General features: G+C 56.1%; 2 protein-coding genes and 1 long non-coding RNA gene across 5 annotated transcripts; 1 reads left to right on the forward strand and 2 right to left on the reverse strand.

The window, feature by feature from the left end:
• Positions 1-848: 848 nt before the first annotated feature.
• On the reverse strand, positions 849-42,273 carry TTYH2 (tweety family member 2). 2 transcript variants are annotated; one of them, XR_011522920.1, is made up of 14 exons: positions 42,062-42,268; positions 34,192-34,364; positions 27,831-27,942; positions 22,299-22,519; positions 17,481-17,576; positions 16,871-16,943; positions 12,515-12,584; positions 12,172-12,227; positions 11,566-11,658; positions 11,253-11,345; positions 9,537-10,330; positions 8,646-8,831; positions 8,082-8,160; positions 849-2,776 (listed from the first exon to the last, which is right to left on the reverse strand). XR_011522920.1 is itself a non-coding variant. In XM_070560090.1 (14 exons), exons 1-14 carry the CDS (start codon positions 42,188-42,190, stop codon positions 2,696-2,698), a joined length of 1,605 nt encoding a protein of 534 aa, XP_070416191.1. In that variant the 5' UTR covers positions 42,191-42,273; the 3' UTR covers positions 849-2,695. The 2 variants fall into 2 exon arrangements, 1 of the variants encoding a protein (XP_070416191.1); XM_070560090.1 differs by having other exon boundaries at positions 9,537-9,679; positions 42,062-42,273.
• A 5,087-nt stretch (positions 42,274-47,360) lies between these two features.
• Positions 47,361-61,405, reverse strand: RPL38 (ribosomal protein L38). Of its 2 annotated transcripts, XM_070560091.1 has the most exons (6): positions 61,210-61,405; positions 52,181-52,272; positions 51,937-51,973; positions 51,739-51,799; positions 48,760-48,882; positions 47,361-47,432 (listed from the first exon to the last, which is right to left on the reverse strand). In XM_070560091.1, the coding sequence occupies exons 1-6, from the start codon at positions 61,297-61,299 to the stop codon at positions 47,407-47,409; spliced, it is 429 nt and encodes a 142-aa protein (XP_070416192.1). In that variant the 5' UTR covers positions 61,300-61,405; the 3' UTR covers positions 47,361-47,406. The 2 variants fall into 2 exon arrangements, with proteins under 2 accessions (XP_070416192.1, XP_008509694.1); XM_008511472.2 differs by lacking the exon at positions 61,210-61,405 and having other exon boundaries at positions 52,122-52,185.
• Positions 51,697-59,792, forward strand: LOC139073841 (uncharacterized). The gene is made up of 5 exons (XR_011522921.1): positions 51,697-52,263; positions 53,246-53,496; positions 56,512-56,602; positions 58,689-58,798; positions 58,984-59,792. It is a non-coding gene; the product is annotated as an uncharacterized lncRNA (long non-coding RNA).
• Positions 61,406-69,205: the final 7,800 nt, after the last annotated feature.

A 69,205-nucleotide genomic window follows, 5' to 3' on the forward strand; every position in this document is an offset into this window, starting at 1 on the left:
GAGGTATGTGCATTTCAGAGCCTGGCATGTTCCACTGCACAGAGCCCCCTGCATCTCACCTCAAATGCTCCCCAGAGAGGCACAAGCTGCTCCCTTCAGGAAACTCCAGCTCCTGCACAGAAACAGTAGCTTAGGGCCATGGGTGGAGCTGGAGTCTGCCCTTCTGGGCTGCCCCAGGCTGGTTCAGCTGTTCACCAGACAAATGAGAGACATGCAGGAAGCATGAAGGGCGCTGTGCACTTTGGGGGGCCCTGCCCGGAGAGGCACCCTATGGAGGTGCAGAGTTTAGGAAGAGATCAGCAAGGACCTGCTGCACAGCTAGGGGAGGCGTGCAGCCTTGCGTGCCTCACCCGGGAGAGGCGGCCGCTGTGTGACCACCGCCCCAAGCCCATGGCATTGTGGAGGCACCCGCTTGGGCTCTGGGTTAGACACTCCGGGCTCTGCTCCTCGCTCCAACCAAGTCCTCACCCTCTCTGCACCTCTGCTGGCTTATGTGCAAAACAAATGACCTCTAGGGTTACGATGAAGTTTAACAATTAACATAAATACTTGGGACAAGTCGCTGGTACATTGCAGGTGTCCAATAAATGCTACTTATCAGCAACATTAAGAGCAGTGGCCGTTAAGAGGAACTTTGGAGAAAGACTAGGGCAGAAATAAGTCCTGTCCTTTGTCCCGAGGAGTAGTGGAGGCCACAGAGATGCCCTGTGACATTCACTCAATAGCCCACATTTCAATCCTTGCACTGAGATCGGCTTTGAGGCCCTCCTACTGCATACCCAGCCAGAAGGGACCATTCGGTCCCCTCCTTATTCCCGCAGCTGAGGAAGTTAGAGACTCAGAGCACATTTTAGTACAAGTGGTTTATTTCTCCCCCAGGTGAGGCGCACATGGATCGAGCAGAGATGTGCCCACCTGGCTCCTTCAGGAACCACCCAAGGGATTCTGGTTTAGTTTACATGCATTAAAAACAACTCTCTAGTCGCCAACAAAGAACGTTAAGAAGCAACACCTTGACGTCGCAGAGTTGCCATCTGCATGCGACGCGGCCATCTGAAGGTGTGTTTCTGGCGCACAGTATGTACAGGTTAATGCAGGTGAGACCGGGTTCTGGCTGCCCTGTGGCCCCGTTCTGCCGTGGAGGCTTGGCTGGGGGCCGAGAACCACTCTGCTATCAGTGTTCTGATGTGAAGGTGGCTCTTCCAAAACCGAAACAGAGCCCTTGCCCGTTTCCCACCCCTCCACGTCCCTGCTTTGGTGGGCGAGGCTGGGGGGGCTTCAGTGTGGTGCACTCTGAGCTGACAGGAGGGTGGAAGCACCGAAGACCCTAACCCTGGGCCCTGAGCGGGCATAATGGTGGGTCATTACTACCTCCTGGCCAACAAGTTCCTTCTCACCGAGCAGGTACAGCACAGGGGCCCAGGACAACAGGGTGGGGACAGGGAGTGAGGGGAGGTAGGGAAGACACCTGTCTTCAGGTCAAGACACAATCGTCCCACTGTGCTGAAACCTTTTATGACAAACTTGCTTGAAGACAAAAGGGAGGGGACAGTTGACCTGGGCATGCGGCCCTTTCCCTGGAACGGGGGCTCTGCTCCGTTGTCCCTCTTAGCTTCTTTCCTTTCTTAAAGGGCCTCCCCTGAGGGGGATGAACCCACATCCCCATCAAACAGCCGCTTGGGCCGGGATGTCTCACTGATCTTTATTTTGTTTAAAAATCCCCGCTCCCCCACTTCCAGATCCATAAAGAACTGGCTGGTTGATGCTGGCAAAATCTGCAAAGTCATGGTATAGAAACCAGGTGTAAGGAATGAGCCCCAAATCTACTGTAAAAACGGGATGTGTTATGAGTTTCAATTCTTTGGATAATCAAAATATTTCAAACACTGAAAAAAAAAAAAAGAGTGAAGTTGCTTTCAAAGTGTCTGTTCATACCTGAGACCGCCCCTATCTGCAGCAAACAAACTCCCAGCCCGATTCTGGACTGGAGGGGAGGCACCGGAGGGCTGAGAAAGACAGGCAGAACGGGGCAGGCTTTCAGCCACGAGCCTGCGGTGCCCTGGCCCTGGAGCCACCAGCCTCCAATGCAGAGCTCTCCAATGCCTTCCCTGTGTGGCCCGGGAAGAGTCCATCTGGCCCCGGGAGACTACTTTGGACAGTGTCCGGTCTCATCGGGGACATCACCTCCCTTCAAAGCATCTCCTGATCAGCCTCCCACCTTTACCTGCAGGGAAATGCTGCCCATTCCTGCAGCCAGGAGAGAGGTGACTCCGAGAGCAGTCACCTGGGCTTTTGGCCGTGCTAGCAGGACAGTCTTGGCAATGGGACCCTTGAGCCTGACCCAGCCCCTCCCCACCTGGTGAGGGTGGGACATAGGGCTGAACCAGGCTCCCAGCTCAGGGATGCCCAAGCACCTGAGGGGCATTTCTGGTGTGGAGAGGAGGCCAGAAGAGGGAGAGTCTGGTCCAAGTCAGGGGTCTTCTGTCTGCCTGGGGCTTCGGTCAGGAATCTCAGCCAACCCCAGGCTGACTCCCCTGGAATCTCAGCCGCTCCTCTGCGGCAGCAGGAGCCTTCCAGTCCTGCAGCCTGAGCTGGGTCTCCAGATGCCTTTGGTTTCTATTAAAGAAACGCAGCTTGCATTTGCATTAATTAAAAACCAAAACGGATCCAGGAGGCAGGAACTCCTGAAAGTGTGTTAGGCTGGAAACTCATTCCCATAGTGTCTCAGGTGTTCATCCGCCACGGACAGGTAGGTGGCCCTCATGCTGGGAGAGTACTGTGAGAGAGAGAGGGACAGTCACAACAGGGTCACACAGGGTTAAACCAAACACCATACCAGTAAAGGTGCTGGGAACTCCTGATGGTGCGAGAGCGGGCCAGCCACAGCAGCTAGGCACCAAGTTTTAATGACAAGGCACTGCGGGGACTGGAGGATACTTGAGTGGCTCAGGCAGCCTTCCTGGCTGGCGATGCTTCCAGGCCTGGGGCCATCAGGACACCTGGCTCCTAGCCTCAAATGAAAGGCACACACACAGACCAGCTACCCTCCCTCCGCTGTGGCTGCCACATGCACTCCAGTGCACACGATTGACATGCGGGAGTGTCAGGTGCCGTCCAGTGCACTCAGGAGCCCGCCTAGCGAGCAGATGGAGGGCTTAGGCCCAGAGACTCAGAGAACCAGGTTCAAATCCCCGCTGTGCCTCTTACTCATCCCATGACCTTGGCTGAGGTTCGCTAACCTCTCCAAGCCTCAGTTTCCCCACCTGCAAAATGGACCTGAGAGCACTCAGCAATTACGTTGAAAGGATGAAATGATGCAGGGCAGGTGAAACCCTTCACATGGCAGGTCTCAACTTGGCTGCATGTCAGAAACACCCCGGGGGGCTGAACATCCCCAGGCCGCACCCACCTGTAGCTTTTCATTGAGGTAAAATGAACACAACGTAAAATTGAGCATTTTAAAGTGCCGCCCTCGTTAGTTTTTAACCTCACACAAAGCGAGTGCTCAACAGATGTGGCTTCTTGCATCCCCACACTGTGGTCACAGGACCCAAGTCCGCATCTAATGCGCCCCAGATGCTGCTGGCCTGCTGTCTCCTGGCCACAGGGAAGTTTCCGGGGTCCAGGTCCAGGCCATTCACACCAGAGAGGGGACGGATGCCTCCAGCTGAGGGGAGATTTTGTCACTGACTAGTTGCCCTGAAGAACTCAAGGGTGGGTCTGGAAGCATTTATCTGTTGTTCCAAATTCTTTTTCCTTTTGTTGCGTTGAGACACAATCACCAACCACCCTGAACCAGACCAAGCCTCACCTACAGCCCTTGCCTTATTTTTAAGGCTAAAATCTCTCCAGGAGGAGCTTAGGCCTTATTATCCTAACCTACAGTGCATGTGGAAGCGTGTTTACCCACCTCTCTCTTTTGCATATCCATTCCCCATCCGAAACAAAAGGTCCCTGCTCCCCTTTGTTCGGGGAACCATGACGCTGGAAATGATTCCAGATGGTCTGCTATTTGCTGCAATATACCTCACTTTGTGAGACACCTGCTTCTGATAGAGTCGGATTGAACTTGCCAGGAGGGAACCCACTTCAGTTTCGGGAACAGGAGATTCCTTAACCCAGTGGGTCTCAACCGGGGGCGATTTTGCCCACAGGGACACTTGGCAATATCCAGAGGCATTTCTAGTTGTCACATTGGCGGGTAGGGAGTGAGAAGTGCTTCTGACATCGAGTGGGTAGAGGCCCGGGATGCTGCTAAACATCTGGGAGTGCCCAGCGCGGCCCATGACACACAATGATCGCGCCTGAAAGGTCAATGATGTGGACAGTGAGGGGCCTGCCCTGGAGCAGGGGGTCTCCAGCCGTGCTTCCCAGACCAGCAGCCTCAGCTTTCCTGGGAACGTGTTAGAAACGCAAATCCTGGCCCAGCCCCGGTTTCCTGAATCAGAACAGGGTGGGCCCATCGGCCTGTGTTCTAACAAGTCCTCCAGGTGATGCTGAGGCCCGTTCCGTGACCTCCTCCTTGAACAGAGCTTCCCAGACTCGCTTGATGGTCAGCATCCCCTGGGCGCCCGCTGGAGATTCTGTCTCCGGAGTCTGGAGGGAAGTCCTGCTACTGGAATTTGTAACAGCTGCCCAGGGCAGTTTTGTCCCTCAAGTCTAGGACACGGTGCCCGAAGGATAAGAGGGATGCCTGGAAGGCAGAGCTAAGGGAAGACGCATTTCTAGCCAAGGCGACAGGCCGTACATTCTGATGACTTTGCTTGATATCACCCACCGAAATGAAATCCTCCTCTGTCCCCGAGATGGGGCTGGGAGAGGGAGGGATTTATCAGTGTCAAAGGCACCGAGCACTGGTGAATCCACTGAGTACTGGTGAATCGAGAGAGCAGGCGCGGGGAGGGTGGGCTTTACTGGGGCGCAGGTCCACGCCTCCAGCCAGTGCGGCCTCGGCCTCGGGCAGCAGCACCAGCAGGAGTGTCTTCCTGCCCGTGCAGGTAGGAGGGTGGGGTCTTCCCCGGGGCAGGGCGGTCAACTCTGTCAGAGCAATCAGGGTTTCTGGGCAGGTGTTAATTATAGGGAGGAAGGGGGATTCTGTCCTTGAGCCTTGCAAATAAGGTCAGTCCTTGATTATCTCTGCTAATGAAACCAAGAATGGAAGAAGTTAAAAAAATCTCCCCAGAGCAAAATCTGTGAGATGAGCTTTGCTAACTGCACCTGTGCATGTTCGGCATAATCAACTGTTGTTTGAACTACCAGGTCTCTCCGGCCCTCTAGCACAGAGTGAGCTGTCTTTCCCAGGAAGTCAAGGTCCAGACATCAAGATTCGGCCTCACAAGGCCAAACACAGGCTGAAGATGAAAACAACCAGCAAAGTCCACACCGTCAGGGAAAAGAAACTCAGTCTTCAAGGCCAAACGCAGGCTGGCGGGAAGGCGCCAGCCAGCAAGGCCACACGCTCTCCCTCCCCTACCTGAAACCCCAGATAAAAACCCCTACCTTTTGCCCTTTGAGGAGGTGGGTCTGAGTGTATTTTTCATTTTTGTTGTCGTTGTTGAGGAGGACTGGCCCCGAGCTAACATCTGTTGCCAATCCTCCTCTTTTTGCTTGAGGAAGATTGTCCCTGGGCTAACATCTGTGCCAATCTTCCTCTATTTTGTATGTGTGACACTGCCACAGTGTGGCTTGATGAACAGTACACAGGTATGCACCTTGGATCCGAACCTGCGAACCCCGGGCCGCTGAGAAGCGGAACATGTGAACTTAACCGCTGCGCCACCGGGCAGGCCCCTGGATCTTAGTTTTAACTCCCATCTTCTTATCTGGCTGCCTTTTGATAGTAAACCTCTTTCCCTGCCATAAGCCTGGCATCCCAGTCGTTAGCCCTCCTGTGCGGCGGGTAAACAAGCCCGTGTTTGTGTTCGGTAACACTAATGGCAGGGGGAGCGGCCTGAATCTTTCAAAAGGGAAGGTAATAGGAAAATGACTTATTTGGCATCACAGTGCTCTGAGCAATTCATTTTTCACAGCAGATTTCTCCTAATTTTGTTGTGCTCAGATTAATATTAAAATCAAATCTGTATGCCTGGGTCCACAGGAGGAAAAAGGAACCCAGGAGGCTTCTGGTTAGAGAGAGAAGCCAGGTTGAGATTTAAAAGGTGCCGACTCTGAATGAGGGCTTTGACCAGCCCACTCGCCCTGCCTGAGGACCCCAGGACGCCAGAGCTGGGCCTGGGTGTAGCGCTGTCTGTGGAAGGACAGCTGGGAGGCGCTCTGGGCAAAACCAGCAAGGTGGCGTCATGGCAGGGGAAGACGGATCAGTCAGATCGCTTTCTCACCAGGACACCGTGGACATTTGGGGCCGATCATTCTTTGTGGTGGAGGCTGTCCTGTGTTCTCTGGGTGCATAGCAGCATCCCTGGCCTCTACCCGCTAGATGCCAGTAGCAACTACCCCCAGTTGTGACAATGAAAAATGCCTGCAGTCATGGCCAAATGTCCCCTGGGGGGCAAAACTGCCCCTGGGTGAGCCCCACTGCACTAAGGTATGGATCTCCCCCCCAACAGATGATACACTTCCTGCGGACGGGTTGGGGTCCTGTCTCTCTCCCCGCGTCCGGCACCATGGTTTTCACCGAGAGCGCTGGCTGGATGCCTGTGAACGTATGTGAGCATCCTGGTTCTCGGGGCCCAGGCCCCTGTCATCAGGCCCGTGTCCTTGGGTCTCCTGTGTCCTAGTTCCCCACTTGGACAGCCCCTTCCAAACACCTGGATGGGCACGTGAGACACCTCCAGCCGAGTGAGGCAGGGGCTCCCTCCCCGACAGACACCTGCCTCAAGAACTCTGCTGCCCACCCCTGTCGCAGACTTCCAGCCTTGTCTTGGACCTCCCCTTTCTTATCAGTGCCATACCTCTGAGAAGGTGGGGCGGGAGGAAGCACATGTGATGACAGGAGGGGGTAACAAAACAAGCAGCTCACTCTCACAGCACTTACTGGGCCACACACCTGCTTTTATGAGGACTGATTCCTCGGACACTCAGACCACCTACACACTATATGCTATTACCCTTCCCATTCTACAGATGGGAAAACTGAGGCACAGCAGTGAAGTGCCTGTCCAAGGTCACAGAGGTCATAGGCAACGAGCTGGGATTTGAACCCTGGCATTTGGCACTGGAGCCTGTGTCCTTGAACCTCGACAGTCTACCGTCTCTGCTTGCAGCCATCTCTGTCTCAGCCGGTATCCCTGCCACCCTAGTATTTCTCTTGGAGAAGACAGCATCGTCTTTTCTTCTCCACTTGCCCAGCCCTCACCGCAGACTCCTACCCTGATGCTGCCATCTGGGTTCCCTGGCTGGAGGGGGAGGGTGGCAGGTGGGAGGCACAGACCCCACTTGGGCACGTCCTTGGGCCCTGGGGAGGCGAGTGGGGTTGAGGAAGGCTGGGTCTGGTATGAGCCCTCCCGGACCCACCACAGCAGCCCCACCCTCCAGCCCAGGGTGGAAGGATAAGCATAAACTGAAAAGAAAAATTTCCCTAAAGCAAAAAACTTCTCTCTCTCTTTTTAGAGCATTTGGTTTAGGAAACTTATCATTGTAAATTATCTCTCCCTCCCTTTGAGATGTACATAAATACCTTTTTAAAGGCTGAATAAGGTTCCTGGCAGTTTCACAACCCAGGGACATTTTCTTAAGGGTGTGGGAGCCATCTCTTTGAAATGCAAGCATCAGGGAAGACGCCTCCTAGCTCTGTGGCAATCAGTGAACACTGATGACCACCCCAACTAGCAGGCGGAATGAGGATGGACTAGGGTGACAAACAGTGCTGTGGAGCCCTCTTGCCGGAGGACAGGTGTGCAGCGGGGTATGTGTGCTGCCTGCCTAGGGCGAGCTTTCTCTCTGTGCAGTGTCTTCAGCAGACTGCTTGTGACGTGCACGTGGGTCTGTTTAATGCATATTCAGGAACAGAACTGTTTCCTTTTTCTACCTTTGTGCACGGGATTCTCTGGGTTGGCAGAGGTCTTATCTGTATTTCCCCAACAAGGGCCACAGCCGTGGCTCTGCCCGGGAGCCCCGGTTACCGTGGGAGGCGGGGAGCCTCTTCCAATGAGTGGCACGTTCTCGTAGCGCGGGTTCCCACCAAACAGCACCGCCTGGTTCCTGGGGGCGGAGAGGGAGCTCATGAGGGGAAAGCAAGGGGTGGGAGCGGTGTGCAGATTCCTACAGGAGGGTACCAGGGGGGTGTGCATATGGGAGTGGGAGTGGAAACAGACCATGGACAGAGTGGAGGGAGTGTGGGCAGGAAGAGAGGGGAAGGAGCTCTCCAGGAGGCCCAGGGAGAAGCAGCAGATGGGGTGACAGGGGCCGGGAGCAGTGTGGCCTGGAGAAATGCAGCTCTCAGCCCTAGGATCCCCCATGGGCTTGAGGCAAAGGGCCCGACATCTGCAGTGGGCTCTTCCTCCAGGACACATGGGTGTGCCGGGGTGACCAGATACACCAGGCATCCGGCGGCTGCAGGGGCGCCCAGGCTGGCCTCTGATGCCTTCATCCCCACCCGGCTCTCTGGACCCAAGCATGTTATCCACAGATCCAGCCCAGATATGTGGGGGAGGTGCAAGGGGAGGCCCGGGGGGGCCCGGCCGTACATGTACTCTGAGACGGGGGCGTTGGAGATGGTCTGGGCGGGGGGCTGCAGGCTGGTCTGGCTGCCCAGGCCGCTGCTGTAGCTGCAGAAGCTGCGAAGCTGCCCCCGAGGAGGGTTGTGGGCGGCGATGCGGCGGGCCTGGGGGTTGAAGGGGTCGTCATCATCGATGTCATCGTAGTCTCTGTCCCTACAACATGTAGGATACAGCCAGCCATGAGGTGCAACGGAGACTCCGAGGCAGCGGGCTCCTGGCCTGCTTCCCAATCTTTCCTCCCAGGACTCTCTCTCTGGCCACAAGTGTCTCCTTGAGGTTCTTCTAAAAGTGGTCCTCAGCCCTGCCTCACACAGATCACTCTGCCCAGTTCCCAACTTCACGTCCACCTCCTCCAGGCAGCCTACCATGCTGACCGCGTGCACACTGGCCCTCCCTACCCTGCTTCCTCTTGTCTGATTTACTCTCAAGGTGCTGAAACACCATCTTGTCTCTGTCCCTCTACCTGAGACTGCACCTTCCCTGACAACAACGCTACAATCCATCCTTCCTGGCATTCCAGGACACCCCTCCCAGCACCGGAAGCTCTCCTCGTCATCTCACACCACAAAGTCCTGTGGAGAAAGAGAGGACAAGCAAGGGATGCCAGGATGTGGCATCAGGGCTGTCACCATCCTCAGCCCCGCTCTTGCCCTGGGCCCCCCCAAAGCTCTTGTTGGGGTCCTGACTGTCTAGACTCTCAGTGAAGCTTCTGAAGAAATCCAGCCAGCCAGCTGGGGCTGAATGCCTGGGCCCCCTGCTGCCCTTGTCCGTTCCAGGTTATCAGCTCTCGGCTCAGTCACAGAGCAGAGCCCTCTACGTGCTCCCCCAGGCAGCTCCCCCGCCCACCAGGCAGCCCACCTGGTGGTAAGGTGCTTCCAGGCCCGCGGCCCTGCGCAGATCACAGTGGAGAAGGCCAGGGCGGCCAGGAGGGAGAAGAGGCCGAGATAGAGCAAGCCCTCGATGCCGTCATAGCAGATGCCAGTGAGGGCGTCCAGGTAGTCCTGGAGGAGGAGGGACGCACAGCTGGGGGGGAGTGGGGACACAGCCTGGGGTCTGAGCTTGTCTCTAGAAGGCCCTCCCCCAGCCTGGACCTGGGATCTCCTTTCCTTCCTCATCCTGAGCACCTTGTACAGCCATTAAAGGTCCACGCTCCAGGGCCCAACACAATGGGGTATTTGGGTTCACTCTACAAGCATTTGCTAAACATCTTCTGTATGTCAGGCACAGGAGGGTCGGTCCTGAATAAGACAGACAAGGCTGCGGGGCCGGGGAGCCAGAAGATGGGGGGCATTTAATCTGAGGCCAGGATGGCAAGAAGGAGCAGAGTGCGCCTTGAGCAGGTGAGGCAAAGGGAACAAATTGGCATGTTCGGGCAAGAGGAAAAAGGCCAGCAGGAGACAGGGTTGGGTGGTGCCAGGTCACGCTGGGCCTTGCAGGGCAGGTGAGGAGTTTGCGTTTCATCATAAGGTGACAGGAAGACATTGGAGGGTCTGGGGACAGAAGGGATGTGATCCAATGAGTTTTGTAAAAAGACTGCTCTGCCTGCTTATACGAAACGTCACGGGTGGTAAGGGGGCGAGAGAAAGGGAGGGAAGGTGAGGAGGCACGGCTGTCACCAGGGGAGCAGGATGGTGCTTGGACCGTGGCGGAAGCTGTGGAGGGAGAGAGAAGAGGATGGATGCAGGATACATCTGCGAGTATAGTTGCCAAGGCTTGCTGAGGGATTGGATGTGGAGGGGGAGAGCGAGGACACAAGGGCGAGTCCCATGTTCTCAGCTCTGAAGTCAGATTGCCAGGGTCCAAACCCAAGCCCTTGACTGGCCAGCTCTGGAATTTTCAGTAAGCTACTTTATAGCTCCATGGATCTATACATATACACACCTATCTATCTATCTATATTTATCCACACGCATATACAGTTTCCTCATCTACAAGATCTCCCACGAAATAACATGTATTTCATAGTATAGTGTGAAGACTAAATGACATACGGGGTATAACGTGCACAGATCAAGGCTGAGCACAGATCCCAGGACTCACTCAACGGCAGCCATGACCATTATCAGGACCATTCGCTCTAAACCACATGGGATGTGAAGCTGTCCACACACTGGCTTACTGCTTTGGGGGAGGGGAGCTCACATACTCCCAGTGTGTTCCCTGCATTAGGGTCTGATGGTTCAAATTCCTGGAAACATGACCCTGGCAATGAGATTGGGATGTGTACATGCAACCTGGGGAGACGGAGGGGTTGACCAGATGGCCAGGAGTCGGAACAATGGGGAACAGCCTCCTCATCTAGCTCAGGGTCCCCCAGTGTTCTAGAGGCAACCTGGTCCCATCCTCCCACCCCTGCCCCTGGGATCTTTCACTGAGTCTCCCCATCTCAGCTACTGGAGAGAATCAAGGAGCCAGGTACCTCTCCCACCTTCCCCTGTCCAGCTTCTGCCCCGTTCCCCCGGCCTGAAGGGGCTCGAGGCAGTCACTCTCCTAGCCTCTACTGGCTTCTCTCTGGGACAACGTGGCCACTGGGGTTCCCCCAACCCCCGATCGCCCCCAGGGCCACCCCAGCACCTTGTGCAGCCCTCGGCAATCCAACATGGCCGTCAGCTGGTGAAGGCTGGACTCTGATGAGTTCAGCAGGAGCTGGATTCCGAGCAGATCTTTCTGGAAGCAGGAAGAAAGAAACAGGCAAACATGTGGACAGACAGAGAGGCACAGAATGAGTGGAGGGGGGAGGGCTTGTGGACAAAGCCACAAACAGTGGCTTTTGCAAAGAGGCCTGGCGGGCGGGGGTGGGGGAAAGCTCTGCACAGCCTGGCTGTCCGAAGCTCTGGCCCTGGGGCGCCCCCTCTTCTAGCACAGACGCTGCGGCAGACAGCCTTACCTCTGCCGTGGGGAAGAGAGGCACCGCAAACTGCAGCAGTCCCACGACCTGGATCTGCATGGTGGTCAGCGAGCGCTGGAAGATGGTCAGGGCCTGGGCCAGGAGAGACCGCAGCCCTGCTGCCAGGGTCTATTTCCCAGGAGCCCCCACAGCCCCGAGGGCCTGTTCCCCTGCAGCCCCTCCCCTTGGCTGTGGCTGCAGTCACACCCGTTATCACGGCCCTTCCTGCTTGCAGGAAGTCTTCCCTCATCCCTCAGGCTTCTCGAGAGTCCTCTTGCTTCTTGCTACTCAGTGTGGTCCTCAGGCCAGCAGCATTGGCCTTGCCTGGGCGCTTGTGAGAAATGCAGAATCTTGGGCCCCACCCCAGACCTCCTGCGCAGCATCTGCATGTTAACCAGCTCCCTGGGGGACAGGCATACACGTTGGCGTGTGAGAAACACTGATCTAGAAGATGCTAAGAGCACTGGCCCTTCAGAGGACCACAGAGAAGCAAAGAGCACCCAGCCACCTTCAGCTTACTGGTCAGTGCTGGGGCTTGGGGTCAGTGGGAGCGAGCTGACCCAGGGGGCTGGGGGCAGGGTGAAGGCTGGGCTGGCTGGGCTGTACCTGCTGGAAGGGGCTGCTTAGGCTCTGACTGCAATACAGGTAGTAACGGGTCACCTCTGCAAGGCAAAGACACTGGCATCAGGCAGGAGCTCACAAGTGACCAGGACGCGATCCATCCTCAGGGGCCAAGCCAGTCCCCAACCTCCCAAAGGAACTGGCTTCTAAGAAATGGCCCAGAGGTCCCGCTGGACCTGAAGTGTAGGTGTGGGTATGAGAAGTGCTGGGGAGGGATTGGATGACTCTGGGGCTGAAAGAGGTTAAGCAGAGGCACAGACTGGCTGGCCACGGGCTTGGCCTGAGCAGCCAGAGCGGCTCTGACAGCAGAGGCCGGAGAGCTCATTACCTGTGCGGATCTGACCCTCCGTGATGTTCAGGATGAAGGTGTCAGGAGCCACGCAGAAGTCACTGGTGGCCTGAACCAGGGAAAGAGGAGAGGGGTGGAGGGAAGTCACGATACCAGGGCCCTGGGAGGAGCCAGACGCCCTCGACCCCAGCCACTTGGACCCCTTAGCTCAGTCCCGGGTGGGCAAGAAGAGTCAGGAGCCAGCCTCCCTGGATTCGAGTCCTGGCTCTGCAACTTTGGCCAAGTGACTTATCCTCTGTGTGTCAGTTGCCTCTGCTATAACATGGGGAGAAAAACGCTATCCATCTTATGAATTAATCAATGTACAGCACTCAGAAAGGCGATGGGCAAAGAGCAGGCACCAGGTCCTATTTCTCATCTCTGAATGCCTCTTCTGGGATGACCTCCGGGCCGGGAGCCTGGGCCAGGGGGAGCCGCAGGGCGTGGCTCGCAGACTGATGCACACCATGGCCTCCTCTGCTCACCTCTACTTGATTTTACCTGCTATTTGTCTTGCTGTTATCACGTCCCACACGCTCTGAGGGTGTAACTCTATGAAGCCTCCCCCAGACTCTCTTTCTAAAGAATTATGTTGGTGCTGAATCCATCTTTGAGCCTTTGGGTGCAGGTCCTGCTCATGATAAGATGGGGGACCAGGAAGAGCAGGGGGCTGGGAGTAGAGGACCCGGGCCCCGGGCTCTGCCACTGACCAGCTGGGGGACCTGGACCCTGCAGCATGGCCTGGCTGGGTGACCACCAAGGGCCCACGGGGCTGAGTGGGAGCAGGTCCAGGCCCTGGAAGAGACGGCAGCCAGGATGCCATGCTCAGAGCCAGGCCCTCCCCAGATCCGGCGGGCAGGTGCAGTGGGACGCTGGGTAAGGGGGGGCCTCCACCTTTCAGAGCAGCCGGGGTAAGCTCTGGTCCTCTGGCCCACTCCTCGGGGCTGCCCCTGCTCCAGTGCACGCTCCCGAACAGAGGACCCCTCCCCATGGCCCTGAACTGCCAGGGCCCTGTCCTCCTACAGGAGTGGGTGCCTCAGGGGTCCCCAGCGGAACTTCACTCACTCATTCATTGAGTTGATAAATATTTACTGAGCACTTACGAGGTGCCATGCACTGTTCTAGGCACAGGATACAGTGGCAAGCTGTGCTGTGGCACTTATGGTCTAGAAAACATGTGTGTGTATGCGTGGGGGACTGGGGAATAAAATGCCCCTCTAGATACAGAGCTACCACAGAGCCGTTTCCGCACAGGCACACGCTCATACATACACACACACTCACACGACCACATGCTCAGGACCCTGGGAGAATTGCTCTGTACACAGACCACTAACACACATCATCAGCCAGACTGGTCTATTGCTATAAATCAGAGCCACGACACCAGGGGGCCTGGGGGTACGATCACCTCCCTCACTGGAGTGGCAGGGTGGGGAGGCCAGGCCCTGGTGGGGGATGGGGAGGCCTGCGGGAAAATAAAGAGCGAGGCCGCCATCTTGGTCTGGGTCACCCCCAGAAGTTTGGGATCCAAAGAGGGTCAGGAGGCCCCCATCAGAGGCCCCACCAGGGATGTGGCCTCCCACCCTCTCCTTCCCCCTCAGGCCAGCCCTGCTCTTCAGTTCCTGCACTGAGGATTCAACTTTCTTCTCAATGAAGACAAGGGCCTGTATGTGCATGTGCACCCCCGTGTGCATGACTCATGCAACGGGGGTGAGGATGAGGGGGAGGGAGGGGACACTGAGCACAGCTGGGGCAGGTGGAGAAGCCGCCCAGAGCCCAGACCACTGAGAGCAGAGGTGATGGTCCCTCACCTAATGATAATAAATGTGGGGTACAACAATGATGGCTACTGTTTATGCAACATTTACCACAGGCCTCCCACGGATTAACCAACTCACCTCATCCCACCAACAACCCAGTGAGGGAGGGCTATTATTCTCCCCATTGTACACACGAGGAAACTGAGGCCTGCAGAACCTCAGTAACTTTCCCAGGGGTCCACTCCTGGGCAAGGGAGCGGGTGGGGGGGTGGAATGTGGCCCAAGACAGGAGGTTCAGAGGCCACGCTCCTGCTCCCCTACCCAACTCAGTGAGGTGGGCCTGCCATCCCTCAGTGGCTGGACTCACAGGGAGCCCTCAGCTCTGCTCCGTCTATGGTGCTCTGCGGCCACAGCACTGGATAACCCTTCCCTCCCCGCTCTCCCAAACCTACTGTCGCCTCCTTCTTGGGCGTCTTCTCTCCCCTCTGCCCTGAACCCCTCGCCCTCTGCCTTACGCTCCTGACCACTGGTGGTGTGTGGGGGGCGGTCAAGCAGGGAGGCAGCGGCCAGGGTCACAGAAGGCTCAGAGCGGGGCCCACAGCCCAGAGCTCAGCTCCCCGCATTCCCATTCGGAGCAGATTCTCAGGGGCAGGGCTCCTTCCTCATGGAGGTCCTTTTAGGGGGGACAGGGGAGGTGGGGGGAGGGCCTGCAGGGTCAGTCCTCTGGCCCCACAGCTCTCAAAAAAAACAAAAAAAATCAGGCCTTGGAGAGCAGGGCAGCGAGGCCACACAGAAGCTGCCCACAATAGCCTTTGCCGGCACCTCTCTCCCCTCCCGGCTCCTCCTCACTCCGCTTCCTATTAAAATGCAGCAGCGTCTCTGGCCCCATCAAAGGCCCCTTCACACTCTGGCTCTCACACAAGGGCCTGACTGAGCAGAGCAGGGAATGGCCTTTCTCTGCAGCTCCCTCGCATTCCAGGGCACCCAGCTGGGAGACTAAAGCGCCTCCGGTTTCCTTGAGCAGAGGCCTGGGGAGAGGGAGAGGCCCCCACTGGGAAGGAGCTGTCTCCCAAAGGGCCGCTCCCGGTGGCAAGCTGGAAGCCTCCCCTGCTTCCAGAAGGCAGAGGCCGCCTGGGGCAGGCTGGCCAGGAGAGCTTGCCATGTGCGAGTTTCTATGTGCTTTCACTTGTCCCCAGAGGAGGGGCTGTCAGCCAGACAGCTGTGCGTGCTGCTCCGGCCAGCAGCCACTCCCCTGGACTATGTACAGCACTCCGGGCTCCTGATGACATCAGGATGCTTTGGAGCATGACCTGGGCCCTCCGACCCTCCCCTTCTGTGTTTCTGGAGGGGCCCCAGGCTCATACTTGTCCAGTTCTCTCTCCTGCCCAAATTGGACACTGCATGGTACAAGGGGAGGAAAGAAAAGAGGAGATGCCCACCTCCTCTCCCTTCCGGAGGGGCCCTGCCAAAAGCTGCTACGATCCAAGCAGCACCAGGGGCCAATCATTCTGTGGGCATCATGGAAGCAAACTGCCCAAGGCCAGAGCTACAGGCCGCCAGCCCCCAAGGTGCCCGGCAAGGCATGAGTTTGGGTAGAGGGCTTCCAGTACGAGCCTCATTCTTCTATCCCCAGGTAGCGAGGACAGCACAGATGCAGGTCACAAAGTTAGTCTGTGTGCTTGAATCAGCTCGGGGTTCCTTGCAATCCCTCGTAAATCCTGTCCCCTCTACGACATACACACACACACAGAACATGCACCTCCACCGTATTGACTCACATGGGGCTGCAATGATGTGCCTACACGTCTTTCTCCAGCAGGCTGTGGCTGCGTCAGGAGCAAACATCATGTCCCCCTGGTTTTTGCATCCCTAGGCACCGGGCACCATTGTTAAGTGCCAGAGTCAAACGTCAGCTGAATGAATGAATGACTTGTGCACACAGTTTAACTTGAGTGTTAGGTCTATTAAAGAGAAAACTCCTTCAGAGGAAGCTCCCCTGACCTTGTACTTTTTTGCTTTTGTTTTTTTTTTTTAAACATTTGGAGGCACCACATCCAGAAACATACACCATTGTGTTTAGACTGTGTGTGAGTCCAAGGACAATGGGACGGAAGGCAAGCTAAAGGCCACATTCCACATTGCCAGTGCTCTGGGAAGCTGGCCAAGGAGGCTGCTTCTGAAGCCGGAGGGCTCCTCCAGCCTGAGGTCCAGACCCTGCCCATCCCCCCCAGATCTGGTCAGTTCTTCACACCCAAAGAGAAGTCACTTGGTCATCTGTGCACGTCCTTACAAGCAGGGGCTGGGGATGGGTGGGGAAAGGGATTGGGCATCAGGCGTCCTATCTTGGCTCTGTCCCTAAATACCTTGTGATCATGGGCAACTATCTCTGGGCCCGTGTCCCCATCTGCAGGGCGAGTGGGCTGGTACAGATAACCCAAGCCCCTTCAGTTCTGAGATTCTGGGATCAGATCAGGAACCGAGACCGGAAGCTGGTCCTGCCCTGGGGACTCTGGATAGCACACATCAGCCTACCAGCAGACAGTTGGTCCTGGTCAGTGCCCCCACTACCCCTACACTGCACCCCCCAACTCACCACTGCTGTAGCGGTGTCAGCAGCCAGGGACGTCCAGCTGAGGAGCAGGGCCAGCAACCCACAGCACAGCATCCTAGGAGAGAGGTAGCCACCAGTGGGATCCAGGCAAAGGCTGGCAGGCAGAGGATGCTGTGATGGCTGGCACCCCACCAACCTTTAGCGCCCTTCCTCTCAGCCTCCTGCAGTGGCCTGAAGGCAGCCTCAGTCCCTGCCCTGACATCGGCCATTCTGACTGCTGGGAGAAGGGTGGAACCCACTGCCTAGAGCCAGGTCCTGGGCTGTGAGGGCGCCGGCTAAGGAGGAGGTGCTGGTTAGAATGCAAGAGGCCATAACGCTCGGCCGCATTTCTTCAGCTGCTCAACAGTCGGGCCCAGGAGGGAGGGGACACCTAGAGCAAAGCCCTGTCCTTGCTTGGTGTCCAGATGGCAAGTTGGTGGTTGCTGTCCCCCCTTAGCCGGGTGCTGAAGAGGGGGTGGAAGGCGGCTTCAGGCTGTTGATCCCACCACATCCTCCAAGCCTGACCGGGCCCTCGTCTCTCTCTGCCGGTGGCACTGTCACCCAACATGCTTGCCCAGTTCTTTGTCCCAGGCCCCTAAGCAGGCCTACTCACAAGGCCAGGAGACACCTGGAGCGCTTGGCCAGCCCCAGGCAGGCGATGAAGCAGAGGACCAGGTCCAGGATGAAGAGGAGGAGGTAAGAGAGCCACCTGGAAGGAGGGGAAGGACGGTCAGGGGGAGCAGGGCAGAACTCCGCATCTGGGGTCTACCCGGGGGTCTGAACAGCGACCCCCAGGCTCTCTAGACCCTTCGTTAGAGCAAACTGCCCAGAGCCAGCAGCTAAGCAGACTAGATGTGGGTGCAACCCTGCCCTGGACAGGAAGAACCCAGTGTGCACGGGTGCACAGGCTCTTCAGGGGCCCGGGGGCTGCACCCTTTTTTCATCCTGGACAAAGGAGTCAGCTGCCGGGCTCCTGGCTGGGTGTCTAAACCAGTGCCATCTGCTAGAACTTTCTGCAGTGATGGGAACATTCTATCTCTGCGCTCTCCACTCCATCTGTCACTTCCTATGTGGCGACAAAGAACTTGAAATGTGGCCTGTGCAAATGAGGCAATGGCTTTCTAACTTTATTTAATTCGGATTAGTCTAAATTTCAATAGCCACATGTGGCTGATGGCTACACAGTGGACGCAGCAGGTCTGTGTTCTCTCTCTCTGCAGCCTTCTCCCGCGGGCATCTCTTTAAACCCTGGTTCCCACTGCTTCTAGAACTCTCACACAGCCTCAGAGCAGGCAAGCCCTGACATTTATAGCCACAGATCTAAGAGAGCCCCTAGGACGCCCACTGCTTTGATGAACGGTAGGCCTGGCCCCCTGCCCCTGGCCTCCTCTGGCCCTCCTGGCTGTCTGGAACCCCCCACTGTGGACGTCTAGGTTCGTTTCCACCAACTTCTGTGCCAGGCGCTGAGCTTAGGGCGAAGGATGTGCAGGAGTGGGCTCGGTCCCCAGACCATCAGGAGCTGGAGGTGGGGCAGGGACCCCCAGGTCAGGACATCCTGGGGCACCTCCAGGCCTCCTGGACCCTCACTCCTCTGGCATCTTTGTCCCCCCGGCCTGAGCGGATGGGGAAAGGCTGTCACACACCAGCTGGAGACCTTGGCTGGTTGCTTCACCCCTCTGAGCCTCAGTTTCCAAACCTGTAAAGGAAGCCGGAACCCTCCTCGCACAGGGCAGGCTGAGGATTAAGTGCTCGCCAAATGCAAAGGGTCCCAGGCGAGGCAGGGAGGGATTCCCAAGGCCCCATTTCCTCCGTCTCCAAAGCACCAACTCAAGAACCCGGAGCGCCTGAAGCCCAGGGCGCGGAGAAGATCCCAAGCAGAGCGCCCTCGTGCCTCCCCTTCCAAACAGGACCCCAAGGCGGTCCTCACAACTCAGTGCCAGCCTCACCTGGCAGCCGCCCCACTTGCCCTGCGCTGGGGGACGGGTCTAGCAGTGGGGGCTGGTGGACAGAGGAGGCCGGGCGCAGGGAGGAGGGACTTCTCCTAGTCCCCAAAGAGGATAGTCTTATAATCATTATTTCTTTCGTAAGAAAGAATGTAAGAGCCAAATAAATTCGTTGACTTCCTCCTCTCCAGCAATGGTTTTCTGCTTCACGGACACCTTAAGGAGGGTAAGTTCGAGTTTGGAGGGTGGGAGGGGTGTGGGGTGGGGCTGGAAGAAAGTGACACAGAGGCTCCAAGGGGGAGGGAGCACGCTGGAGGCCCCCTGGCAGCCAAGTGAGGTTCTTTCCGCCTTTGTGAATGGAGGTTTAATGCCCCAAAAGGGGCCTTACTAAACCCTCAGACTCCCTGCATAGGGTGGGGGCCGGCTGCCCTGGGGGGTCCGAGGAATGGAGCTGGGGGCTCTGGGAAAGTGCAGAGCCCGCCCGCCACTAGGATGAGGCCAGCAAGGAGCCAGTTTTCTTAGAATCAGAGTCAGAGCTGGAAGGAAGCCTGGGGACCATCGAGTATTAGGATCCATTCTACAGACTGGAAAACCAAGGCCCGTGGGAAGAAAGCCTGGCCCACGAACTCCAGGTTCTCCCCCATCTTTGAGCCTTCCTACAAGAGACAAAGCCAGCCACCAGGCACCTCTCAGAATCCCGGTTTCCTGTTTCAAGCCTAAAGGTTCTTGTTACCTCGCTCCCCTCCTCTCTACACGTTGGCAGGAAATCAAGCTACGATTGCTTCTCACTCACTCCCCAGATGGCTGCTCTGTATCCACGCCTCATGTTGTAAGGGGTTCCTGGAAACAGCTCTGTGAGGCAGATGTGTTTTCCCGGAGGACCCCGGCCATGACCCGGCGATGGATTTCTAACCAAGAACTTGGCTCTCGCAAGAGCCTCTCCGGGCCTTCCTCCCACCCATAGCTCCTCCCATATCTGCCTCCACTGATGTGCTCAGTGACATCGCTGACAAGCTTCTCAACGAGGGTAGTTGTCTGGCTTTTTATTGCCTCCAGTACTTAGCTAGGCCTTGTATAAAAACGCTGAAAAATATTTCTTCTTGCTTAGTTGGGTGGCTATGCTCTAGAGCTATCCAGGAAGCAAAGATGGGGAGGCTGTCCAGAGCAGACCAAGGCTGGTTGGCTCAATGACAAAGGCTTGTCGTAGGGCAGCTCAGGTGAGACGGGTGAACACCACCAGAAGAGGAGGGCAAGGGACAGAACATCACAATCCTCAGGAGCCACAGGTGCCATCCCTGGACTAGACCTTTTCTGCCTCGACCTGAACAAGGGGTGGTAGTTGGGGATGGGGGTCCTAAACGACCCCCTCAATCACGCACACTGAAATAGCTGCTGCAGTTGTCACCACCGTTCCCCCACTTTAATGAAACCACCTTAAAAATAAGCCCTCCTGATATATACATTCTGACATTTCATCATCATCGTTATCAAAATGCCCACATTAGGCCCTTAAGTGTGGCCCACAGTAGGCCCATTAGGCCCAATACAATCCTATGCTAGGTCTGCTCAGTGATAATGGCAGGGTCAAAATGGACCCCCACTTTCTACCTCCTCTGACCACCCCATGGCAAAAAGATTTCAAAGGCTCAGGCAATGAGTGGCCCTCATGTCACAGGACTAATCGATGTCACTGGCTTGGGTCACAGGTCACAGCCAGTCCTTAGAGCTGGCAATTTCTTTCTCTCACTTGGGAGAAAGGCACTTTTGCAAGTGAGCATCCATCTGGTGGGAAGTTGACCAAGGTCCCTTTCAATCCAGAGCATCTGTGACATCTGGCAATGCAGGGGCTGGACGGGCTGGGAAGGGGAGGGACCTCATGAGCCTCCCCTCGTCAGGGCCCTGCCATCTCCTACCCCAAGGAAGGGGAGAGCCAAGGATGGGGAAGTCTCTGGCCAGAGGCCACCAGGAGCATTTTCTCTAGACTCAGTATTAGTTCATTTTCTCATAAAGAGGAAATGAATCCATAAAACCAGAGTAGACTGCACAATAGTGGCTAAAGGCTCTGACCTTTGCCAATGGCTTGAAGAGGAAGCAACAAATTAGGGGGCAGGAGGGTCCAAAGAGCTGATACCTGTGCTTCAGGACGCATGTGTTCACCCCACCCTAGTGCCTCCTCCGTGCTGGGTGCTGGGCCCTGGGTGCACAATGACACACACTTCATGAGTTCCTATCGCCCGTCAGCTGGGAGGTACCCAAAGCCGCGGCTGCTGCCTCCCTCCTTGGCTCAACCCAGAGTGACCTTCATTAGACCTTGAACATGGAGGGAGGACAGTCGGTCCCTGGTCAGCTGACCTGTGTCCAGAGCCTTCACCTGGGATGGGGTTTGGGGAATGGGGAGGCAGGAGAGAGTGAAGCTGGGTACCTGAGGGTTACTGTAAATATTCAACAAGAACATAGCTACCCTTGACCTTGTTCCCAACACAGACACAAATGAAAAGAAGTTAAATCTTATTAATTTGCTGTTTTCTTGTTTAACCTGAGGGGTGACTCAAGGGCCACAAGGATTTATGAGCTTGTTTTGTAGAAGAAAAAGGATGCCTTCAAGGAAGTTATGATCGCCAGAGAACCAGCCCCCAGCTGCCATTGATGCCCAGAAGTCTGAATGCCCAAGGACTTATCTGGAGTGAAAGAAACACAGACTTCCCCTTTGTTTCTCCAAAACTCCTCCTCCCAAGCCCCTTAGCTCTGTAAAGACCCACTGCTTTCTTCTTTGTTAAGGCGGATTTGAGAGAACCTATCCTTCCGCCTTCTCATCTTGGCCAGTTCGAATAAACCTTTCTCCATCTCCAAGCACCATGTCTCAGAGATGGGCTTACTGTGCCGGGGCACAGTAACTTGAACTTGAGATTAAGAGGTCTGGTATCAGAAGTAAACAGAACTCCAGAGGTTAGATGACATTAGCATGAGTTTGCATATCTGACTAGGGCCAAGGTGGGGCAGTACCCCATGGCCCCCATCATTCCAGCTCGACATAAGTGAGGCTGGGGGCATCTCTGGGCTTGCTAAGAAGTTGCCATCAGGCGAGGCTCTGTGCAAAGAAGCCACTGTCTCCCCACTCTCCTGCACCCTGTGGCCCATAACCCCTGGCAAGCGAGGAACCCATAAACGCTTGTACTTCACCAAGCACCAGTCACGGAGAATGCTGGTCCCGGAGAAGGCCCATGCTGTGTGCTGGGAGGCCAGGTCCAGCCTCCGGTGCTGGGATGTTGGCACATCACTGCCCTTCTCTGGGCCTCGTGCCTGCCTGTATAAGGAGGCTGTTCTGTGTGCCCCCCACTCAGCCCCTACAAGCTCTCATGTTCTCTAATTTCAGTTAATGGCTTATTAAGACCTCGGTGGCACTTCCCCACCCGGACCCTAAGACGCAGGCTTGGATGAAGAAGCTGGTGCAGCCCCAGCGCCTCTCCCTCTGCCCTCACAGCCCTCACCTGTAGTACTCCACGTAGCCAGTCTGGTCGGACAGCTTGGTCAGCTCGGCCGTGACCTCTCCCCACTCGGGAAACCCTGAGAGCTGGCCGAGGATGTTGCCCGCCATCTGCTGCATGAACTTCAGTGTCTGGATGTAATCGCCCCGGGCGGCAAAGATCTCACTGAGCCGGGCCAGGTGCTGCTCTAGTTCCACCTTCATCTTCTGGGTGGTTCCCGACACCTGGGGAGGAGAGTTGTGAGTCTGGCCCTCAGCTGGGAGGAAGGCAGTGAGGTAAATCCCCTGACTCTGACTCTGGAGGGCAAGGTCTGCAAGGAGCAGAAGACGGCTGCTCGGGGGGGCCGGGCCGGTGGTGTAGCGGTTAAGTTTGCGCACTCCGCTTCGGCGGCCTGGGGTTCACCGGTTCGGATCCCGGGTGCGGACCTATGCACCACTTATCAAGCTGTGCTGTGGCAGGCATCCCACATATAAAATAGAGGAAGATGGGCACGGATGTTAGGTCAGGACCAATCTTCACCAAAAAAAAAGAAGGGCAGTCTCCATGGTCGAGTGGTTAAGTTTGCGTGCTCCGCTGCAGCGGCCCAGGGTTCAGATCCTGGGCGCGGACATGGCACCACTCGTCAGGCTACTTTGAGGCGGTGTCCCACATCCCACAACTAGACGGACATGCAACTAAGATACACAACAGTGTACAGGGGGGGTTGGGGGAGATAAAGCAGAAAAAAAAAAAAAAGACGACAGCTGCTCGGGCTAGAATGAATGCACCATGTCTGCTGCCCCAGCCCTGAAGAGCTCACGAGGCTGCCGCCCAGAGGGAGGGTGGAAGACAGGCCCCACTCCCCACCCAGCCCTCATGTCCCTCCATCCAGGGGGCAGGCCCCCATCAGGGCCTTAACCAGGGCCTCAGCTCCAAGATCCAATGCCTTACTACAAAGAGAGACCCAGATGGGGAAACAAGAGAATCCATTTTTGTTCCTTGTAGATTCTCTTAAAACTTTAAACACTCTGGATTATGAATTCTTTTCCAGAGTGAGGAATAAAATGTTGAAACCGAACTGTTCCTCTGTTGCTACCTGACCTTTTTGTTCCCACACTGGGGTTTCTAAATGCCTCCCAAGAGAAAGGCTTTGCTGTCCTGAACCAGAGCGAAGGCAGAACAATGGAACTTTGAAATAACAGACAGACCCGATCCTGCCTGCGAGGAGCCTGCACATGTGACGGGAGCAGGAAATCGGCGCCTTCTGGGTGCGCTCATGCTCTCCCTGGACGTCTGTCCTGCCAGGTGGATGGACAGGCTTCTGTCCCTTGGCTGGGCCTTAAGGGCCTGGAGTTGAGTGGACCCTGAAGGAAGCAACTTTCTATTCAAAGGTAGAGAAGGAAGGATGATGGCAGTGACTCTCCTTGGCTTTCAAACAAGGAGCACCAGTAGAGCTCATATCGGAAACGTGCTTCCGAACAGCCCAGATGCGGGGTTCCGGCAGGGTCCAGGGACCCCAAGCACGTCCCTCTGAAGGCGAAGCCGGCTCTGAGCCTACGTGCTGGCGGTGAGGGGAAGAAGGGCTTTGTTGTTCTGATGCTGTCACGTTAAACCAACGCGCACGGCTGGCTGGAGGGGGGAGTGTGTGCTAATCCTCCTCTGGGCAGCCTGCAGCTCCCACAGGGCTAGAAGAAAGATAAAAATGACACAGAACAAGGGCCAAACCTTCCCACAGCCAGACTTCCCTGCCTCGGGGACCTGACGGCAACTCTGTGGCCTTTCACATGTGCACTATACTGCGAGTTCCTGGTTCCAGAAGAGAGAATGGCCCTCTTTGTTCCAGTTTCTGGCTTGTTCCTGGTGCTTACGAGCTGGTTAAGCACTATGAGACACCACTGTGCAGAGATGGTCTACACCCTACAGATTCGGCAGCTTGTAGTTTCCCACGGGGGGTGGGGTTGGGGGGAGAACGGGTGACATGTAGAAGTCAATTCAGTAACTAAACATTGCCCTAATAAACTTCCCTTTTCAGTTCCCTAAGATCAACGTACAAGTGCTTTGTCGCCAGCGACCCAAAAGGCTCTATTATTAAATGCTAACATTAGGAGCAAACTCTGTTCCACGTGATATTTTCATATTCCTCTATCAGAATAAGCAACTTTAGCGCAAAGGCTGTTGAAAATGATCTGTGACTTTTTCTCTGTAAGACCACTTTTCCTCCTTCCATAGCTCTACATTTTTAACTTCTCTATTTCTTAAATCCCTCCTTGAAAAAAACCAAAAGCCAGTAAACATCTGCCGGGCCCTCTTTCCTCCTGATGTCTTCCCATAGCAAACAATACAAAACAAAAAAATAAAAATCACAATGTTGACCTACTTACAGCCCCATTTCCCGCTCCACCCCCAGGCCTTTGAGGTTCTGTACCCAGAGCTCCCCTCAGGGAGACAGAGACAGGACACTCCAGAGAGGGAACAAGGCTCAGGGCTCGCTCTGTGCACAAGAGGGACAGCTCAGCTCCCCAGGCTGGGGTGGGGTGAGGGGCGCGCTGGCAGGTGGAGGAAGCTGTCATCCCGAGGATGAGGCCTGGGTGCTCCAGGTGTGGTTTCTGCACCAGCAGCATCAGCACATCAGCTGGGAACTCATTAGAAATGCAAATTCTCAGCCCAGCCCAGACAGACAGGATCAGAAACTCAGGGCTGGGGCCCAGGACTCCAGCTTATCAAGCCCTCCAGGGGATTCTGATGCAAGTTCAGGTTTGAAAACCTCTGGGTGGGAGGAGGCTCCTTAACTTAATGAGGAGGGTTTTCTAAAGGGCAGGCCCACCAGGAGACCAAGGGGTGGAGCCCCCGCAGGTTGTGGGGGAGGGCCCCCGGCTCGGATCCTTGAAGGGAAGGGCTAAGCCCAGAACACCTGGGTTCCAGCTCTTGCTCTGAAACGGACTAGCTTCCAACCCTGGGCCAGGAACACAACCTCCCTGGGCCCCAGCTTCTTCACCCAAACGCTGCCCCATAGGCCTGCTGCCGGCTCAGATGAGAGTCGGGACGAGCCACGCTGGCCCCTGGAATGCGGGCCTTAAACCCGTGTCGGTTGAACTCTCAGGGGCTGTAGGGCCCCAGGCCCTAATTTTAAGCTGAGACTCTGAGGGGTTAGAGGTGTGCCTGGTCCCCTGTGTGAGTCAGTGGGGCCCAGATGGGGCGCACTGGTTGCAGAGAAAGGACTCAACCGGCACTCCCAAATAACCCTTTCTGATCCCCCAAACCGGAGCGTGCAGCTGAGCCAGACCCCTGCCCAGCCTGCCTGAGCCTTGAGCTGCGGTACCTCCAACCAAGGCCTAAGCTTCCCTCAGGGTGGGGTGCAGGCGTGGGGCTTCTGGTCCAGGAAAGGGGAACCTGGGAGGTCCACCTTGCTCTGGCCCAGGTCTGACCTGTTCCCACCCTCCCCCTCATCTAAGCCTCCTCTCTCCTTCGTGGTGATTATAGTAATATATATAATTATAGTGATTATAATAATAGCACTCATTATCATGGTCAACCCCATTTGGAGGGTACTTTGTAGATTACCAGGCACTTTCACGGCCATTATCTCATCTAACATCATTTATCTAATATGAGGTCTTCACCTTCGGATCCGGGGAGCCCTCGGGACTGGAAGTGTTGGGTGCCCACCCTCAGGCTCAAACCAGCCCCCTCCACCCAGAGAAAGCAACCTGTGCCTGGGCCCCAGGGGCCCCCAGGCCTCACCCAGAGGCAGGAGGTGGTCATCGTTGGGAGCAATCGGCTCCCAGCTGGCTGGACCATCACGAGCTCCTGTCCTCACTTTTCAGAAATGGTGGAGAGAGGACCAGGGGCTGACGTCCAGAGACACAAGAATCTTCCCCTGGGGACCACGGGGGACTTGAGAGATGTGGGGCTCGCTGCGAAATGTCCAAACCTGGCCCTCAGCCCCCGGGTGGGTGAACACAACCTGGGCACTCGTTCCCAGCTCATCTCCCTGCACAACCCTCACCCCGTGGGACAGGGACTTGAAGAACGGAAATCTTCCATCAGGACAGCTCTGGCACTCTCTTCCTCAGCTCCCGGGAGAGACAAGGGCCATTCCCTATAATGGTCACAAGTCAGCCAGTGAAGGTCATGGCTCTGGGGCTGCCCCGGCAGGGGATTCTTTCAGGGCTGAGTTCCTCCTCTGGGGGTTCTGGTGCTGTGGGGGGAGGAGGCGGCCGAGGCAGAGCCTGGAGGGCGGTGCTGTGGAGCCCCTCCCACCAGCGCAGGGTGGGGCGGGTATCACACCCAGGCCTCCAGGCTGGTCAGGCTGTGGTCAGTCCCCCAAGGCTGCCCTTGGGTTCCCCATCCCAGCCGCCCCACCCTCACCCTGCAGAATTGCCTCAGCCCGGCGTCCAGACAGCTCAGTCCCCATGGACGGGTGCCAGCGGACCCAGGGGTGGACAGATGAGCTCCGCAGGACAGCTGGGCCCCTGGCCTGGACCCTGACCCTCAGCTCCCCAGGAGGGCTGAGGCCAGAGCCTCCTCCCCAGCCATCCCGGGCGCTGATGAGCAGCACAGCTGTCTCTTTAAGGTGAGCCCCTCCTGAGGGGCCAGCTGAGGGATTAAGGCCTTAGAAGAGCTTAAGGGAGAAGGAGGGGCAATGAGGTCAAATCCTCTTCCAGAATCCTCTTCCAGCGAGAGCCAGGGCAATGTCCACACGCTCCGGTTGGGGTTGGACTGTGGTTGAGGCTGCCTGACACAAATGGGCTATTTGCTGAGGTCACCCCTTTGCTGGGGACCTGGCCCAGAGGGGATTGGAAACGGTGTGGATGTCCAAGGACTGGTTTCCCTGAGAGCCACCCTGGGGCCCGGCTCCTTAGGGCACCAGAGCTGCCTGGAAAATCAGCCCCAAGACCGGGTGCTACAGGGAAGACGACACGCACTCAGGGGCCAAGGCTGCCCAACCCCCGGGCCTCTCAGCCTCTCACTCAGGCCACAGGCTCAGCAGAGCAGCCCTTTCCTGCCCTAAAAGGCTCACATCTCCTTTGTCCGGCCCAAGACAGTCCTTCGCCCCGAGCCCCCACGGGGGGTCACGGTACCCAGAAGCCAGAGCCCAGAGGACCCCTCGCTGGGTTTCGGGCAGAGCCTCACCACTCCACGGGGTGCTTCACTTGGTTTTGAATAGTTTTCCCCCTTGACATGTCCTGGACCCCATAATACTCTATACGCAGCACTGAGAGTGAACATGAAAACACTGTAGGGCTGGTCTTCCGTGGGCAGGGTCTCCTTGGACAAACAGGAAAGTGTTCAGCTCTCCTGGAGACGATCCCACGGTCACCCTCGTGCCCCCAGGACCTATCAGCCTTTCTCCTTTGGTCCTCGCCCCATCCCGGCCACCCCTCCCAGCCAGGGGAGCAGAAATTGCCTGTTTGCTCCTGGCGGGACCAACTAAAGCACAAAGTGGGGTCCAGACTCCCCTGGAGCCGAGCTGCTGGGATCTGACTGGGGCCCTTGTTCTGACCACAGTGACCTCACGGGCTGCCCCCGGCCCGGCCAGCTGCCTGTAAGTCTTACCAGGGTATCGATCCCAGAGAAGGTGTGGTTCGCGTTGTCCAAGGAGTAGATCAGCTGGTACACCCCATCGTTGGTCTCGCTGTTTCCATAGAAACCAACACCCACCGCAGCACTACAGGCAAGACCCAAATAAAGTTAGAGGTGACACCCAGAGGAGAATGTTTTTCTTTCTTTTATATGCTATTTTTAGAGCAGTTTTAGATTCACAGCAAAATTGAGCAGAGGTACAGGGATTTCCCATATATTCCCTGCCTCCCCTACCAACATGCCCCACCATCAACATCCCCTACCATCAGCATCCCCCACCATCAGCATCCCTCACAATCAGTGTACCTACACTGACACGTGGTTCCACCCAGAGTCCATTATTTACAATAGGGTTCACTCTTATATTAGGTTTCACTTTTGGTGTTGTACATTCTATGGGTTTGGACAAATGTATAACGACATGTACCCATTCCTATAGCATCTTACAGAATACAGTCATATGGGGACACACTGAGAAATGAGTCAGGCAATTCTGTCTTTGTGTGAACATGATACAGTGTACTTACACAAACCTAGATGGCATGGCCTACTACACACCTAATCCAATGGGCATGGCACTAGTCTTATGGGACCATCACCGTATATGTGGTCTGACATTGACTGAAAGCTTGTTGACTGAAACGTCATTATGCAGCACATGGCTGTAGTCCTAAAATTCCCATGCTCCACCTCTTCATCCTTCTCTTCCCGCCACCCCCGGATCTCTTTACTGTCTCCATAGTTTTGCCTTTTCCAGAACGTCATATAGTTGGAATCATACGCTATGTAACCTTTTCAGATCGGCTTCTTTCACTTAGTGATATGCATTTAAGACTCCTCCAGGGGGCCAGCCCGGTGGCGCAGCGGTTAAGTGCGCACGTTCCGCTTTGGTGGCCCTGGGTTCACCAGTTCGGATCCCGGGTGAAGACATGGCACCACTTGACAAGCCATGCCGTGGCAGGCATCCCACATATAAAGTAGAGGAAGATGGGCATGGATGTTAGCTCAGGGCCAGTCTTCCCCAGCAAAAAGAGGAGGATTGGCAGCAGTTAGCTCAGGGATAATCTTCCTCAAAAAAAAAAAAAAAAAGCCCCCCATGTCCTTTCAGTCTTGCTAGCTCATTTCTCTTCAGCACTGAATAATATTCCACTGTCTGGATGGACCGCAGTCTGTTTATCCATTCACCCACTCAAGGGCATCTCGGTTGCTTCCAGGTTTTGGCCATAATCAATGAAGCTGCTGTAAACATCTACAGAGAGCAGGTTTTCACTTTAGCTGAGGAACTCATTCCTGGGAGTAAGGATGACGTCTAAAGCTCTGGCAGGTGCAGGGGCTCGGGAGTGAAGGCTCAGGGCCAGCCTGTCCCCAGCCTGGCTGACTAACTCCAGGGCACGTTTCATTTAGGCAGCAGGAAAACACGCCCGTGCTCCATCCCATGGCTCTGAATGGTGGAAGATTGCTGGCCTGGCCCTAGCGACTCTGAAGCAGTAGGTCTGGGTGGGACCCAGGAACCTGTTCCCCGGGTCACTGACAGAGGTGGGCCTGGTGACCACTGAGGTCTCATGAAACCACACTGTCTCTCTGGAAACCCCCAGGAGTCGGGGATGCCCCCTCCATTCTCTCTCCTTCCCCATGGCACCATGAGGCAGCCTGTCCTACTGAAAACTGCCAGCTTATAGAAAGTGCCTTCTTACATTGAGCCAAGCCTACCTCCTTGAACCACTCACCCACTGGTTCTTGGCTGTCCTCTGGGGCAGCCCAGAATGAGCCTCCAATTCTACAAGACAGCCCGTCAGACATCTGAATGGGGCTCCGCGTCACCCTTTCTCTCCTGCTCCCCAAGTCAGACATGTGTCCTCCCGCCCTCGTCTCCATCATTGCCGTCCTCTAGGTTCAACTCTCTCTAACTGGGCAACGCCTGCTCTTAAACGTGGCCTCGGAGTGAAGCACCCAGGTCCAGGTGTCCATCAGCTCCAAGAGCAGGGGGCTAACACCCTGGGTGCCCCCTCCCCACCACTGACCTCGTGGTCTACCTACACCCCTGGATTTCTTCATAGTGACTGCCACCAAGCCCAGTCTCTCCTCCCTCCTATATGCTGCATCGATTTTTGTTTGTTTTAACCAAAAGCAGAACTCCATCCCTGCGAAATTTCATCTAGTTGGTTTTAGTCCAACATTCCAGCCCGAACAAATCATCTCCATTCTGGCCTCTGTCATCTATCACACTTGATCCGATCCACTCCACTGGGGGTCATCTGAAGATTCTTTAAGCAACCTCCTGAGTTTTCATCCAAAACGCTAATTTAGGGGGGGAAAGATGAATGCACACATGCATACACTTAGACCTTTTCTTCTTTCTTTAACCAGGACAGGGCCGAGGATGGAATCCCCCGGGAGACTGTTACTCTTGACATCTAAGTCAGTGTTTCTCAGGAAGTGGTCCACGGACCGCAGCACAGAATCACCTGGAGTGCCTGTTCAAAGTGTAGTTAAGGGGCGCCCACCCCGGGCCCACCGAGTCAGTATGGTCCTGGAACAAGCACTTTAAAACAAGCTCCCCACATGCTTCATGTGCCTAATACACACGAGCTGCAGTTAGGTGATCCGGTGTGTGAATCAGGATTCTTTGGATTCAACCAGGATTGTTCAACCTTTGATTCCATTTAACCGCACCACCGTCCCGTCCGTCTCTCTCCACCGCATCCACACGGAGACTGTGAGGCCTTGATGAAAGCCCAGCTGAAACAGTCATATGTTAGACATATTCTCTTTCCATCATCTTCCCTTTGGTAACTTTATTTTAAAAAGAGATTTTATTATGCTCTGAAAAATACCTTTGTCTGCTCCTCATGTTTCTAACCTTCTCTTCTAGTTATGTGTGTCATGATCTAGAGTTTTCTGGGGATTCAGCATCCTTTCAGGCCTCCCTTTCCCTGTTTTTGAGAACGGGGCATTCTAGTTCTGTGCCTTCTCCTAGTCTGTGGACCTATCGGAGATGCCCAGCAGGGGTTGTGCAATTGCACACCGTCTTCCAAGGCCAGAAACTGCCTGGCTGTTTAAAGAGGGTCCCTCAGCCCCCTCCTGGTGTCAGTGGTCCTGCCTGGGCCCTACCCACCATTCTGCTTGAGGGGAAAAACAGAATAAACGAGTTGGTGGTTCTGCCCTCTCTCTGGTGGGACAACACCACTACATTTCCCACATGTAAGATCACTGTCCCCAAATAGAGGAGCACGGGATCTCTTCTCACACCCCATCTCCTTTTTGGGGACCCCCTGATCGTAGTTTCTTCTATGGATTACCTCCTTCTTCTCTGACCCTTGTTATCAGAGCCCTATTCTCCCCCCTAGTCCCCCGCCTCACCTCCCATCCTCCACCTCTGCTTTTTCTACTCCTTCCCTGCCTCTCCCCCTCGGCTCACTCCGCCCTGGCTCCAACTGAGCACAACTCCAGCAGAGCTGATTGCTGCCTTCCACGTCACCGACCCAAGGTCATCTTCCAGCCCCGCCTCCTCTGAGGCGTGCTGCCCCGTGGCCCTGCACCATTGTGGCTTTCCTCATCCTTCCTGGCTCCCCCTTGCTCCCCGAGGCTTGGTCCTGGGCCCTCTTCCCTTCCCACTCTGCACCCCTCCTTTACCAGATTGCACCTGCATCCATGGCCTCTGTGCTGTCCACTTTCATGACCCTGAATTTCTAAGTCCAGCCTTGACTTTCCATGGGTGCCCTCACCATCGTCACTTGGATGCTTCAAAGGCACCTTAAGCCCAACCCACGTGGTCCCCGCCGTGGCCTTCTGCCTCTCTCTGGTTCTCTGCCAGCGCGTTGCATCTCAGCGGACAGCATCACATCACCCGTCCAGCTGTTTAAGTCAGGACCCTCCTCCCTCACCCCCCCATCCAGCTCACCACCAAATGCAGGCCCTTGTCCCCTGTCCAAGTGCGAGGCCCATGGCTCTTGGCCTGGGCCACCTGAGAGCCCACCCTCTGCCCTGTGGTCAGTGCGACAATCTCATCACTGGACCTGTCCTGGGCCTGTTTGCCCTTTAATCTGTTTCTTCCCATCCCTCACTCTGCTCTCCACCATGGAGGGCTGACCCCCTCAGACTGAATTTCTCAGGCTCCCCTGCCAGTTGGCATCTGGTGGGTTTGACCAGTGGGGGCACTGGCAGGAGACTGGAGGCGGAGGAGGGGGAAGCCAGGGTACTTGTCCCCCTCCCTCTGCAGCAGCTGCTGTGTTTGCCATGTGGCTCCGGCCCGCTGCGGTTCCTGCTCCCGTGGGGACACCGCCTCTCCTTCTGTCCCTCTGGCCTGCAGGTGGTTGTGGCTCCTGCTGCTGTTAATCTCGGAGTCTCTCTCCGCCCCTTCTGGCCCCCGAGCTCTTCCATCACCCGGGCCACCACTTCTTCATGTTCTGAACACTCCGTGGTCTGGTTTCTGGTTAGACCTGACTTATGAGGTCCCCCTGCCTCCTCGCCAACCCCCTGCTTACAGTGGCTCCCACTGCTCTTAAATAAACACCTAAATCCCTGACAGAGCCTGGAAGCTCCTGTGTGGTTTGGGTCCCGTCTGCCTTTCTTGTGTCTTCTCACACTATCACCCATGCCCTCTGTCTTCCACTGCATTTACCGCTGATCCTGCCACCCCTGCAGCCCCCCACCCCAGTCCCCTCATCCACCCTCTCTGCTTGGGGCGCGCTGGATTCTCTCAGTTCCTTAAACATGCCGTGCCCCCTCCTGCCACAGGGCCTTTGCACACACTCCTCTTCCCTCTGTGGGGACGTATCTCCTCCCACCTTACCCCTACCTGTGCCTAGTTAATGCCTCATCCTATGATCTTGGTGCCTTTGTGACGCCAACTCGGGTAGGCCACCCGACTCTGCCTATTCCTTTCCTCCAAACCCCCTCCTCAGTTTACAATTATTCCAATCAAACAAGTGCAAGATTCTCTGCCTCCCTAGTCCACCAAGAGCTGCAAGAAGGCAGAATTGATGCCTGCTTTTTTTTTTTTTACCACTGGCTCGCTCTTGCCTGGCACAAGGAACATGTAGAATTTTGTAGACTGAGTCATGCCACATGCACCTTGTGTTCTGAGTTTTCTTTAACTGGCAGGTGATTATTACTTATTGGAATTGACCCTCCAAAGTCATCCTTACTGTTCCAAAGTATTCTTCTTTGTAGAGACTTTGTAGTGTTTCAAAAAAATCTGCGATCACACGAGAGGGCTCCCTGGGTGGCAAGTACCACCGAGCTCCTGTCTGCGGGGAGTCATACTCTTTGAACTCCCGACCCGGGCTGTGCTCTCTCCTTTAAGTTCATGATTGAAGCCCCTTCCACGTGCTTAGGGCTTTGTCTTCCCTGCAGCGCTGCTCCGGTTCTTGCCCATCTTTTGCCTTTGACAGCCTCATGCTGCAGGCATGACGGGATCGGGGGCGGGCTCTACTGGAGAAGGACCTGCAGTGGCGAGGTGAGCCACCAGGATGGGAACCCCGGCATCCCCAACCCCAGGCTCCCTGTGTCCTGTCTGCCCCTCATCTTGCTGCTGTGACAGCGGGGTGAGTCCCACTGTGGGTTCAAGGACATAATGGGCACTTAGCAATGAGGGAATCCATCTATCCCTCGAGGGACCACCCCCAAAAGCATCTCAGGGTGGAGCTGAGCCTTTTGGAAAAACCTCTGCAGACAAGAAAACAAGAAAAATACAACCGAAAACAGGGCCAATGTGTGTGTGGACACCGCCTGGGCAGCACAGGCTCTTACGCAGAGTTAGAAATCCCCCCTTCACCCTCCAAAGCAAAGAAGACCCGGCCGACGGCACTAAGAGCTGCTGATCTCGTGAGATGATGAGTTGCTTGGGGCTACAGTCAGACTTTCTCTGGCCTCACAGACCCAGGGCAGCAGGTGGGAGGGGACAAGGAGGCAGAGAGCAGAGATGCCCTGTTTGGGCATGCCACCTGGTCAACCGCTCAGGGAGCTCCCTGGGGGGCTGCCAGGCACACCGCGTCTGGACTGGGTTGGGGCACACTAGGGAGACCCCCATCACTACCCCAGGCATCCAATTCCTGTTGCTTGGCAAGAAAAGGGACAGCTTTCATGCTGGGGACAGGCTCTCCCATCGAGGGACCCAGAGCTCAGTCAGGGGAATATGGCCAGACAGCTGATGAGCCATTTGGGGTTTGTTGGGGGCTGGTGGCAGGGGAGTGGAAGGGGGTCTCTTGGTCATGGGGCTAGCCACTGGCAAGACACAGATGGTCAGGCTCCCTTTCATCCACTGTGTCCACGGAGTGGGCCCTGGGCCGGCCTCGCCCCCTGCAGACCGAGAACAGGACAGAGGGACACTCACCAGCAGATGAGCCCGGCCACCACGGCCGTCCAGGTGACGCAGCAGGAGCTGCGCCGCTTGGCCTGCACCGCGTCGTCCTGCCTGCAGCAGCACACACAGACCAGGTACGCCGTGAGGAGGATGAGGTGCAGGCCCAGGCAGACGGCGGCCACCAGCCCCAGGAACAGCAGAGACTGAAGAGGGAGAGGCCAGGGGTCAGCACTTGGTCCCATGGGGGGGTGCGGGGGAAGCGCCCTGCCCCTGGGCCCTGAGCTCCCCCTGGGGCTGTGGGTGCAGGAACCGGGACTGAGCTGTCTGTCGCCCATCCTCCCTCCTGCTCCGATTGAAGCTCCTGCTCTGGACACGGAGTGTCGGGCACCAAAATGGGTGAGGTGTGGGGAGAGATGGAGCTCAGGCTCCGGTGGGGGCCGAGGACACGAGACCAGTGGGTGGGCTGTGGTCAGCTGAGGCGGAGGTGAGGGAGGAGCTGCTCAAGGCTGGCCCCCAGGTCTGTGGCCCCCAGCCCCACATGAAGACCTGGACTGCGCTCTGCCTGAGGACGGGCTCAGAGCTGCTCAAGAGCCAACATGGGAGTGATCACCCGACAGTGAGGGCTGGGGGCGCTGAGCTGTGGGACTGAGGGAGACAGACGTCCAAGCACAGCAGAGTATCCGAGACCTCCTGGAGGAGATGGAGCTTGAGCAGGATGTCTCAGAAGCTAAGTGGGACCTGGGACAGCCCAGGAAGGGGCAGCCTGGCACATCTCCTTCCTCTGAGCCTTGTTCGAGGTGTTGGGGTCTATCCAGAGAAACAAGAAGCCAGCTCTGTGCTGGGGGAGCAGGGGGAAGTCAGGACGTACACCTGCAGAGTCCCTTTCACTGCATCCCGAAAGGGACAGCTGAGCCCCAGGTGCCAACGGTAGGAGCAAAGCCCAGAATTCTGGAGGGGGCAGGAGGTGCCGTCTCGGGCCCGCTGAGCACCTTGGGGTGCCGCAAAGGGAGCTGCTGTCGGTCAGGAGACCCACAGTGCCACCCCCCCAACGCCCTCCACCCTCTTGATTCAGCCAGATGGGCACCAGATGGCACTAGGATTGGTGGCCGCCAGCCAGTCCTGGACCTGGCTCTATGTCAGGCTCCTGAGCTGACAGCCTCACCCTGCTTTCCACGTGCCCCCTGAGTGGTGCCCATCCAGAACCCCAGCGCTCCAGTCTTGCCTGTCAGCCAAGACCCGTATGCTGGCAGTGGCCATCGGCAGAGTAGGGGAGATGCTGGGACCTCTCCGGTCTAAGGAGGAGACAAGCCTTGTGCTGGAACACACACACCAGGAGACAACACTGAAAATCAGAGGCTGGGGTGTGTGGTCCTGAGGCCTGAGGCCACTGGGGGTGGGAGGAGCCTCACAGTGATGAAGGCACCTGCTAGCCCTGCCCTGCCCCTGTGATGGCTCGAGCTGCTCCACAGGTCACCTGGACCAACAGGCTTCTGAGCCTCAACGACAAATGGCTGAAGTCGTGGGGACAGCCCAGAAGATGGCAGGAAAGATGACTCGTTTGGGAGTAGAGAGGTGGATTTGACTTAAACTGGGGCTTTCACCTCCACCTGGGATAAATACGTCACAGGTACTGTCAGGAACCTGCCGCCCCCCTCGCCTCCCTCGCTCGGCAGCATGGATGCTAAGCCCTCTTCCAGGCAGCTGGGAAGGCCCAGGGCACCTGAACACATCACCCCTGCTGAAGGCGTCACGGGGGGGCAGGGGCGGGGGCTCTCCAGTCTGGACCACTAGACCCATCCCAAGTACTGACCCAGGAGGCCCCTGCCCTGTGAGACAGTGGAAAGGAGCTGACACCTTCCCACCCCAGCCCATGACCCTGTAGCCCCAGGCTGAGGTGAAGGGGCCAAGGACAGAACCTTGCTACTCAAAGTGGAGTTGACTGACCCACGACCCACCCACGGCACTGGCATCTTCTGGGAGCTGGTTAGAAATGCAGACTCTCAGGCCCCACCCTAGACCTAGTGAATCAGAACTGCCTCCAGAGATGATCCCAGGCCATCTGTATCCCATTCAAGTCCGGGAAGCCCTGGATTAGTGTCAGTGGAAGCTCTCCAACTTTACCCAGCAGCTTAGCCTTTTCTTCAAACAGACTCACTTAGTGGAGCCCCGATATCAGAGCCTTCTCTGATTGAGGAGTGGATGGAAATGCCATGCTTTGTCTTGGCCACCCCGTGTCAAGCCCAAGGCCCTTCTGCTAAAACCCAGGGAGCCCCTTAACAATTTGCAAACCACTGTGCAACATGCACAGTCTGTGACCTAGCAATTCCACTCCTGGAGAATTACCTTACAAAAAGGAGAGCTGGTGTCCCCACAAGATACACACACAAATGTTCACAGCACATGACACAGCAGTATGAGCCATGGGAAACAACCCAGATGTCCACCAATGAGAGAATGGATACAGAAAATGTCTTCTAGTCATAAAATGGAATACTACGCAGCGGTGAAGAGTAAACTGTGGTTACACACAGCAATGTGGATGAACCTCACAGACGTAATGTTGGAGGAAATAAGCCAGACGCAAAACAGCAGAGACTGTATGTGTCAATTTACATAAAGTGCAAACTCAGAGAGATTAATCTGTAGAGACGGAGGTCCGGACAGGAGCTACCTTTGGGCAGGTCTCGACTGGGAGGGAGCATGAGGGAGCCTCCTGGGGATCAGGAATATGCTTTAATCGGGATGGTGTCACACACACAAGCACTGAGGTGCGTAAAAGTTTCCTGTAAGTTATCCCTACCGAAAAAACTAACAAAAACCCAGACAAACCTTTTGTATCAATTAGAGCCAGGTTAGTACCTAGACTTCTCCCGGCGACCCAGACTTCTAGCTTGCGTTCTGGACAGTTCCACTCTCAGTCTATCCCCAGATGGGAACCCACTGACTCTACCATGTGTGCCCACCCAGCAAGGAAGGGCCTCCTAGAAGTGGTTAAGACATGGGTTGGTGCCATTTCCATCTCCAAACCACAGCCTGTTCCCACCCCACCTTTGTCCCTGCAGTGGGCTCCCCTATTCACGCTCTCTCAGTCCATGACAGCCTCCCGACCTCCTGCAAGTCCATCCCGTGCAGGGCCCTGGGACTCAGCAGCGGGGCCCTAGCCGGACTGCTGGCCTCAAGTAGGTTACGGAGAACGACCGCCCAGCCCCGGGGAGGCCACGCAGGGAACGCAAATGAAACGCAAATGCGGAGGTCCTCCGTTAGCGCTTCAGCCTCCAAGTCTCCCAGGGGAGGGAGGCCAGAGTGGGACTGGAGCGGAGGGGGTTGGAAAGAGGAAGGGAGGGAGGTGGGGGAGGAGGAGGGAAGGAAGAGGAGAACAGGAAGGAGGAGGGAAGTGGAGGTCTAACCAGCAAAGCCGTGTCCCAGCCACCTTGCCTTTCTACTAGGCAATCATTTTCTTGCTCCTAATTGACACTCCAAGTCCCCATGGGTGTGGGAGGGGGGTGCAGTGTGGAAGAGGGAGATCTTGCCTTCCAGAGGGAGCGGGGATCTCTGCTCACACGCCCTCCTGCTCTGACAGACAGAGCCCAGAAAGAAAGGACAAGTTCCCACATCGCCCAGTGCCTCCTCCCCTCCAGCGCCTCCCCCTGCCCTGCAGCCGCCACCGCCGCCTGGGCTGCCCCAACCCCGTGTCCACAGCCCCCACATCAGGGCTCGGGTTCCAGCCTCTCTCCTCATCAAAGTGACTTCCATTAGATCTGGTTTGTCACTTTGTAACCGAAACCCAGAGCACAAGCCAGGACCCAAGCTGGGGACAGCAGGGACTGACGGGGACAGCAGGGACTGACGGGCACTCTGAGGAAGCCTCTGCTGCAGCTGGACGCCAAGGGGCTTCTGCACTAGGTGGGGGAGGAGGCAACAGCCTGAGCGTCCCTCACCCAAGACCCCAGGAGACAGTCAGACAGAGAGCCCGACTAGGGTGAGGCCAAGGGGAGGGGCGCTGGGGTACACAGTGGGAACACTTCCTGGGGCCGGTAGGGGGTGGGGGACAATGTGACTGTCCGATGACCATGACTCAGTGTTCACACTGGATGAATGGGGCTTCCTCATCCCAACTTTGGCTCCTCTCAAACCCCACAGCTGGGCTCCCCGCCTGCCCCATCCTCCTGACACTTGCCCCCAAGTCGTGGGGTGGGGGGAGGCGAGGGGAGAGGGCACGGGGAGAAGCCCTGTAGTTCTGGGTCCAGCCCCCACTCTGTCCTCTCTCTTAGCCTGAGGACACACACTCGAGACTCTCTGGGGAGTCTGTGAACTGAACTACCCAAAGTTAACACTTGACAACGCTTGCCTAAGTATAAAAAGTCCAAAACATCTCCTCTTCCTCCTCGTGCGTGTCCCAGAAGAACAGCTGGTCTCCGAGGCCAGGAGAGGAGGGCCGGGCGGGAAGCACCCCCGAGGTTCCTGCACGCCGGAGGCAGGAACAGCAGGCCTGTGCGTGGCACTGGGCACTTACCAAGACATCTCAAGCCCACTAGCATATCAGAGTCAGGTCTCCTCCAGGGTGGATCAGGGACGGGGACAGTGACACCAACTCCCGGGGCGAGGAGGAACCCGAAGCTTGTTCTGGGAGACACAGCTGGATGCTGTGCCAGGTGCCCTTTCTGCTGTCCCCAGCTCTGCGCAGCAGGTCCCTGGCCAGCTGGGGTCCCCTCCTTCCCAAGCCACACTTGTGGCAATTTATGCCGTGCCAGGCGGTGCTGGCCACAGGCGTTTCAGCCTCTAACTCCTGCGTCCTTTCGTTATCCCTTTGAAGTCAGGATCATCTCCATCTCCGCTCCTTCTCGTGCACTAAAGGTGAGCAGACTCAGGCCGGGGGTCTGGACTGCTTCCCCCCAGACACAGCACTCGGGGCCGGGAGCTTCCTCCACCTTGGTGCTCACCTCGCTGCTCTGCGGACCCGCGGGCGACCTCCCAGGAGCCTGGTGGACGTGGGCCAGGGCCTGAGCAGGGACCCAGGATCAAATCCCCTGAGGGGTGGAAGGGTCACCATCAGGGGCTTCCCTGCTGCCCAAGACCCCAGGATGTGAGTGGGAGGCTCTGGGAGCTGAATGTGTGCAGGATTCTCCCGTTTACCAGGCGACCTGCCCTTGAGGCACCTGCATTCTTCTTCCCTCTGCCTCCCAAATCCATGCACGGCCGCCCCCTCCCCTGAGCTTTCCTCCAGGCCTGCACCTGCCCGTTTCGGTCTCCACTTAGTCTTTGGTGTACACACACACACACACACACACACACACACACACACACACACTGTACCACAAGCCAGCACTGTCCAGTTCTACCTGTGTTTTCCAGTCTTCCCTGATCAGGGCCTGTAGCTCTCTTTCCTCGGGGTCCTGGATTTGGACATGTTGCTGGACCTCAAGGCCAGTCTGCCTAATAATTCATATCCCTGGGTCCCACGATGTGCTATGGGACCCTCTACGTACCAAGTATGTTACATGGAATAGCTCATTTAACACTTGCAGACGAAGGAAGCAAGGCTCAGAGAGGTACAGACACCTGTCATGGACACACAGTAAGTGATAAAACTAGGATTCTAATCCAGACAGCTGGATGGCAGAGGCCCAACCCCACCTACTCAGCTGCCACAGCAGCGAACCCAGAGGCCCTGGCTGTCTTGGTCAACGTGTCACTCCACGTCTGGCACAGAGCTTGTCCCTAATCAAGTTTGCTGAATATGACTGATAGCAGAAGGTACCCAATCCATGGTGTTAAGTGACCTGCTGCCTGACTCTGGCAGGGACTGCCACTCGGGAGGAAAGGGGACGTCCAGGAGAGACCCATGGTCAGACAACAGGGGAACTTACCAAAATAGGAGCTGCCTTAAATAACACCCAGAACCAGACTTCCCCTCCAGGCCCACCACACTCATCTCCCATTCAGGGCCCTCGGGAGGCCTAAGTGGAACAGGAGGGCAGGGTGGGGCTCGTGTCAGGCTGCCCAGGAGCCGTGGCCCACCAGTAGGGGATGCCCTCTGGGGTCACTGGATGCCCAGCACAGTGTGCCAGGGTCAGAACCCTGAGAGGACGGGGCAGGGACTGCGAGTGGGTCCCTCTGGCTCAGCTGCCACCTCTCCATGGGACTGAGAGGGGTGGGGCAGGCTCAGACCCTGCCAGCCACAGCAGCTGGCCAGACAGGTGCGATCTCTGGGGCCCAGAGGGGTACGGGAGTCCCCCAGCACGCCTCCCCACACTCGAGGTCTTCCTGGCCCAGCCTGGACTTTAGATTTCCTGCAGCGGACAGGGGAAGCTATGGCGAGAGACTCTGGGTGCAGGCTGTGGGGTGCAGGGTTTGGGGCACACGCACACGTGCAACAACACAGCTGTCTCTGAAATCATATCCGCCCTCCTCTTTTCATGCATTCACTGGGAGCGGAAGATCCCCTCCAGCTATCCCCAGGCAGCCACATTCTCAGGGAACACCGACTTCCACAGGCGGGGCTTGGGGGAGGGCGGGGCAAACCCGCCCAGCTGCCTCCTCCATCGCTGCCAGCCAGTGGGTTCCCGCCGGACAGCAGGAGCGGGTCCTGATTCTCCCCTCCTCGGGGAAGGGCAGCTACCGTCTGCTTGAGGCCAGAGGGTGACAGGGACACTAGGGGTTATTATTAGATTCTCAGTCACCAGTGCAGTGCACACTCTCCGGGATCAGGATCCTCCGGGCCTTGCAGGAGAAAGGCCTGGCGGGGCAAGAGGTGAACAGCTGACTCCCAGCTCGGCCTCCAAGAGGCCCCACTCCTCCAGGACCAGCCCCATTCCACCCGAATGAGCCCCACACCGGGAGATCCTGCAGAGAACCTGACACTGCAGGCAGAGGCCGCCGGGGCTCAAAGTCCCCAGATGGGCGTGTAGCTCTGAACAAATGGGCCCGGCCTGGGCTTCCCAGCCCCTGCATCTTTGACCCAACAGAGAACTGACTCAGCCAGACCACAGGAGCTGGAAGCAGCCTGGCCAGACGTGACAGGGCTGGGAGATTCTGCAGCTCTGCCTGGGCAAGAAAGTCTGGGGACCGGCCGCCCCACACACACTACTGGGTGCAGAAACCACAGAGGGAAGGGCCAGCAGAGCAGGGAAAGGGTGGAATTGCAGGGGGAGGGGAGTGGCTGGCCAAGAAGCCAAGACCTGGGGAAATAGAGAGCCTAGAAGGTGTGTATGTGTGGGGGAGGTGACGGTGGTGTGACACGGCGCTGATCTGGGGCCACCTTCCTTCTCCCAAATACCCCACATGTGCCTCTGGTTCTCAGCTCACCAGAGGCAAGTCGCCCCTGCCGCCGCCCCCAGATGGGGCCCAGGCAGAGGCGTTGGCAAAGGCTCCCCGCCTGCAGGCAGGGGCTCCTGGGGCGGGGGGCGGTGGGGGGTGCTGCCGAGACGGACTCGGGAGACTCCGGTCAGTTTCTGCCCAGACTTCTCCGAGGCCACCCAGTCCCGGTAAGGGGAGCGCCCGTCTTGGAACCGCAGGAGGAAAGCCCGGGGGCGCCCCTCGGCGTCCCCACAGCTCGCGCGCTGGAATTATCCGGGTACGGGCACAAATGCTCCCACCTGGGCCCGCGCTGCCCTCCCCCTCGGCGCTCCCCTCCCCTCCCCGCCCTTCCGCCGCTTCCCCATCGCCAGCTCCACTCCTATCTGTCGAGTTTCCCCGGCACATGAGCTTCCCAGACGGGAGGGCTGTGGGCCAAGGGTCCCGGGGGAAAAGGACTTTGAAGAGGTGAAGGGAAGGGGCTGCGGAGGAGAGTGGGAGGGGTCTGAGAGGCGGGTGGAGGGTGGCAGACTGGGGACGGGAGAAACGGTGGTGCTGGGACTTGGGGCGCCAGCCGTGGCCCGGGAATGGGGCGGCGCGGACTCACCTCCCGGTAACTCTCGTCGCGCGGGCTGAAGGTGCTGTCCACCGGCTGCAGGCGCAGGCCGAGGTGCGGGACGCTGTGCAGCCACACCACCCACCAGGGCGCGACGTACTCCACGCGCGCGGCCGGCATGGCTCGGCCCGAGTGCGCCCGCCCGCTGCGCCCGCCGCTGCCGCCGCCGCCGCCGCCACCGGCCCGGGACGCGCGCCCGCCCCGCCCTTCCAGGCCCCGCCCAGGGCCCCGCCCCTGAGCGCGCCCACCCCGCCCCCTCCGGCCCGGCCCCCTGCCCTGGGCGCGCTCTCCGGCTGCAGGCGGTCGTGCCCAAGATCCCGCAGCCTTTTTCTGGTCCGGAGTCCGTCCTGACCCCACAGGCGAAAGAGGTGGAAGGAGCAGGGAAAACAGCCCAGAAGGCTCCTGAGTCTGGACTTCACAGCAGTCCCTGGGTCCCGGGCCTCTCACGCCTTCTGCCGGATGAAGGACATAAAGTGTCAGCGAGCGCAGCGGGCAGTCTGGCAGGAGAGGTGAGGCTGCCGTTCCGAGGGCTGACGGACTGGGGACGGAAGGGAGCAACACTCAGTCCCTGGGTCACTAGTTCTCAATTCCCCCCCCCCCCCAATCGCTTACTGAGCATCATTGTGTAAACCACGTGGACGCAAAGAGAAAGAGGACGTGGTCCTGCCCTCGCAGCGCCCGGCCCGTCTGCCCCAGCAACGACCTGGGGCCACCTGGAAGGAAGCACAGGGGCCTGAGAAAGCAGCTGGACCCTGCCCGGCAGGCGGGACCGGCGGGCCTCCCGGAGGAGGGGCCCCTCGAGCTGCGCAGAGGGGAGGGGAGGAGAGCTCTGCCAGCGCCGCAAGGGACCCGAGAGCCGTCAACTCACACACATTTCCTGAGCACCTACTCTGTGCCAGGCACTGTCCTCTCGGTGAACGAAGGCCGACGAACACGCTTGCCCGGAGGGAGGGTGCCGCGCTTCTGCGGGCGGGTGGTGGCCGTGCACACAGACGGACGGAAACCATGCGATGCGGCAGGGTGCTTCGGAGAAAAGCAAAAGCAGAGCAGGGGCAGCGGGCCTGGACGCGGTCGGGGCTAGCCGAAAATCTGAGAAAGCCTCGCGGATGCTTCGCCCAGGGCTCTGAGCGCTTACGGAAGCCCCGGGGATGAAAGGGCCACCGTCCCGCAGCTGCAGGCAGCGTGCCGTGTCGGCAGGACGCGCCGGCCGGGCCAGGACCGGGTGAGGCTGGAGACAGGGTCAGGGCAGGGTGAGACCGGAGCCCAGGAGTTAAGGGGTCGTAAGAGGATGGGGCTTGGGCTGCAGACAGGGCTCGGGCAGCCAGTCTGAGGGGTAGTAGCCCGGGCAGGGGGCGGGGGGTGGAGCGGGTAGTGGGCAGAGCCCTGGTGAGAGGACACCCGAGAGAGACCCCTCGGTTTCTGCCTCGGGGAGCAGGGTGGGTGCGGGGACCCTGAAGAGGCCTGCAACATGCATGGCTGCTGCCGCTAACCAGGCCCTTCTCAGAGATTCCGGTGTCTTGTAGTCCTGGTCACCATTCCCTGAGCCTGACTTCGGCCATGTCATCTGTGCATGCCCAGAGCTGAGGCTGAGTGGGGCTCAGAGGCTGGAGACCACTCGCTCTTATCTCACAGGCGATTTTCTTTCATAAATTCAACAAATTTTGATTGAGCACCTTCTCTGTTCTAGGGGATATAGTGATGAAGAACACAACTACGCCTGTCTGCACGGGGTCCAGGGTCTAATAGACTAGGAGGGCAGCCTTTACCCCACCCTGAGGTTAACCACAGAGCCTGGAGGCGCTTTCACCAGGCAGGTGTGGCGTGTAAAGGGGGACCGAGGCCTGGGCAGGATGCTTCATGAGGAAGGACACCTGAGGTGAGAGATGAAGCATGATGAGGATTAACTCGGCTGTCCCAGGGGAGGACTTGGAGCAGAGGGACAGTACCTATGAGGCCCGGGACCCGGCAGGGGGTAGAGAGGAGACCAGCCAGTACAAACCCCGGAGTGAGGGGGTGACAAGGAGGAGGGAATGGAAATCCGCAGGGACAGGGCACAGATCTGGGGCTGTTTGCTGGCTGGGGGGCGAGAGGGAGCTCTGGGCGCTGGAAATGTGCTCTCTGACTGCAGTGGTGGTTATACAACTGTAGACGTTTGTCAAAATTCATAGTACTGTGAACCGAAAAGGATGAGTTTCCCTGTAAATTATACCTCAATAAGCCATACTTTAAAATAAACACCTTTACTAAAAAAAAAACAAACAATGAGAAAAGAGGCCGGCGAGGTAGCAAGGGCCAGATCATAAACCGCCTGGCTGGGAGGGGGTTTGGTCTTGGAAGCGGCCGCCACTGGTTGCCTGGTTGCTGAGAAAAATGGGCCTGCAGCAACTTCGTGGGGCCCTCAGTGGGTGCTGACAACCAGTTGGACACGCAGCCTGGAACCTCGCCGGCAGGCACTGCCTGGTGCGGTGCACACCGTCGTCCCCTCCCCTCCTCCAGGCCAGCAGCACAGAAGGCTACAGCCGCTGATCCTTGCCACCAGCCTCCCAGGCCACCCGGAAGTCAGGAGGACGTGGCATTCCTCTAGGGAGATTAGTCACAGCTGTGAACTCAGAGTGCTGTAGGAGGGGAGGGAGGGCGAGATACCAGAGACCCCAAGTGGGAGGGGTCTGCCTCCTGTGGAGTGGCATGGAGTCCTGCCCTGAGGATTGACCTTGAACCAGCTCCTTGCGGGAGCTTGAGCTGGGCCCAGAGAGGGAGCGGGTGGAGGAAGGAAGTCGGAACGCCAGCATCTTGAGGACACTAACTGCAGAAGCCCTCCCTCAGGGCTGTCACCGAAGCCACGTGGGTGCAGCTCAGGATACCCAAACCTGCCTGGCTAGTCTGCACCCAGCTGGACAGTGACCGTTCTAGCTGCTTCCCCGGAGGCCTGCTGACCTGGACAGGCGAGCCAGCGAAGCAAACAGCAGAAGAGAACTGAGGCCTCCCAAGGCCTCGTGATGGCACGCAGCTGCACGGCTCACCCGAGTGAGCGGACGAGCTGACCTCGGCAAGGCACGGCTGGCCCTGCCACCTGGGGGCTTAAAGACACACCTCTGCCTCAAACCAACTTGATCAGAATCTCAGGAGTCAGCCCCAGCTCCATGGTGAATTTTTACAAAGGGCCCCAAAGGACTCCAAGGCCTGGCCAGGGCTGGGAGGCGCGGATGAAAGGATGCCTTCTCTGGACACAGAGGCCAGACAACTGCTCGCAGGGCTTGTCTCCTAGGAGCTGGGGCTCTTCTCTGGACGATGTGCTGGGACAAAGGGAGCCCGAGAGAGGCAAACCCTCCCTCTTCCTGGGAAGCCTGAACCCTGAGGGCAGGGAAGACTGGAAGCCGCCCCATCGGGGTCTGTCAACCACTGAGCGCCCGTGCACTCCCCTGCCAGAGACAGCACCCACGCCTCTCATGATCGGATTCAAAAACTTCTTCACACCCTTAACACTTGCACAGAAGAAAGTCGGCCAACAAGCAGAGGCACTTAGCTTCTTGGGGGTGGATTTTATCGTGCGGGAGGTTTCCAGGTCTGCAGGGGCTGCTGCTCATTTGCTGTCCTCTAGCACCACCTTGTGGTCCATCCTGACATGACCCCACACTCACCTCCTCTCAAATTTGACAAGCGCCAGGATCGCTTCTAAACCCGTTAGCTCATTTTACCCTCACAATAACTGCTGAAATAGGTATTGCCACAACCAAATGGAAACTGAGGCAGAGTGCTGGGAAAGGCACTCAGCCGCCTAATGGGCCTCGGGGCTGGGACATGTCCTTGCCAAGAGCTAAGGAGCCCACACAGCCTGTGCCATGTCTGCCACGTGTGTGGGATTATCTTCCATTTCAGGCTCAACAGTTTTGTCTCTGCTGAAAACATGCGCATCATATGGCAGCTGACCAGGCACACTGCTATCCGTCCTCCGAGGGGAGGGCTAGGATGAGGGTCCTTGCACTGAGGCATGAGGCCTGTGAAGGCGAACAGCCCTGCTGCTGCGCAGGGGCACAGCCACTGGCCATGGGGACCGGCACCATCTGCTGAAGCTGATCTTGCTGTCCAAGCACTGTCCCATCCACGCCCGTTTTCTCCTTGGTGACTCCCATCCCATTTCAAGGTGAAAGGGGGCAGTTTGTCTGCCCCTGGGAATGCTAACTGGTGCACGCGCTCAACACACGGGTGTGGGAACTTCCAAAGATCATGCAAGTCAGCAAGCGGTAGAACCAAGATTTAATCTCCAAGGAGTTAGGCCTGGCTGGGACCTAACTACTACACGTCAGGATCCAGGCCTTTCTGCACCTGTTTGAGCAGCGTGGCCCACTTGCAACAACACCCTCACCGCCCCCCACCCTGTGAATGCATTTATCCCACTGCCCTCAGAGCCCAGGGTCAGAGCTCGGGCAGGAACCTTGGCTCCTCCCTTTAAATGCAATTGGATGTTAGACCGCTCTGTCAGTTCCAGGCTGTCTTTTCCTGGTTCAGGATGTCCCTTCCTTGAAACACTTGGCCCATTTTGCTAGATGAACACCTACTCATCTCTGCTCTCAGCTTACAGGTCCCTTCAGGGCCCCCTATCTGTACTGTCCTTTCATCTCACTGCACCCCATACTGTTCCTCAACTCCACTTCATCGTGAGTGGCACTAAGGAAACACAGAAAACTGAAGTTTTATTTTTGTGCCTGAGAACCCACAAGCGTCTTAGTCTGGAAAAAAACCAAAAAAATCTTGCCCCTACCCCTGCATCAAGGAACACTTCCACACAGCAGACATTCCAAGGACGGGATGGCTCAGCTTGCAGCCATTTCCAAAATGGCTCATCAACTCCTCTGTTTAACTACCATTTTCATTATCAGGGAACTCATATTACCCGAGACTTTTTGGTGAGGAAGATTGGCCCTGAGCTAACATCTGTGCCAATCTTCCACTATTTTGCATGTAAGATGCCACCACAGCTGGGCAGATGAGCAGTATGTAGGTCCATGCCCGGGAACTGAACCCTTGAACCCCGGGCCACGGGAGTATGTGAACATAACTACTCCGTGACAGGGCCGGCCCCAACCCGTTACTTTTAAATCTCATGGGCGCAGACTGGCTTATTTCCACAAGTATCTGGCTCTTCTAATTGCCCATTTCCATCTATTTATTTTCAAATAGACTAGATTAGGGATGCAAGGAGGTAGCAACCAGGACCCCCATCCTCTTCCCACCTGAAGCCATAACCAAGGAACACCTCCCTTCCCGTCCCCAAAGACAAAGGACACTGAAAAAGATTTTCTTTGGATTTTAATACAGTTCGAATCAGCGTGCCTTGTTCATTTCAGCTCCTTCACTGCCAAACCTAGAGGAAAAGATAGAGAAGTGAGTCACCCAGCAGAGACATTTTATTTGAGTTACTGTTGCACGTGTACATTTTGTACTTAAGCTAAAGAGGGCTCACAGAACTCAGAAAATAAGTGCACGAAGGAGGTTTTGCCTAAAACATGAAGTTAGTGTTTGATAATACCAACACTCGCGCTCTCAGCCTTAAAAGGACCCGCTCAGTCCTCAGAGCCAAGCAGCAGTGGCTGGCTGTTCAGTGTGAAGCAGCCTGCAGCACCCTCTGCTCTCCTCCGGCAGTTTCCCCACGGCTCTCAGCAGCTCTCCTGGGCCTCCGCCACCAAGACCGGCCCCTCTGCTTAAATAAGCTCACGGCCCATCGTATCGATGTGGATTAAGGCTGCCCCAGCTAGAGAAGCCCAAGGTGACCTGGCCTACATGCCAAACTATATGACCCAGTGGACTTTTTTATGGTATGAATTAGGACTGCCCCAGGGAGAGAAGCCCGGGGCATCCTCACCTGCATGCCGATCTATATGGCCAGATTCGTATCTAAAGTTATATGACCGCACAATAACCAGACCCCATCTGCACTGAAATCATTTAATGGCTTTTTACATCATCTTTTCTTTTCTCCAGTAAAAATAAGTCACGTACCCATGCCTTATAAAATTAGCCCTAACCCTCAACTCGGGGCAGCAGCAGGAGCTCTGACTGCCCATGGGTCCTGTCCCCATGCAGAGGCAGCAGCAGGAGCTCTGACTGCCCGTGGGTCCTGTCCCCACGCACCAGCTCTGCCTGCCCATGGGTCCTGTCCCCACGCACCAGCTCTGCCTGCCCATGGGTCCTGTCCCCATGCCAGCGGGGGCAGCAGCGGCAGCTGCAGCAGAAGCTCTGCCTGCCCATGGGTCCTGTCCCCATGCTATTCCACACTATTCTCTAAATAAAAGAGCACTACTGCCAGATCTTGAGAGTCTAAGAAATCTTTCTTTCGACTCCTCGGCTCACCGATCCCGCATCAGTATCTGATCAGTTTCCCAACCTGAACAGGGGGCCAGTGACACCTGTACCTGGTATCAGTGTAGGATTGTGGCGAGGATGAAAGGAGCCACAGAGTCAGGGTTAGCTGTTCCTATCCTGCAGATGGGAGGGAGGGAAGCCAATGTCCCCTGGCCAGGGAACTAGTGCTGCTACAGGATGGAGTCCCCGCGCCCCCGACAGCAAGAGCAGACACGTGGACACACCACAAAGAGGATCTTCCTAAAGCTGGCGATAACTCAAGAAACAAGACGGCGACACACGCACCTGCCATAGCTTTGGCCGCCCCCCGGGACTTCCAGCTCACTCACCTGGCGGCAGGGACTGCTTCAGTTTCTCTGCCTTCTCTTTGTCTGTGATGACCAAGGTATAAAGGTATCTGCTGCATCGAACTTTAAACTTCACATTATCCTTATTCTTCTTGATCTTGACAGCTATCAGAGACGAGAATTAGCAGTTAAATTGTAGCACAGAACACAGACTCACACAGTTCACCTGCTTCATACTTATGCAGAAAGTGGCACTTATGACTGCCACCACTGACAGCTGCGCTCGCTCCCCCTGTACTGCCCCGCTACGACCCCAGTATTTAAAAACAATGTCAGAAATCTAGATTTCCCCTCTTAATACTCAAGAGCCTAAAGCTTAATCTTAATTGGTTTGTTTATATTTAAAGATCTGGTACACTGCACACATCCCAGAACCCTGTGTCCATGCTTTTTTTTAACGGGCTGGAAGTAGTTCATAAAGTAAGCAGATGGATTGTCTGCTGGGATCCAGAACTTTCCACCACTCTACTTCTGGAAATCAATTCTCTGCGTAGGCGACGACATCCTGGGGCAATGGTAAAGCTCTTCCTTCAGGATCCCCCTACCACACACAGCGAGTGTGTGCTGAAGCTTTTCCTACAATTCGTGCAGAACCCATTTTCTGGGCTCTTTACTGCTGCCAAATTCTCTCTGAGGACCACAGCTCAGACACTACAGAGCCCCAGGTGTACGTAAAATTCACAGCGCAGAGTCTGGTCAGGTCCAAGCGCCAGTGCATTTCCCCGAGGCCCGCAGCTGCCCTGGCTGCTGGAAGACACCTGCCTCCCAGGAGTAGCGAAGCCATTTCACCCACCTGTCAAACCCCTTGTTCCAAATTCTTTAAACCAGCTCACAGACACTCCCAAGAACCAGTGGTTACAAGCGCAGGCAAGTGCCAACAGGAGTCAGGTGGCTGAGGGCTGACCACCAGCTCTAGAGCCTCAGCCCAAGCACCGGACACAGAGCATCAGCACCTTCCAGAAGCAGCACAAGGGAACCTGTACTCAGGACCCACGGCTCCAGCCCTGCCCACAGTGCTACAGGGAGAGGGCCTGGCCCAGGAAGCAGAAGCACTGTGCTCTGAGCCGGCCAAGGCCTCCGCTCATGCGTGAATAAACCCGGAAACCTGGACATTCATCAAACCCAACTATTTTGCTCTCTCAACATCCCTCTTAAGGCTACGTACACTGCACTGCCGCAGCAGCTGTCGGACGCCTGTCAACAAAGGTGAACAGTCCTAAGGTAAGACGTGTGGCTCTCTTAAAGAAAACGTTTATTCAACGTTGCCGTATGATGCAGCAATTGCACTTCTGGGTACTCACCCAAAGGAACTGAAAGCAGGGACAAGAAGAGAGACTTGCACATCACAGCAACATCACTCACAACAGGCAAAGGGTGGAAACCGCTCAAACGCCCACAATGGATGAACGGATAAACAAAATGTAGTATATACATACAAAGGATCATTCAGCCTTCAAAATGAAGGAAATTCTGACACATGCTACTACATGGACGCATTCGTTACGCTAAACGAAGTAAGCCACTCACAGCAGCACACAGACTGCATGACTTCACTTATCCGAGGTCCCCACAGCAGCCAAACTGACAGAAAGGAGAACAGCGGTAGGCAGGGGTTGGAGGAAGAGAATGGGGGGTTACTGCTTAATGCGAAGAGTTTGGTTTTGGAAGATGAGTTCTAGACGTGGAGGGTGGAGACGGCTGCACAACCCTGTAAATGCACTTAACATCAGCGAACTGCGCATCTACAAGGTTGATCCAAAAAACACCGAACGCCCTATTATACTCAGGGGACCACGACCCCAACCCTCACAGGCCACACTGTCTACAATCCAGCTCTGTAACAAAATTAAAATGCAAAGGAACCTGATGGATTTATCTGGTGTCATTTCTTCGGTGTGCTAGGGTATCTAACGGAGCATCTGATCTGACCCTGGCACCAATCGCGAGATACCACCACCCCTGTCGGACCGACAGAAGGAACTGGTGGCGTCGGGTTCAGCTTGTCAAGGACAGCTGGCTACTGGGAGAGCAGGGATTTGAACCAGGCAGCGACCCAAATTCCCAGATCTGAGCTGAAACTAACGTGATAATCACCTCTCTTTACAGCACCACAGCATACAAGACACAAGCAGGCAGTCGACAACCACTGGGCAGGGCAGACATGCCCACCAGACGCTACTTGTTGCCACATGTCGTCACCAGTTTACACTGTACCAGAGAACTGAAGGCTCCACACAGGTAAGGGGGACACAAATAAGACTCTCCCGTCCCCCTGGGAATCCACTAACAGGCTCTGCTGCGCCCCACTGTTTCATCCTATCACTGACTTAGGACGTTAGAGACGACCAGCGTCCCAGCCCACGCCCACACGTCGCCCAACAGGGCTCTCCTTCCACCAACTACCCGATTTTCTCCACGACAAACCCGTGAGAGAGAAAGCAAGCCATAAGGACTATCTGACGCAGCAGGAAAAGGACGACACAACGTATGAATTCAAGATCGACTCTGTGTAACGCACAAGCCCCCAAACCCCCTTGAGCTGCAACAAAGGGCTAACAGCAGGATCCCCTCCCACGCCTGGTGTGAAAACTGAGAACCTGCAGGCAGCTGTGGGCGACACGTTATCAACCCAAACCCAGCTGTTCTACATGTTTGTCGCATCGACTCCTTCCCCCCTCACTTACAAGCTAAGAAACAAACACACGTGGTACTCAGTATCTGCACGCGGCCCACGGGACACACGTCTACAAGACTGTTACCCAATACAGAGCACCTACGCACTCAACAAAGCGAAAACGAGGCAGGCCGATTTCTTGGGGGTTCGCGATCGGCTGGGGGAGGGGGAGCCAACACGTGAGCCGGCAGAAAGCGCGAGCGAGCCGCGGCTCGCGGACAGCCGGGCACGCGGAGCCCGAACGCACGGCCACCGCCACCCATCTGGCCCTCGGCGCCGGCACTTACACTTGGCATCCTTCCGCCGCGCCGTGAGCAAGAAGTCCTTGATCTCCTCGATTTTGCGAGGCTATAAGAAAAGACACGGGGAACGACCTGCAAACGTGCTTTATCTGGCGGTGGCCAGCGCACCCGCCCGGCCCGGAGACCCCCGCCCGGCCGCGCCCGCCCCTACCTACCCGGGAGGTCCCGGCGGCCCAGACTCACCATGACTATGAGGGGCGCGGGGCGGCGCGGCCGGCACCTGAGGGAAGACAAGCGTTGGCGTCAACACAGCGCGGGGCCCCGCAGCGACCCCGCTGCCCCTCCCCGCGGCCCGGAATGCCGGCCCCATAGCACTCCATCCTCCTCTCCCGCACCGTCGACCCAGGCCCGGGGTACCCAAGTCTCACCCTGCCGTGGATTACCCCGGATTACCCCCTAGTTCCCGAGTACCGCCCAAGACACTTACAGCAAGCGGCAAGAAGGGAAGAGAACGGAAAAGGACGAGACTTCCGTTTCCGGGCAGTTAAACCGACCCCCAGAGGAAACTGGGTACGGTGTCTGCAAAGGGTCAAGAGTTATTAGGCGTTCGCCCTACCCATGGCAGCATCTCTGCCCCCTTCTGGCCTAGATTAGTAGTGCAGCTTCAGAATGCAATGGACTGCCACCTTCTCCACACCCTCTCTTCTCCCCGCGCCCCCCCCCACCCCAGGCCCCATCTTGGCTTTGCTAGATTTTATTTCAGATCCAGTTTGAAGACCTAAAACTTATTATCTATGCCTTCATTAGACCTGTGCACTGGGCATCTACACAGATTTTCTCATTTAAATGAAGTGTTCTTCTTAAGTACATTTTGAAACCTCTTTCCAAGGGTTTCCCACATTTCCTTCTGGTCTCCCCTTCCACGGACATCTAATCTGTCCCGCGCAGGGCCCATTTGCTCTCCCCTTCTCATTTTATGGAGCTTTTCCCCTTGCTGCTTCCAATTCCTTAACAACTGGGGCACAATACAAACGAGTTGATACTTGCAATAGCTGACGTTGGTGGAGCACTTACTTGGGGTAGCCCCCGTGCTAAAAATTGGACTCACGGCGCTGTGAGCCTCAGGCGCGCCTGGAGAGGAGGCTCTTGTTACCCCAGCCTTACCCTCCGGGGAGTGAAGGCTCGTCAGAGCTGGGAGAGGTGGACTCAGGATTCGAACCCACGCCGGTTGGATGCCTGACCCCAGGCTTCTGACTGAATCTTAACCTAAGACGGGCTGGCCGCTCCGGGAGGGCAGCATTTCCCTTGCCCCTTGGTTCGTCCCAGCCTCCATCCCACACGGGATAGGATTTTCTTGGCACACACCCTCAGCCCTCCTATAATATCTCCTCAGGCAGGCTCCGGGAAACCTGAGGATATCGATTTTATGTTTATCTTCCACTTTAATTTTATTTTTAACCTCTCTACAAATGTCTACATTTTGTGATATTTGTTTCCCTCAAATTTAATAACCGCACCACCGAATGTAATTGCCTCTTGCTTATCGTTACAGAACAGGCCACCTGGAGAGAAAGCCCGTCACGTGAACTTTACTTTGAACCAGCTCTTCTCCCTCTGGTTCAATGAGGCCGGGTTGAGCATCTTCCTTGGGGCGCTGGGGATACAGGAAGAGCAACCAACAGTCCTTCCCCCAGGAGATCACACAATCCTCTAATTGTGCTAGAGAGCCTTTGAAAAGAAGCCAAACTATGTTTTCTGCAACTACAGATGCATCTGGGCATTAACAGTGGGAAAAGTTAATTGGTAGGAGCTTAATTTTAAATTGTCTGAAGGTCAGGGTCCAGTCTCAGAATCACAGGTGCCTCAGCCCTGACCTGAGAAGGACATTCCTGAATTCCTCACCTGACTTTGCCAGCCCTCCTCCATCTCAGGCAGATGTCTTTCTCATCTTTTCTGCACTGCTGCTCCACCACAAGCAAGCGCCCTTTCAGCCCAACCAACTGGCCTCTTAATGTGCTGAGCACTTCTTGACTCCGGGCATTTGCCTGTGCTGTCCCCTCTAAGACTAAGTCCTGCTCTTTCTTTGGAGCTCAGCTTCCACTTCTCCTTCAGGCAGGACCTTATACCTCTGACTCCTGTCACTCGTCACTCCTGTGGCAGTTACTTGCACACACCTGTTGATAGATTGTGTGGCAGGGTTAAACTTTTCTTACATTTGTACTGCCTTTTCTTTGAAGGCAATAACAGGGTTCCACATTCTGTTGATAATTCTCGAAAGGCAGTGCTCATATATATATAACAGGTGCTCAATGTGGACATCGTAGGATTCCCAAGCTGGATGCAGCATCTGAGATCACTCACTGTATGAAGGGTGGATGGATTGATGGATGGATGGATAGATGAATGAATGAAGGAGTGGAGAGAGGATGGATGGATAGAGGAAGGAATGGAGAGATGAGAGAGGAAGAGATGGAGAGATGGAGGAGGCAGGGAGGGAGAGATGAAGGGATGGAAGGATGACGGGAGGAGGAGGTGGAGAGAGGGATGGATGGATGGAGGAAGGGATGGGTGGAGGAAAGGGCGGAGAGATGGAGGAAAAGATGGATGAGGAAGGGATGGAGGGATGGATGGAGAGATAGATGGAAGGATGGATGGAGGAAGGGATGGAGAGATAGAAGGAGGGATGGCGGAATTCATTTGAACAAAGCAGTCCCTAGCATATAGTAGGTCCACAAAAATATTTGTTGAGTGAATGCCTGGTGCTTCTCCGCACAGAAGGACCTACAGGACAGGGACAGGAAGCAGAGGGAGGGGCTGCACCTCCCTTTTGGCAGCGAGCCCAGACAGACAGATGTTCACTCTCTTGAATTGTATAACAAGGGAGCACAGATGTGTAGTAACAAAACACAATGACCAATTTGTTCAAGTACCAAAGGTTTTGTCTAGCTCCCCAAAGGGGACGAATAGCAAAATAAAAGGCAGTTACTGAGAGGTGGAGCAAGGAGCCAGGATAGGATGCGTCCCATGCTGCATGGAAGATGAGCCCCAAACGTCATGGTGTGGCAGGGACTGTTGGAAATGAGGGGCCAAAGCGCTGGCCTTGAGTGAAACAGCCTCTGAGAGTGGAGCCCAGGATGCTGCATTTGACGGAAGCTTCCCTGGGGAAGCTGATGCACACGCAAGATGGAAAACTCCAAAAGGGGCCCAGTGTGGACCCTGTTGGAGACGAAGGCCCTGGACTTGAAAGAAGGGCATACGGGGTCTGGTTTGCCTGTTACAGGTCATGCTAGCTGTGAAGCGTGGAGGATGGGTTGGAATGTCCGAGACTGGTGGCTGTGGGACGGTGAGGGCTACTGTCATTGTCCAGGGGCCAGGGAGAAGGGTCTCAACTGGGGCGGCAGCAGTGTGGTCAGAGAGCTGGAGACGGACAGCGGGTGTGGCTAGAGCTGTGGGAAGCATCCAGTCCTCCCCGCTTCCCTTCTGTCAACCTGCTGGGCTCAGGGCTGCCTGGCAGGCTCCATGGCAGGTGAGGCACACAGCCTCGGCCACCCCAAGCAGGCCCTGCCCCGGGCACCCCTGAAGGCTAACCTGATGAGGTTTCTCTTCAGCTTTCAGGGCACGTTGGAAGCGGGACCAGGACTGGCCAAATAACTAGCACCTAACCTCACAGTGGGCAGAGGAACAGAAAGATAGATGGCATGGTCCAAAGGGGCCGGGAAGACCTCCCCAGCCCCCAAGTCTTTTCTCTTCCAGTTCCTCCCATTTATTCAATTGATGTTTAATGAACTCCTACTGTGTGCCAGGCCCTGGGAATAACCAGAGTGTAGGTCCTGCTCAGAAGGAGCTCAGAGGCTGCTGCCATCCCGACAAGAAGACGTGGACTGTGCCCAGAGTGGGGACACTGTAACTCCACCCGAGGGAGAAGGCGTCACAGGGGGTGTGTCCGGTCAGCTCAGCCGCCAGAACAAAATACTGCGGCCGGGGCATTTAGACAGCAGGCTTTTCTTAGTCACGGTTCTGGGGGCTGGAAGTCCAAGATCAAGGTGCTGGCAGACTGGGTTCCGAAGGCTCTCTTCCCAGCTTGCAGGTGGCAGCCTTATCCCCCGTGTCCTCACAAGGCAGAGAGAGAGAGCCCTGGTTTCCCTCTTCTTATAATGAGGCTAATCCCACCCTGGGGGCCCCACCTTCATGGCTTTGTCTACACTCAATGACTTCCTCAAGGCCCCACCTCCAAATACCATCGCATTGGGGGTTAGGGCTTCAACATGACAAATAAAAATGGCAAGTAATAGGATATATTGGAATATATGAGGAAGCCATTTGGTGTAAACCTAATTCGGCCTGACCTTGTCTTTCCAAAAGGGCCTGACCGCAGCCGTTGACCATGCATTGTATATCTGCTTTAGAGATTCCCTATGGCAAGAACAAAGGCCCTTGAGATAAAGGTGCAACTTCCCTCCCCCTCCCAACGTTAGAGTCTCCTTAAGGATTAAGCATCTTTCCTTAGGCTAGGAACTGATTGCTGCGCTCACCTGTGACCGCCCAGCTCGAGACAATAGACTTGCCTCCTGCTACGCCCACCAAGAGAGCAGACCCACTACCTGCTGTGTCCATCAAGCGCTGTGCTGACAGGGCAATCTTGTGACTATTGTGGGAGGGACATTTGAATCATATGTGAAACACCCTCTTTGAGGGTATATAACCGCCCTATGTACCCCCACTTCTTTGGAGTGCTCTGTTCCTTTGTGGAAAGACTCTCCTGGGTTATAATCCTAACATTTAAGCTCAGAATAAACTCACCCAAATTTTCATTTATAGATTGGCTATGGATTATTTTCGTCGACAAACATATGGATTTTGGAGGGACACAAACGGTCAGTCCACAACGAGGAGAGCTCAGCCTTGAGGGGTGAGTAGGAGTTCACCAGGAGAAGTGGTGGGGGAGGGGCTCCTAAGCAGAAGGAGGAGGGAACTGAACCTGCTCAGGGTCTGGAGAGCACAGGGCGTTCCTGGAAATAGGAGTTCAATGGGGCCAGAGCAGAAACAAGCAGGGTCTGGGGGTGGGGGTGTGGGAGAAGAGGCTGGAAGGGGGCATGGGAGGTGTCTGAGGCCCTCGGGTATTCCTATTCCAGCCTTACCTACGCCCTTGGGGAGCCAAACATGCCCTCACCTCTCACAGGGCCCAGGAGCCCTTTCAACCCTGCGGGAAATCTGTAAGCTGGACCCACTCGTTGGGGGATGTGGTCAAGAGACCAGCAGTCAAAGGCTGGTGGGGTTTGGTGTTTCGTCCAACCCAGGTCCCGAGCACTGAGGGCTGTGCCAGGGGGTATGACGGTGAGTGAGCTCCCCGCAGCCCTCCTGGGGTTCCAGTGGGGGATGCCATGGTTTCTATGAGAGCCAGGAGGCAGGGGGAGAGGAGCAGCATCCCAAACTGCCCATCCCGCTTTCCGTGGCTCTGCAGGGCTGCCCCGCACCCTGGGCTTGCCCCCGTGGGCATCATCGTGCGACAGCTGGGGGCTGCTTCCAGTCTCGCCCCCTTCACTCATTAGTTTCTAAAGCGAGGAGTGTGTGGGGGTTATACTCCCTCTTTCTCCTCCCTCGGGGCTTTTGCGAAGCCTAAAAGGGGATAATTAGAAAAGTCAAAGTCAGTGACATCCTGACTTCCTCCAGAAGGTCTGGAAACACTCCCTGCCCTGTGTACTGTCGCCCAGTGGCCACACGGGGGCGCCGAGGCTGTGCCTGGAGATGGAGGGTGGAGGAACCAGCCGGTTTCTAAAGCCTTGAATCCTAAAATCTCAGGCCGAGACCACTATATAAATTAGAAGTAATATTTGAATGCTATTTCCTACCTGACGGGGTGCTTTCACATCTACCATCTCATATTGTCTCCGAGAGGCCCCCACGAGGCCCCTGCCCTTGGCTGCCGGCAGGGCTGGCCTTTAAACCGTCTCAGAGGGGAGCTGTTAACTGAATCTTAGAGGTTTTCGGCAGGGACAGTGTGGAGTCCCTCTGGCTGGACTTGGTTACCGAGGAGAAGGATGGGAGGGAGGAAGGAGGTGGGGTGCAGGCGTTGGGGCTGGCGTTTTTTGGGAGGAGCCCAAGATGGCTAAAGGCAGGCAGGTTACTCCCCCTTTCCCAGCCCCAGAGTCCGAGAGAACCTCAGCTGTCCCTGAGGGGCACAGGGGTTTAACGCTCTCACAGCCGCTGTGCTACAAGCCCCAAAGCACCACTGGTGGGACCAGAGCGGCATTTCTCAAACTCGTCATTGCTGACCGTTGGGACCAGATCATTCTCTGCTGGGGCGGGGGGTGGGGGGGTTGGTATTGTGAACATTGTAGGATGTTAGAACTCCCTGGCCTCTACCCACCAGATGCCAGACCCTTGCAACTATGACAACACATCTCCAGACATTGCCAATTGTTCCCCGGGGGGCAAGGTTGCTCCTTGTTGAGAACCAGTGGACTAGAAGGACAAAACCAAGACAACGTTCTTTATACAATGGTGTCTGTTCTGTGCCTGTGGCCAGGTTACTCCTGGGCCCAGGCCACCATCTCTGCACGTTGTGCCCATTTTCACATTCAGCCCAGCCCTTTCTCTGGGATGCCCAAAGGTCAGCATTCCCTTCTGCTGCCTCTGCTTGGTCCCTGGCCGGCTGGCAAGGTGGGCTGTGGGCAGGCAGGCAGCAGGAGCACATGGCAGCCACATGGGCCAGAAGCCCTGAGCCTTGGGAACAGTGTGCTTCTCCGCGGGAGGACCTTTCCCAGCAGGAGGCCTTGCGAAGGGGTGAGGGGGGGGGCGGGAGGAGTGGGGGTGGGAGAAAGTGCCCACTGTTAAGGGGCCTGTAAGACAGCCAGTGCGCACCCGCCCAGACAGCTCAGGGACTGATGAAATGGGTTCCGTCTGTCTTTAGAGAGCTCCTTCTGTTGGCCAGGCACCGTCCTAGGGGCCTTCTCTGTCACGCAACATCCTTTCAACACACTTTTATGTCGCTCCAGCTTTGGACCAGGCCCTGGGCAGGTGGTGAAGACACAGAAATAGCATCCTGTCCTGTCTCTGTCCCCATCTCAAGGAACTCACAGACTAGAGGGGAGGCAGGGATAAGGCGGTAAGTGCTTCTCACTGTGGGACCGGATGGGGGCCATGGGACTGTTTAGGCTGGGGATGGGATGAGTCCGGGGAAATCCTCCAGGAGGAAGTAACAAAGATGCTGATTCACAGCAGAGAGAGCCCACCCAACACACTCAGAGCCAATGCTAATGTGTGAAAACCCTCACAGCAGATATGTTCCAGGGCGACTGGAATAAAGCTGCAATCAGACTGAGTGGCATCAATCCAGGAGGTCTTCCTGGAGGAGGCATTGTGATCGGGAGGGAAGAAAACCGTTCCTGGAGACAGGTAGTCTTGGATTCAAATCCAGCATCTGGCTGGGAGATTTTGAATGAGTCTCCTGGCACCTCAGCCTCAGTCTCTGTCGAGGAGGGTTATGAATCCCTCCTTCCAAGGCTTCCAGGCCACGGTGCCAAGTGCGCATAGCCTGCACAGCTGTCTGCAGCTGCCCTGCCTTGCTTATGAGAAACCAGAAGACACGAGGAACAGAAAGCCCTTAGCCCCAAAGCTGGCTCTGTGACTGTTGATTGAATGTGAGTCCAAGGCAAGAGTTGCCAACGGATTTGGAGAACTGTAACCGGGAGAGGGCCCTCCCTCCCCCAGACCTGGGACAGCCGCCTGGTCTTCTTCAGTAGGGGGCGGTCAGGGTTGACACGTGACACCTCCTCAACTCCCCTGCCTCCACCGGCCCCTTCCGCTCCGGGAACTGCTCCCATGACGTCCAGCCTGCTACCGCAAAAAGGATAGACCAGACGACGGCCACTGGCAGGGAGGAAAATAATCCCGGGCCAGAGGAGAATCCATCTTGAACGGAAGGGACAAGCACCCTCTCATATATCAACATGTGCCAGGGTGAGGGGACATCAGAGTGAGAAGGAAAAGGGCACAGTCCCTTCAAGTAAGGGCCAGGGGGCCAGCCTCTCGGCTTGTATATATCGTGCATTATGCAGTGGGAGAGAGAAAATCAATAGAGCTGTCAGCAGTTTAATGCATGCAGTGTTGCAGACGTCCCCATCTCCGGGTGCTCCAGACGGATGCCTCAAATTAAAAACCAGGGGAGGGGGAGAGGGGCTGAAGGAGGTGTGAGATAAACACCCTGACAGACCAGAGGGGAAGAAGGGACACGACTGAGGACCTGGGAAAATTAAAGTCCATAAATCATGCGGCTCGGAGAGCATCCCGGGGTGAATGACAGGAGACCCTTACTGTCAGCAGTGGTGTCCCAGGTCTTGGCAGTCCCGGAGGAAGGGGAGAGTGTGGGTGTTAAGTGTTAATGCCGCATGGGAGTGAGGGGGTAGGGTTGGAAGCAGCAGGGTGAGATGAATGCCAACCTCATAAGCTGGAGTGTGGGTGGAGGTCCTTTGGGTTGGGGCCGCTGGTGGGTTGCAGGACCTCCACTGGAGGCAGAACTTGCTCCCTACCAACTTCTCCCTCCCACTAAGTCTGGTCTCCACCGGCTCAACCCATGGGCTCCCAGCCTGTGCTGAGATTCTGCCAGCTGAGCCCCGCCCATGTCTCCTCTCTGTCCCTGTCTGTCTGACAGCACCCGTTTCTCTAGATCTCCCTGTCTGTGTGAGTCCATCTTGCCCACTGGGTGCCTCATCCTCAGAGCTGGGAGCCTTCTGCCCCCTCACAGTGAGCGCTTCTCTTCACTGGCCCTGTGTGTGTGTGGGGTGGGGGGGGGGGGCTGCCCCGGCCCCTCCTCTGAGCCCCTGGATGGTGACCCCTGTAGGGGAGTCTGAGTGGTCCACGTGCCCTTCCCAGAGCTGGCCAGCTGGTGTGGAGACTCTGGGAAGGACTCTGGGTGCACTCAGGGCCCCCAACCCTTCCCAGAAGGCAGCCATCATCCTCCCCACCCCGCAGCCACCACCCCAGGACCCTCTTGCTCAGGGCGGGCCAAGAGAGAAAAAAACCAGGCCAGGCCACGCTGGGGTATCGAGGGCCAGACAGTGCTGGTTCCAGGAGAGAGCCACTTCCTGCCAACACCGTCCCCCACCGCCTCAGAAAGCTTCCAGGTCCTGACAGGAAACAGGTGCAGCAAGACTGGGAGACTGGAGGATAATTTGAATAAAGGAACTGCCACTGGGCCTGAGGGTGGGCGGGGGCGTCACCTGACCCGACGGCTGGGCAGTGTGGGGGAGGGGCTGCTTGACTGATGGGGGGCTGGGACCTTCAGCCAAGGTCTTGCTCTGCCAGCGGCCACCTCTCCCTCCCTCCCTCACTTTCTCTCTCTGATCTCCTGCGGGGCATCTTTAGGGCAGTATGGCTGAACCCCACAGGTTCGCTGCCGTCACCCTGGGGGCAAGGAGCAGGGTGGAGGCACGGACCTGGAGGGACAATGGAAGACGTCCCGTCCACCCGCTCCTCCACGTAGAGGGTCTACCTCCACCCTGGGGGTGGCCTTATGACCTCATGTGGCCGTGACAATGTCTCCTTCGTGGTCTCAAGTCTGAGAAGTCCCGCCGGGCTCACTCGACTCCCTTCCGTTCCGTCCATCATCCAAGCGGCCCCCACACTCCCTCATCCCCCGAACCCAGGCCTCGTCTTCAGTCTTAGGTGCCTGTCAACAGGCGCACGCGCGCTCTGGCCGGCGCGTCCACGGTGCGCGCGCACAGCCACGCGGGCCGTGTTTCCAGAGCAACAGGTAGGCCCGAGGTTGCTTCGTCGTGTTACATCGCCCAGGACAAGTTCTACCAATTAAACTAGTGACCCTGTTTCCAAAAGCAATTACCGGGGTCCTGCAATAGCTCCCAAGGTGAGGAGATTAAAGAGAGCGCTCAAGGCTGCCAAACGAGGCTGGAAGCAGGGGCCGGAGCGGGGTCTGCGGGCCGCACCGCGCGCATGCGCGCGTGCACCTGGCTCTGAGCACGTGCACACTTAGAGAGAGAGGGAGGGAGTCGTGTGGAGGAAGCCCGAGCTGGGGGAGGGAGACGGCCCGGGGTCGCAGCCGTGGACGCCGGCAGCCGCATAGTGAGGGCGAGAAGTGGGTTCTTTCTGTTTCTTTCTCTGGTGTGTGCGAGCAGGGAAAATCAATTCGTACGAATGCAGACTCCATCCCAGGGGACAGGGAGGCGGCGTGCCTCTTTGTAAGCAAGGAGGAGCGAATCGGCAGGGGTCTCCGTGGTGGGAAAACTTTGCCACCGCCTCCTCCCCAGAGGCTCACCGCGGCCGCCCCGCTCCCGTGTCGCAGGAATCCAGCGTCCTTGGAGGAGGAAGGATGGAGGCAGACGTGGCCGGGCCAGCCTCCTGCCTGGCTGAGCATTGGGGAAGGGGGGTTTCCACAGGCGCACGGCTGCTCCCCACAGTCTGCACCTCCAAGTGATGGCTCTGCTCGCGCCCCCCACCTGCTCTCTGGGGCACCTGCTGAGGTGACACGGGTTGTTCCCTTCGCTCTGTCATCCTTCCCCTTAGATGTAGCCTGTGGCTTCCGGAAAGAGTCAGCCTCAGGGGCTGAGGGGCAGGGGCTAGAAGGTGGGTGGAGGTGGAGGGGCGGGCTGGACGCTGGCTGGGTCAAGGCCCTGCTCCTGTCCACTTCCTGCTTCCCTTCCTGTTGGGAGTTCTGCTCCAGCCGGTGCCTGACAGGCTGACCTGCTATTGATGGAACAGGACAGACGTAGCAGGTGGGGGAAGGGGGGGCTTGTTAATTACAGCAGGCAAGCCTTCAGCCAGGCCCCCTGGGAGGGCCGGGCAGGAGTGGCTGCAGTGGGTGGTCAGCGGTGCCCTAACCTCGGATTTAACCCTTCAAGGGGCCTGGGTAGGATTGGAAGAATGTCACTGTGTGTGGCTGACTGGAGTCGCACCAGACCTGGAGAGGAAGGCTGATGGGAGAGCCCTGAGGGACGCTGTTCTGTGGGTTCAGGATAGAATGGGGACAAAAGTTATTGTGTCGACTACCTTCCATGTGTCGGGTGCCACACCGGCTGCTCCATGAAGATCATCTTCTGTAATCCTCACACCAGCCCTAAACCTGGCAAGATTACAACCCGGATTTTACAGAAGAAGCTCCAGAAGCGCAGAGAGGTTAAGGGACATGCTCAAGGTCACACAGCTAGTAACTAGAGGAAAAGGATGCCTCATTACTTGGGCATGGAGTGTTTCCTTGCTGAATTCCTCCAAGCCTTTCGCCTCCCTCTCCAGGGGTCAGCTAGGTCACAAAAGTTGCTGAGAGAAAGACCACAACTGTGAGGTGATTCATTTAATTTACAAATATTTATTAAGCACCTCCTCTGTGCTACAACTGGGGATCTAGAGACGCATAAACATGTTTTCTGACCTCATGGGCCTTGCCTTCCAGCCTGGGAGATGGGCCAGCTCTGCCTGCCATCCTTCTCAGAGCCAGCCCCAGGGCTCCTGCAGAGGAGGCAGTGGGTGTGTGACCCCCCCACCCCATGACCATTGGACCCCACCCTGTGACCATGTGACCCCACTCCATGGCCACGTGACCCCATCCCATGACTGCGTGACCCCGCCTCATGGTCTCAGATGATTGGACTAAGCTGGGACAATCCTGGGTTTGGGATGGGAATTTAGAGACTCTGGTCTGTGGCTGATTGTTCTGGGATTTCATGCAAACTAGGGGGCAAGGGCGCTTCTCTGGCGGAAGCCACCATGGGGATGTGTAAGCAGAAGTCAGAGACCAGGTGGCTGCTGAGAAAGAGCAGCTGTTGCACAACTCCTATGCCTCTGAGAGCAGCTGAGCTTCCTGCCCCTGGGGACTGTGAGGTCCCCCCCACCACACACACATATTTCTCCTTTCTCCTGTAGCTGGTTTGAATTGGTTTCCATTTTTTGGAAACTGAATGGTCCGTAAGGTAGAAGTCTTGGTTGAGGCTGTGGGGGAAGAAGAAATACTCCTCTAGCCTCTGGGTCCTTCTGGCTTGTCTAGGAATTAAATTGACGTGAGACAGAATAACAGGAGAAAATCAAACAAGTTTAAGAACATGGATACAGGGGAGAAACCCAGGAAAGCTGAGCAACTCACCAAAACGGCTGAAGCCGCCGGCTTAAATACCATCTTCAGCTAAGGACAAAGGCGGATGTCGGGAGTAGTGGTTTGGGGCTTCAAAGGGGAGGAGGTAATTCACATGGAGATGGAAAAGCAAGTGTTTGGTAAACAAGTGTTTGCCGCACCTTGCAGAGACAATGGGACTTGATCAAATGGGCCTTGCTGGGTTCCTCCCTGTGTACCACACCTTGTTCATATTATACTATAGTTAACTGTGGTGATAGCTCCTTCCTGGAATGGGCCTTCTGTCTTAAATTCTGTTAGGCAGTTCGGGGGAAGGTCAAAGTTTCTTCCTGAGTCTTTTGTTCCTAAAAATAATCAAGCCAAAAAGACACATTTTGGGGTGGCAATTTCTGCTCCCCTGCCAGGCACACAAGCCCTGCAGAGCAGGAGCCCGGGGCAGGGGACTGCCCTCCCTCCGGGGGCCTCAACCAATGCCTGGGCTTCCAGCCGGCTGAGGAGAGAGACAGAGGAGACAATCTGTGGAGCCAGAGGAGAACCTGCCAGAGGCATCAGCCCAGACAGGGATGGGGACATATGCAAGTGTGTGACATGCTCAGGGACCTTCAGATGGGGGAGTGCTGGCAAATGTTTAAAATCTGGCTTTCTGACCAAAAAAAAGATAATTTGTAGCATTTGCCGATTCCTGAGGTAGAAATACTCCCACTATAGCCGATTTCAAGCTTGCTGATGTGATGTCAACTTTTGAACATGTAACAAGCAGCTCTCACAAGCTGGTAGGAGCCAGTTCCAGCAGGCCACACAGGAGGTCATCAGGTTATTCCCTCACTGCAGGGCCATGTGGGGAGGAAAGGAGAGGAGGCTGGAGAGGGGGGCTGAGACGTGATGGGGAAGGGTTTTGAATGTCACTTCAGGAGTGTGAGCTTCAGTGTGAAGTGGCAGAAGCCCAGGCCCTGATTGAGCAACTTCGGGTGTGTGTGAATCAGCAGCTGTACGCTGTCTGTTGTCCACTGTGGCCTGGCTTTCCCTTAAGCCGGTCCCCTGAATAACCCCTGGGGGTCTGTTTGGGCCTGGTGTTAGACCTGGTGAGGGGTGCACAGAGTGTGAGGTGCATTATTTCCTAAGAAAGAGGGAGAAGAGTTCTAACTCACCCCCAGCCAGCTGCACCTTGGGGCCATCCCTCATCTTAATGAGCCCATCCAAAGCTCGTTTGCTAATGAGGAATTTAATGGTCATAGACTGACAAGCGAGACCGAGAGGGGAGACAGGAAGGTCGTTATGAAAATGAAGTGTGTGGCTAAGTGCCATGCCGCTGCCATCCCACCTGCCTGCCCAAGGTGCCAGCCCAGAGGAGGTGAGGTGGGAAGCGGGGACCTCCAAACGGGGCTCCTGGCTGGGCCTGTGGGTCAGCACCACGGACAGGGGCAGCTTTGTTGTGCACTACCTCATCTGAAATGCCCTTTATGCTGCTTTCGCTCCCTGATCCAGTTTGTTTTTCCAATACTCTGATGGGACGTCCCCTCCACTTGGAAACCTCACATGCAGCCCCAGATGGGTTAGGGCCCACGGTGTCTGCACAGCAACCTTTGCACATTCTCGTAGGACCCATGTCAGGGGCTAGAATGCTACGTTTCCTGGGCTATTTTCCCCACCAGTTTGTAAGCACCTTGCCGGCGGGCTCTGTATTGTCCTCTCCACATCCTGAATGCTGACCACATGCCCAGCACTGTGCAAGGCATAGGGAGAGGATTTTTTGAGAAATGAATGCATGAATGAACCAGTTAGTAAATGAGTAGATAGAGGAGCGAGGGAAAGAATGCATGAATACCGTGTTTGATGAAACAATCAAGCCAGGTTATTGAAAGAGTGGGTAAGGGTTTGGGCACAAAAGAAATATTCTATCCCTTAGGTTGCATACACAAGACAGAGAGGGAAGTTAGAACAGAGATTTCCAGAAATCTCCACATCCACTCCCCCATTTTTCCACAGATAGAGAGCTATCCAGAATAAAAACTACACATTCCAGCATTCCTTGTAGCTATTTGTGGCCATGTGACTAACTTATAGCCAATAAGATATAAGGAGAAGTGGTGTAAAAGGAGGGAGCATGCCCTTCTCCTTCCCTTCCTCCTTCCTGTTGGCTGAACTATAGGGGTGATGGCTGGAGCTGGAGCAGCCATCTTAGACTTGGCAGCCGGCCAGCTTGGAGTAACACGGTGGAAGAAGGGAGAGTCTTTTGAGGACTGTGCAGAACAGAGCTTCTAGCCCAGCCCTGGGCTGCTAACATCCAGACTGCAATGGGAGAGAGAAATTAACCTGTAACATATTTTCCTGATATTTTAGGTTTCATTGCTTAGCTGAACCTAACCCTAAGTAATAAGCAGCATCATGAAAGAGAGACTCAAACATAAGAATAAAGGGCAAATCAAGTGATACAAACTATGGAAGTGAACATTGAGCAGGGTTGCCTGAGGTTAGCTGAGGGTGACAGGTCTTGAAGGAGGGAGGAGGCACAGGAGGAGTATGCTAGGGTAATTTTTAGAATGGCAGCTGGGCTCCTGAATCTTGGGCTCTTCTCCTCATCTGGCCTAGAGGAGCTGCTTGCATCTTGCCCTGTGCTCAGCATCCTGGGAAGACAGAAGGTATCTGGTCAAGGCTGCTGGGTCAGGGCAGCCGGGAAGCCTTGCTGGGGCTTTGGACATAGAGAAGATGGGAGACCAGTGAGCGCAGACCTGGTCTGGAGAAGGAGCACTGGACAGGGAGTCAGGTTGTGTTAGATATCTGGCTGTTTTCTCCACTTCTTCTCCCACGTGGGGAGGCTGTCAGCCCTCATGGTGGTCACCGTGTTGTTTGATGGGGCAGTCCATCAGGCAGGGGCTGGGGAGGCCCGCAGATGTGAGGCTGGCTCAGGAAGGGACATCTTCCCATGGCCTCGCTCTGTGAATTTGGGGAGGAGAGCTTAGAGAGTGGGCTCTGATGGAGGATGTGGTGGGCAGAATTCTAAAATGACTTCCATTGACCCACACCTTTGCATAATCCTCTTCCCTTGAGTGTCGGCGGGACCTGTAATTTGCTTCTAACCGATAGAATATAGCAAAAGAGAAAGGATTTTAAAGATGTAATTAAGGTCCCTAAACAGTTAATTTAAAAGATTATCCTGGGTGAGGCTGACCTAATCAGGGGAGCTCTTTAAAAGAGGGACTGGAAATCAGAAACTCTCATTCTTGGTGGGCTTGAGGAAGCAAGCTCTCAGGAGTTCTACAGTTGTAAGGAAATGAATTCTGCCAAGAAGCACGTGTGCTTGGGAGAGGGTTCCCGAGTCTCAGAGGACACCCCAGTCCCAGCCAACAGCTTGAGTGCAGGCTCACAAGACCCCAAGCAGAGGCCCCAGCTAAACCGTGACCAGATTCTTGATCCCTGGAAACTGAGATGATACGTGTGTTGTTCTAAGCCACTGAATTTATGGCAATTTGTTACGCAGCAATAAAAAATTCACACAGAGGGTCCGATGTACCTGGACGGATGCTGCTTTGGTCCAGCCCAGGGCCTACCTCCCTGGAGCTGGGAGATGAGCCTGCAATCGCCACTCATGGAGATGTGACAATGAGAGAGAAAATGAAAATCCAAGATGGAGCGATTCAAAAATTGTCATCTTGGCAAACAGTGGCACTTAGATTTCCCATTATTGATCCCCTCAGAGGATATTCTCCAATCTCGTAATTACAGGAGGACTTTTTCAATTTGGGCTGAATTGCTTCCCCTCCCCCTCCCTGATTTCTTTAAACTCACAATAACTCACAGTAGATTGTATGCAGCTGTGGCGTCTAAATAAACCGGACTAATCATTTTAATTGAAATCTGATCCCAGCAGCGGGAAGGCTCTTCCCAGTGGCCGTCTTCCTTTCATCTCCCGGGAACAGGGAACAAATCCTGCCCTTAGCTTGGGGCCTCTCAGGGACATTTCCTTCCTGGGGCCCACCCCTGTGACTTCCCAGGGTCTCCTGGTTGCTGGGAGGCGCTGACCAGCGCTGGGACCTCCTGAGCTAGACTTCAGCCCCCTGCCTCCAGGCACGAGCGAGGCCGGGGTCCTCCTGGGAGTGCACCCCGAGTCCTTTATTGGCTGTTCCTGTTGACTACCTGGCCGTTCTCCCGAACATCTAACCCACTGGTCTGATGAGGGGGTGGGTGCGTCTGTCCTCCTCTCCCAGGAATGTTGGGCAATGACTGGATACATTTTTGGGTGTTACAACTTGGGAGGAGAGTTTCTACTGGCTTCTAGAGAGGCCAGGGATGCTGCTAAGCCCCACAGGGCACAAGACGGGCCTCCCCATGAAGAATGATCTGGCCCCAATGTCAAAGAATAGTGTGGAGGTTGAGAAACTCTGAGTGCTTCTTGAACTCTTTTCTTTTTGTAGAACGGAAAGAAGATCAGTGGCCAGAGCTGAGAGATGGAGAAACAATGCGCTTGGATAATGACACACGCACATGTACACACGCACACTCACCCCTTCCTCCACCTCTGCCTTCGCTCCTGGTCATCCTTCAAAATTTGGTTCCGATGTCACCTCCTCCTGGAGTCTTCTCCGCCCCCCGGGCTGCGTGACACGTTCTTCCAGAGTCCCACGCGCACGTTTCCGTTAGCGTTTATCATCCCCAGATAGAACCTAGGAGTTCAGGCAAACCTAGCACACGATGACAAAGGTCTGGACGGTGGCTACCTTTGGGCTTGTAGCGATGAGAAAGGACAAGAGGGGGCTTCTGGGCTCCGGGGGGCTGTTTTCTTTCTTGCCCTGAGAGCTGCTTCACCGTACTGTCCACTTTGAGAAAAGGTGCCCTGCTGTACAGGCACGATCAGTGCATTTCATGTGTGTATTTTATAATTCGATAAAAAGTCTACTTAAAAACGATCTGGTTTCTGTTTGGTCTGGTCCACCCTGCCCTTGGTGGTAACCTCATCTGGGTAGCGACTGTGTCTCTAATCAGGAATTCTTTAACTCCTCAGAGACTCTATTATCTTTCGTAAGGGGATAATAATGATGATATCGGGAGCATACAGGTTTAAAGCTTTATGCCTGTGAAATGTTTACTTAGCACAGTGCCTGGCACAGAGGTTTGACTTGTATTATTATCGGCTGCTTGGTTAAGGTTTGTTGAATGACTGAATAATCTAACTTGAGGCATTCACACACCAAGGTGCAGTACCACCCTGGTTCCCTGCCGCTCTGGTTCCCCAGGCCACTGCCATCCTAGTTTGGTCCCCGTGAGGGCTGACCTGTATCTTTCCCTCCTTCTTCCCCTCCACTTCCTCAGAGAGATGCCCTGGCCGCAGCTTCCTGACCTGGCCCCTCTCTCTGGAGCCCCTCCCCAGGATGGTAAGGAGAAATTTTCCCTTTGAAGGAACTGCCGCTGCGGGCACCAGGGGACACTGACTGCTCATGA

Source organism: Equus przewalskii, chromosome 10, assembly GCF_037783145.1.
Source record: "Equus przewalskii isolate Varuska chromosome 10, EquPr2, whole genome shotgun sequence".
Lineage (NCBI taxonomy): Eukaryota > Metazoa > Chordata > Mammalia > Perissodactyla > Equidae > Equus > Equus przewalskii.

Coding starts and splice junctions, on each gene's coding strand:
- TTYH2 (XM_070560090.1), bottom strand. CDS start 42,190: ATGCCGGCCGCGCGCGTGGAGTACGTCGCGCCCTGGTGGGTGGTGTGG. Junction 27,943..34,191: donor GTGGCCGGGCTCATCTGCTG/GTGAGTGTCCCT, acceptor TCTTGCCTGTAG/TGCTGCGGTGGGTGTTGGTT. Junction 11,346..11,565: donor CTCTCTTCCCCACGGCAGAG/GTAAGGCTGTCT, acceptor TCCTGCTTCCAG/AAAGATCTGCTCGGAATCCA.
- RPL38 (XM_070560091.1), bottom strand. CDS start 61,299: ATGATGGACGGAACGGAAGGGAGTCGAGTGAGCCCGGCGGGACTTCTC. Junction 51,800..51,936: donor CCGCGCCCCTCATAGTCATG/GTGAGTCTGGGC, acceptor CTTTTCTTATAG/CCTCGCAAAATCGAGGAGAT. Junction 47,433..48,759: donor GAAGCAGTCCCTGCCGCCAG/GTGAGTGAGCTG, acceptor CTTTTCCTCTAG/GTTTGGCAGTGAAGGAGCTG.